The sequence below is a fragment of the Malus domestica genome, chromosome 13 (assembly GCF_042453785.1).
Source record: "Malus domestica chromosome 13, GDT2T_hap1".
Taxonomy (NCBI): Eukaryota; Viridiplantae; Streptophyta; class Magnoliopsida; order Rosales; family Rosaceae; genus Malus; species Malus domestica.
The window spans coordinates 40913709-40985797 of record NC_091673.1 but is presented as its reverse complement, the minus strand read 5'-3'; the positions used below and the strand labels follow the sequence as shown (position 1 = coordinate 40985797).

Here is a 72089-nt window from a genome sequence, read left to right as displayed (position 1 = left end):
TCTCATAAGACGCTTATAGCTCCCACTAGCTTGCTAAGATTCATGATGGATGAATCTCTACAACTTACATGTCTTGTGATTCATAGTTTTAGACATATATTATCAAGACTATCTTAATAATGGTTTCGGAAACCCATATTATGTCCAAACATTGAATCACCATTTAGTTGTAGCTAGCAATCTTCGAATTAATTGAAACCAAGACGACGTCAAAGATGGTTTCTTCAAAGTCAACCAATCTCTTTGATTGTAGTCACCTTAAGATACCAATTAGCTATAAAGGTTTCATTATTTCGGGTCAAATGGTACTTTACCATTTCCTTGAGTATATGTCGTATATACACTCAATGTAGTCATAAGGATTTTCATTCTTATTTCTTTCGAATTAAGAGGTGTAACTCTATGACATAATCATAAAGTTCAAACCATTCAACTGAGATAGTTTATAAATCCTTCTCGACTACCTTGGAGCTTGTGGTATAGGAACTAGGTTGTTATATTTGTTGATCACTTTCTTGTCTCTCAAAGAACCCATTCTTTGAGTTCTATCCCTCGTTCATTTGCTCTATCTTAGGCAAATCCTAGTGTAGGATTACAATGAACTACCCAACAAACAACATTTGTTAGTTGGTTTATAGAAGTGATATCCAAATGTTAATTTAAGGATACCCACAAGATAATTCTTTAAACAAATATTGCTTATTAGCACACAACCCCAAATCTTAACATGATTAAGATTTGTCTTTCTTTCCAACTACATGCTATGGAGTCATGAAAATTTTGGAAGATCTTCTAATTGACAATCATATTGTCTTAGAAGTATATATCCTATATATCGGTAATTGATAACATCCAACGAACTAAATCTTATTCGAGTTCATTCTTCTCTTAATGGAGAAATCCATTATCTTATGATGCTTCTTGCCTTGATATCTTTCAAGGAAACTGTTCTAAAGTGTTACCTTTCCTTGGATCAAATCTAAGGAGGTAAATACTTTAGACATCTTACTCATCAACTTACATTTCTTGAATTCTTTGAAACCTTTTGCAAAGTATTCGGACTTGTGTTTATTCAAAATAAATGATAGTCCAACCGAGAGCGATCTTCGGTGAATGTCATACAACATGAGTAGTATTATGTTGTGGACAAGTGCCACTAACATCTAAGTGAATTGACCTCAACAATTTTGCTCTATACAATTTTTACAAGAAGGTATTTGATCCAGATCTAACGATCCAAAGCATCCATCTATGACCAACTCGTAATTTATGTTTTAGAGGTATCACAACTCAGTTGGGATTAGTCACTACCTTGCAACCTTTTGGGTTTTAAGCATTGTTATATTCTAAACAGTTAATACTACCATATCATCTCTACTATAGAGATAATCAATTAGATTACAATAATCTAATCATTCATTAATAAAGAACAATGTTTTGTCAAACAAAACATTCATCCATTTCTCATACGGAATTAAGTTCCTTTATTCAAATTGGAATGTAAAGACAATCTTTGTTTTTCCATTTTCTTTGGTAGTTCATATGAGGAAGTAAGTACTACCTGCTTTCACAGAGATCTATATTTGATTCACGTTTCGAATGTGAAGTACTTTATCTTCTCTCATTAATCTTCTACTTCTTATTAGCCACACTTTTCAACGATTGTAAAACATAGTTACTAATACGGAATCAAGCATTCAAGTAGAAGAACTAACTGTTTTGAACTATTCAAGAACAATTTACAACACCTTCGAAAGGTGTGTTCTTGATACTTGCAAGACATTTCTTGCAAATACCCCTTCCAATGTCCATCCTTTCATAAAGAAAGTTTGTTACCTTGTAGTTATTTCGCCTTCTTCATTTGACTTCTCCTTTGACTACAATAGTCATGGTCCCTAAACTCCCACTATCTCTCTTGAAACTTATTTCAATTGTGTTATATACATCAAACAATTTGGAGAGCGTGTGGTTATTGTTCACTATATAGTTTACAATAAACTTAGTGAACCATTTGGATAGGGACACAAAGGTGAAGTCCTTGCCTAGTTTCCATCTCTAGAAGTGGTTTAACACTTCAACACTCAATGATTCAAAATCATCATAAGTCCATGTTGATGGACTATTTTTGTCAACCAACCATTATGTTCTAAACATAATTACAAACTTTCAAGAGTTGTTCAAGGCAACTCTGATTTCTTCATACAACAATTTGTCAATGAAGAATCATGGCACATAAAGTGTCCATGCCCTTGTGTTTACTTCAAGTTCCTTGTTCATGTAACAAAGAAACAAGCACTAATGTTTGCGTTAGCTAAGGGTTGTTCAAAGCAACTCTTATTTCTTCATACCACAATCTGTAATTGAAGAATTATGACATTAAAATGTTGTCCTCTTTATGATAGACTTATCTAACATGTTCTTCCCATGATACATTATCAATAGGAAGATTGTGAGGATGAGACTACTTAGGTACATATACAAGCCATTATAGACAATCTACGGGATTGTAGCACCAAGTCCGGAAACTAAAGCTTTCGGCTTTTTCTTTGTCAAGTTTTGGATAGCGTTTGCAAATATATTGGTAAATAAATACATAACGAATATAAATTGATTGATTTTAAGCCATTTGATCAGGGTCTTTAAATCAAATAGCACCACCCACTATTTTTGGCAAATTCCATATCCCTTATTGGAATTCGAGAGTTTTGGAGGAAACTCTTAGTAGGGTATGGGAGACTCATCATTACCAAGCCCACCTCACAATGATATGATATTGGCTAGCATCAATAATAATGAGAGAGTACGCTTACTCATTTGCATCTCTTGCAAGTACCCATCTTATTTGGCCTCTAGAGAATGAAGCCTCACAATGATATGATGTTGGCTCCATTGCACTTAGTTAAGTCATTCCCACCATGCAAGTTCGAGTAGGGGTTCAAGAACAACCTCACAATGATATGATGTGGATCATTCTCGTTGCCGACCTTCACAACATCATGTATGCATATAGAACTCCTCCTGAGTGTAAGCACGCACTTTGTACTCCCCCATGATAGGGTGAAGTCGGTGTACGAGTCACAAACGATCGGAGCCTACCACGGTGGAAGGCCACGAAAGAGTGTTCAAAGCACTCTCACGCTTATCAACTTAATAATGGTTTGGTTGAGGGTTTTAGGTCTCATCACATATAAGCATGCATTTTAATCTTATTAAAACAATTTGGTCCTATTGCAACTATTGGTCCATGTGATTGATTTAGTTGTACATGATACTCCCACTATGCTTGTAAAACGATTTTTAAAGCAAGAGTATATGGTACTACTAACATAAGGTTTGCATTCATTGATGGACTATATAGTTGCCTTAAGGCCTTAGGATGACTATGATTGATTCGATCCAACACGAGCCTAGTGTTGAATCTCGGTCTAGGGATGGTGATTGATTTTAGTTACGTGTTTAATCATATTAAGGCTTGTTTTTCCTATTGGGCGTTGGACCCAACTACTCCAATTTCATGCATATCAAATCAAACAAGAAAGGAGTACTTCAAAGTAAAGAAGACTTTATGCTCATTTACAACATTTGATCAAAACAAATTACTTTAAAGTAAAGAAGAGCTTATGCTCTTTTACAACATTTGATCATATCAAATTACAACCAAAATCTAATCTACCCATTCCCATGGTTCAAACAAATTTGAGATGGCCTTTCACATAGCTCAATTATTGTAGGCATAGGTTCATAATCACCCTTTCTTTAATTAATTAACACTTTAACTAATTAAACTTGAATGCAACTGTTGGAAATGTGCCCTAAAGCCAATCATATGATGATACTTTACGGACATTTCACATGTTAAACTAATCTAGTTTACATATAAAGTGCATAGATTATTGTTTGAGCCGTCTCATATAAATGTTATATGCTTAAACGATAAAGTCCAAGGAATATGTGATTGGGAGAATGTAATCTAATGAAGTTAGATTCGTGAGACCATTCTTTCGTAGACACATCCTGAATGTTCCTGATCATAGGATTGCCAATTGGGCATTGACAGTCCGTCAAGATCAGTACGTGCTATGTCTTCTCTCAGGGAGAGTGACTAGTCTCGAGTCATTGGTGTGTGTGACATCAAGACAAGTACGTAGGTGCTCAGTAGAGAATGAGTTCACTGAACGCGATCAACGAAGAGTTCTCATACTCATTTCACATGAGAACTCATGTTTGGGATAATGCAAATTAGTCCTTTGACCTGAGGCATCACAGTTGTCTTGTGGTTAAGTCCTTGATCTTTTATTATGTCAAAGTCACCCCATCGGGGTGTCCACGGCATCGTTGGGGTTAAGCCACTTAGTTATGGAGGCAAATGAATGCGCAACAAGGGATCTCTAACCTTCAAACCGTTTGAGGGAGAATACTCTATGATATGATTTAGAATCTCTGGCCAGAGTATGAATGAGATTTAGAAAAGTCGTTCTAAATCACATTCAAGGAAATCATATAAGCACACAAATCACATTGGATAGTAGACATGAATAAATAAACTATCAAACCAAACAATGTGGTCAGGAGTATTAGATTAGAGAAATACCGTATTGCATTTGTAATCCCAAACTGAATAGGTTTTCTCTACCTCTTCTGATTAGCTTGGGTAACCATGATATGCTGCAAGGTGTCACTCATGGTTTGTGGAAGCCCTAAACGTGTGTAATCACTAAAGGGAGAATTGAAAGTAAGTTTCAATTCACAGTCGATGTAAAATGGTTTTAATCGCCCACTGCCTCGCTAAAAGGAACCTAATGGATCGTACACCGTGTAAGGAGGAGATTGAAGAAACAATGGAGATGAGTAAGAATGATTAAATGGTTTAATCATTTATTTATGGCAAGGATTAATTAATATGTTAATTAATCAAACGAATAAGTTCGTTAAAGACCTCGGGATAGTTTTGGACCTTAAGGCCCAATGGGCTTCGAACGTCAAGCCCATTAACATAAGTTGTATGACAACTTAATGAATAATGATTCACAAAGGCCCAATTAGTCCAAAATATCCTAATGGCCGGCCATATTGGTTAGGGTAGTGAACTTGGACTTATTTACAAGTTTGCCACTCAAATGAATAAAGGTATAAATATGACTTTATAGCCAAAATTCATTAAGGGTTTGTTTTGGAGAAAATTGGTGAGAACTTGTCTCTCCATTTCTCTCTAAAGAGGCCGGCCACCTTGGGGGGTGCATCTTGCAATCCCACTACTCCAAGGTCACTCATTTCTTCTCCAATCTCTCCTTGGTGAAGAGACTTAGAGGTTCTCAATTTTGGGAACTTGGAGAAACCTATTCTTCCATCCAAATCCATAGATTTTAGATGCAAGGAATGAAGGCCCTCTCTTTGGGTGATTAGCCTTTGCTTATGCAAAGAGGAATCTACAAAGGTACAATTTCAACTCACTTTGTTTTGAGTTGAGTTTTGGTTCACCAATCTACTAGGCTTTGAATTTCATGGTTAATGTTTTGTTTTTAAGTGCATGCTAGCATGATTCCGCCTTTAATTGTTAATTGCATGCTTATTGATGTTGCTTAAATGAACATGTTTTCACAAAATCATCCTTCAACAACATTTTCATTTGGTTTTTGTTTCCATAGAATTGATTTAAATGGAGCTAAATGAAATGAAAATCCAATTCTCATTTAAAAATACAAAACTATTTTGTTCTCAACTAATTTGGGCCAAATGCAATAACCTCAACTTTTGGGCTATGTTGCAAAACACAAACTTTTGAGGTCACTTTGTAAGAACACAAAAGTCCACTACTTCATGTAATTACAACTAGAACCCAAAAATTTCATCAAATATAAAAACTTCATTAAAGGAGCAAAACAATTTGTCCTTTAGTGATTTTGGGCCTTTACGTAAAAACGTAAACTTTCGGGTCAAAGTACAAATACACAAAAGTATCAAAACTTTATGTAATTGCATAAAAGCCCCAAAAGTACCCTATTTTAATAGGGTGGCCGGTTGGTGAGAGTAATGGAAAGTACCCTATTTTCAACAAAAGTGAAAGGTGATGAGTTGAAAAGGTGATGGAAAGTTGTAAGAAAGTAGGTGTGGGCATTGATGGAAAATTCAAACCATCCATCATTAACAAAAACTTTATTCAACAACCACAACTTTTGAATCAAAATACCCAACCTTTTTGTTCTTGCCAAAAACATAATAAGAACAATGAAGAACATCCATGAAAACCCATAAGAGCTTCATGAACATTTTTCACCCAAAGACACCCCAAAAACTCTTAAACTTAAGGGAAATAAGATATTACCATACTAGGGTACTTAGGGGTTCCTAATGTCACTTTAAAACACTTTTAACAAGACAAACATGAACCCAAAAATCCACCCTTTGGATTTGGCCGAATTTCCCCAAAAACATTTCACCAAATTTTAGCTCCAAAATTCATGCTCATATGAACTACATCTACAACATTTGAGACGGCAAATTTTCTAACAAAATTTACATTCAAAGAAGCTAGAATAAAGCTTGTAACAATTACAACATTCCAATCAAAAACTATGAACTACAAAACCCAAAAGGATTCACCAACTACTAGACCTAGGCTCTTGATACCACTTCAAGGAAATTTTGTGAAAACATGTTCATTTGAGCAACATCTATGGCATGCAATTAACATTTAAAGGCGGAATCATGCTTGTATGTACTAAAAAACAAAACATTACCCATGAAATTCAAAGCCTAGTAGAAAGGTGAACCAAGACTCAACTCAAGAACAAAGTGAGTTGAGAGATTTTATACCTTTGTTGATTCCTCTTTGCATAAGCAAAGGCTAATCACCCAAGGAGAGGGCCTTCATTCCTTGCTTCTTAGATCCATGGATTTCTTGGATGAGGATGGTTGAAAGGATTCTCCAAGTTCCCAAAGTTGAGAACCTCTAATTTTTCCACACCAAGGATTGACTTAAAGAAGAGATAAGTGACCTTGGAGGAGGAAAGATTGCTAGCTAATCTCCTCCAAGAGGGCGGCCTCCTAGAGAGAAAGGGAGAGACATGTTCTCTCCAATTTTCTCCAAAAGAAACCCTAAAAGAATTTTGGCTATAAAGTTCTTTATATAGTCCCTTCAATTAAGTGACCTAGAGAACAAAAGGCCTTTCTTTCAACATATGACCGGCCATCTTAAGGCTTTTGGGCTGTTTGGGCCCTCTTGAATCTTTATTCATTAAGTTGTCATACAACTTAAGTTAATGGTCTTGACATTCGACGCCCATTTGGCCTTAATGCCCAAAACAAACTCGAGGTCTTTAACGAACTTTATTCGTTTGATTAATTAACATATTAATTAATCCTTGCCATAAATAATTAAACCATTTAATTATCCTTACTTATCTCCGTTGTTTCCTCAATCTCTACCTTATACGGTGTACGATCCATTAGGTTTCTTTTAGCGAGGCAGTGGACGATTAGAACTCTTTCAAATCGATTGTGAATTGAAACTTACTTTCAATTCTCCCTTTAGTGATTATACACGTTAGGGCTTCCACAAACCATGAGTGATACGTACCAGTATGTCATAGTTACCCAAGCTAATCAGAAGAGGTGGAGAACCTATTCAGCTTAGGATTACAATGCAATACGGTCTTTCTCTAATACAATACTCTTGACCACATTGTTTGGTTTGATAGTTTAATCATGTCTACTATCCAATGTGATTCATTTACTTATATGATTACCTTGAATGTGATTTGGAACGACTTCCTAAATCTCATTCATACTCTGGCCAGAGATTCTTAATCATATCATAGAGTATTCTCCCTCAAATGGTATGAAGGTTAGAGATACCTTGTTGCGCATTCACTTGCCTCCATGGCTAAGTGGCTTAACCCCAACTATGTCATGGACACCCTCTGACAGAGTGACTTTGACATAGTCAAAGATCAATGACCTAACCACAAGACAACTATGATGCCTCAGGTCAAATGACTACGTTGCATTATCCTAACCATGAGTTCTCATGTGACATGAGTATGAGAACTCTTCGTTGATCGTGTTCAGTGGACTCATTCTCTATTGAGCACCTACATGCTTGTCTTGGTGTCAATCACACCAATGACTCGAGACCAGTCACTCTACCTGAGAGAAGACACAACACGTACTGATCTTAACGAACTGTCAATGCCCAATTGGCAATCCTATGATCAGGAACGTTTAGGATATGTATACGAAAGAGAATGGTCTCATGAATCTAACTTCTTTAAATTACATTCTCCTAATTACATATTCCTTGGACTTATTGTTTAAGTATATAACATTTATATGAGACGGCTTAAAACAATAATATTTGCCCTTGATATTAAACTAGATTAGTTTAACATGTGAAATGTCCGTAAAGTATCATCATATGATTGGTTTTAGGGCACATTTCCAACACCACGCCTTCAAGGTTTTGCTTCTGGGAACTCACACGAGAACTTTCCAGTGGATCACCCATCCTGGAATTGCTCTTGCGCGAACTCACTTAACTTTGGAGTTTCGATGGAACCCAAAGCCAGTGAGCTCCCAAAAGGCCTCATGCTAGGTAGTGATGGGAATATACATATAAGGCTTACAAGATCCTCACTTATGGACGATGTTGGATCTTACAATCCATCCCCCTTAGGGGCCCGACGTCCTCATCGGCACACATCCGGCCAGGGATTGGCTCTGATACCAAATTGTCACATCCCGACTTGAACCCCAACCACATCTTAGGATCGACTTCGCCACAACACGATATTGTCACCTTTGGGCCCCGACCCCGCCCTCACGGTTTTGTTTTTGGGAACTCACATAAGAACTTCTCAGTGGGTCACTCATTATGGGATTGGTCTCGCGCGAACTTGCTTAACTTCGAAGTTCCTACAGAACCTAAAACTAGTGAGCTCCCAAAAGGCCTCGTGCTAGGTAGAGATGAGAATACATATCTAAGGCTTACAGGATCCTTGCCTCTGGGCGATGTGGGATCTTACAGAAAATGCGTCTGATAATTTGATCTAGAATAATTTTTATAATGAAAACAACAAAAATGCGTTGGTGTATATATATATATATATATATATATATATATATATATATATATTCATTTTTGGTAGTAAACGCATCGATGAATATAGGTGGTGTTAATAGTGGGATTAGGGCAATGGTGACATGAGTGGTGGTGACGTCGCCGACAATGGTGGCAGAGGGTGGTGACTATAGTGAGGGTAATGGGGTGAAGAATGTGGTGATGGTAGTGAAAGGTGGTGGTGGTGGTTATGGTTGCATTGGTGGTGACTCAACAATAAGATGGTGGAGGTGGTCATGGCATGGTGGTGGTGGTGGTGCTAATGGTGACGGTAGTAGTAACCTACATGATTTTATTTTTTTTTATTAAAACTCTAAATTTGTTTTATAATGTATTTTTTATTTTCTATTATTTTGAAAATTGTTCTTGAAAAACAGTTTTGTAGAACTTGGGCTGAATATTTTTTATTTTATTTATAAGTTTATTTGTGGTGACCCATCCCTATTTTCTATATAATTTTCGTCCCGAGTGTGTAAAGTGACGATTATGCTTGGTTAACTAAGTGATGTGGATGTATATATGCAGTTTTAAATTGTTTTATCGTCTCTTTTCTTTTGAAGGTTTGACCCGTACCTAACCTGATTCACCAATTATTTTAGTTCCTATTTACCATAGTCCAATAAGATATTTTCTTTCCTTTTTAGACCAATTAAAAACAACTCTTTCTCTTTCTCTTCTGCCGAATCACCCGAGCCCTCTCTCTTATTTTCGCACCTTCTTCTTCTTCCTTCTTTCACCCGAGACACCATCGCCACACTTTTACACCAAATCTTCACAGATTAAGTCTAGAAATACCATCATCACACTCCTCTCGACCTCACGAATCCAGTCATACCATCTGATCGACGAACGGATAAGTTTTAACTCACCAACTCGGAAGCTCCGACTCGGTCAAGTTGGTATCGTCATGATCCCAACAAGATTTCAAGGTTTTCAGACGTCAGGGAGCCTCTACGCAAAACCCTAAGGACCCTAGAGTAAGTTTGGAGTGAAGTTGACGTCGGAACAAGTGAGTTCGAGAAGTTTTAGTTTTGGATGGAACTTTCGAGGGATTTTTAGGCTGTTTTTCATTTGATTTTGGACTTTTAAGAGGTACGAATTTGTTCTACTCATCAAGGGCTTTAAATCCGTATAAATTTCATGGATTTTGGTTAAAAAGTGACAAAGTTATAAAGATTTGAAAATTTTCCAGAATCCAACGGTATTTTTCCAAAAACCAGTGAACCTGACGGCGGTAACGATGATGGCGGACGACAAGAGTGACTAGAGAAGAAGGTAAATATTTTGTCAACTTTGATGGAATATTCTGACGGCGTCAGGTAACACCGTTAACTCCGTCAGTTAAGTTAATGGAATATTTCGTCAGTTTGAACAGAATATTCCTGGATTCCGTTAGGCACTGGCCACGAAGCCCTAACAAAGGGAAACCAAAAAGGAATATTCGACGATCATGCCGTCGAATCCCTGACAAAGGGAAACCAAAAGCCCGTTGAAGGAAGACACGCAAAAACTATACAGAAACTTCTTCAACTACAACACCCTGATCACTCACTTCGCTGGCTCGGAAGGGGAAGATCTTAAGAAGGGTGAACACGAGGCCTTCTTATTCTAATGGTACAACAAATACATATTTTGTGCCAAGTAGAATAAATGCCTGGCCGAGAATATGCCTATCGCCAAAGCCCTGGCCAGTAGTCATGTCTTGGCCCTTAGTCCGGCTGTTCTTGCCAACCTCACCAGGTGTTTAGCCGAGACTACAGTGGGGAGAATCAACCCCCACCAAAATGGCCCGCTATAGGTTTTTCAGTTCTGGTTGTAAGTTTATTTCTCGATGTTGTGGCCAGACCTCACAAGTTTCAACTCTTCTGAGGCCATGGGTCTTAAGTTGGCCTTACAACCCATTCCTTCCCACTCGGCCGAAAAGATCTTCAAATATTTCTACAGCTTAAAAGACTTGTCGGACGATGAATTCCAGATTTTTCGTCGCCAAACATACCCCTCTTCCATCATCCTTTCAACATCGGCATGGGAAGAAACAGAGGAAGCTGATCTCCAAAATTCTTAGGGGTTATTCATCATCATTCGCGACCTGCCCTATGATTGCGAAGCTTGACAAGGAAGCTGGGAAGTCTATCACCCCAACTTCCTAGCTCGTCAACTGGGCTATCTTCAAGGATGCCCTATGCCATACCTTACTTCTCTCTCTCTTTTGAGCCGAGAACGCTTTTCTCACTCTTCAGAGAGGGAGTGTGAAGTGGCCGAGAAGGAATTGAATGAGCGGTGCGCCAAATTCCATCTTCGGTTGACAACTCTAGAATCCTAATGTGCTAGTATCTTCGCCGATTGGTGGGATACCTATACCAAGGACTTCTTTAAAACCTCGGCTAAAGAAATCTCACAAAAGCTTTTTGGCGACCACCACAAAAAGACTCTCACCCCAAAGAAATAGCCCAAGGTATATACCTATTACTTTCCTTGTTTATCTATTTTCTTCGAGCATCATTTTGACTTGAGCTCAATGTTTCTAAGTGCCCGCACCATAAAATGGGTTGACGTGGTGGCGATGGCCGTGGCCAAGAAAAAACTTGCCATTTCCTTGAAGAAAACTGCAACTGTCATGCCGACCCCGCCTAGACTGCAGGTGATGCACCTCGACCGAGAAAACGTGTTAAGAAATTGGCAAAGAAAGGGGAATGGGAGATCCATGTTATCTCTAGCCAAACCACAAGAGCAACTACCCCAGTGCTCCTCTGCCTTCCCTTGCTATCAGGATCTCGACTGCAGTGTACCGAGACTCTATGACTGAGTCGGTTACCAATCCGGCTATCAAGAAGCTTACAACTTTAGCACCAGCCGCTGTTCATACCGAAGTTGGCCCGTCGGTTGCCACCTCGAAGAAGACGACTCTTGCGGTCTAGAAGAAACCCCCCTTAATCCAAAGAAAGCTCCAACAGTCGTCTTGGAAGAAGGTATAAAATTTAATAATGTTCTTCTATCTTAAACTCCTTGCCTAACAACTAATCTTGTTTGTCTAGGAAGACGAAAGCGAAGCATCTTTGCTAGTAAAACATCCTCGACCAGCGAAACTGCCAACTATCAATCCTCAGCCAGCGGTCGAGGCGACGGATCGAGTTGTTGTTCCCACAGTCGAACCAAGTTCATGATGTGAAATGGCACTCCTTGTCAAGTTAGAGGTGATATGAGAGACGTTGGTTCCTCCCCAGGACCAGAATCTCAACATCCGTCCTCAAAATGTTACTTCAACCTTCGTAAGAATCATCACTATGTCCCCCTTTTAATTCCTAACCTTTGAATTCTGAACCAAGAACAAACATGAAATAACAAATGTCTGATTGCTCATTTCACCGACAATTTTACGCACCAAATGGTGTTATTTATATTTCTTGGCCGCCTCAGTGGCCACCGAATGTGGATAACCTCTATCGGCTGTGTTAATTAAGAGGCTCCCTTAAACACTGGGCTTGGCCATTAAGTTATCTAGCTTGGAGCAATAAACCAACAAACATGGCCGAAGTATCCTCAAAATAGGTCTTAGAACAAACTTTCCTCTTTTGCCGTTCTTTTAACTTGACGTTTCTAAACACATATTTTCAATGCAGCCTTCATGGGAAATCGAGCTCGACGCCATTCTTTCCAATTCTTCAGCAACGACCGGTCCTTTTGCCACTATAGCTGGACCTTCTGTGTCAGCGACCAAGTCAACTGCCTTTGCCAAGCTGCAGGAGCTCTTATCTCTCTCAGCCTTTCAAATCCTCATTCGCAAAGGCCTCGACTCCATCGAAAAGTGTTTGAACGACCTTGTTGAATAATGAAATCGTCACTCGCTTCTCTTCTATTCTGGAATGAACTCGAGAATATTTCAGAATCTTCGAGAGAGCTCTTCGAGCAGAAGACAATTTCAAGGCTGCGACGGTCACTCAAGAAGCTTTTCGCCTAGAGGTTAAGGCAATAAAGGTGAAGAAAGAACAACTGGCCAACCTCGACCATCAAATTGCCGAACTCCAATGTCGGAGGTCAGCCATCGCCTCTGATCTCGCAAAGGATTTTGAGTCAAGCAAACCTCATTTGGCTAAATATGCAGTTGGTGCAAAATGGATAGCAGTTGAAAATGGTTAAGAGAACATGTCAAGCCGAAGTCACAATAGGCGAATTGAGGTGGTTAGTTGAAAGCCACCCTCGAAGCTCTTATTCCTTCGTCACCTTAGAACTTTGTCTTTAGTTATAAATGGATCAGTTCTGCTTGTACACCTTTTTGCAAAAATTAATGAAACGAACTTTTATTCTTGCATCTCCCAAGTGACCAAATAATATTTTTTTTTTTAAATTCCTATTGATTAGTAGTTTATGAACTAAACTAGTTCAATCCTTAAGGTGGTATGCCCCTTGCCGAGAGCTTTGTGGACGATGAATGGTCCTTCCCAATTTGGTGACCATTTCCTGAATCTAGGATCTTTAATTCCTACCAGCAACACAGTTTGCAAAACTAGCTCACCTTCGCTGAATGTCTTTTGTCTGACCCGTCAATTATAAGCTAGCTCGGCGATCTTTTTTTGTGCCACCAATAAATTATAGGCATCAAGTCGAACTTGCTCCAATCCTCTAACTCTTGCTTCATGGCCTAATTATACTTGGCACTAAACAAACTACTTTGTTCAATTACTCGTAACAAATTTATACTTAGCTCGACTGGTAGCATCACATCGTGCCTGTAAGTTAACGCATTTGGGGATGTCCCTGTTGCTAATCGGAGTGAAGTTCAGTAAGCCCATAATGCCTCGTTTAACTTCAAATGTCGCATCCCGGGCTTCTCTTGAATCATTTTTTTGAGGATACCAATTAAGACTTTATTACTTGCTTCCGCCTATCCGTTTGCCTGTGGGTAATAAGGCGTGGACTGTTCTACCTGAATTTTTAAACTTGCCGTGTATTCTTTATACTAGTCGGCTGTGCAAATCATGCCATTGTCTATTATAATCATTTCTGGTACGTTGAATCTTGTCACAATATTTTCATCCACGAAACTATAAACCTCTTCCGAGGTTAACTTAGCGTATGACTTTAGCTCGACCCATTTAGTGAAATAATCGGTTGCTACGAGTATCCATGCATGCTTTGCTGATCCGGAAGATGGCGTGATCTTGCTGATTACATATATGGCCCATCCTCTGAGTGACCATGGTTTGGTACAATAGCTTGGGTTGCTTCTTTTGGGCTGAGGCATAATAATAACAGGCCATCTTCACCCTTTTGGTATAACTCATTTTGATATATCACATAATTTGTGCGATGTACTCTTATTTTGCGGTTGTGTTTTCCTGTGGGATTATCAAGGTATTGCATAATTGACTTTCTTCAATCGTCTGGTAATGTCTCGATAGCGCAAACATCTACACGACCCTCTCATTCCAACAATGAAGGTAGGGACATGACTCGTGTACGGATTACGCGATCGTGTTCAAGAACTTGATGATTAACCAGGGCCAGGTGTGGTTGCCATACTACTGGTATTACCTGGCCTAAGTTTCCCTTTAGGAGTTGTGCTTCAGAGGCTAGTTGTGCCAGTTCGTCTGCTGATGCGAAATATAAGCACACACAAATTAAACCCTCTTTTTGACAATTGTAGCAAAGTATGTAAGTAGGGATCGTTCTAAACCGGGGATTAGGAGGGCTTGCTAAAACCTCTAAACTGACTCAAAAACAAAAAGAAACAAAGTTAAAAATGTAAACAAAAGATTTTAAAACAAGAAAGTAAAAGGGGGATTTGAGTTTGGTGAAGTTGAAAGTAAAAACGAATAAACTAAAAACTTAAATAGATTTTAAACAAATTTGGGTTGAATGGATAATGGAAGGCTAGCTAAGGGGTTCTTCTCCACACATGTCTTGCTTGCCTACAAAATGATTTCCAATTGCTCTTCGATAAGTTATGAATACTCAACGCCCCAAATTAACCGTGAATTGCATTAATTAACTCTCAGTTTTTCAACAAGTTATTAGATTGGATGATTGCATACGACAACCCAAAACATTCCCTACAAGTTCCCTACATGAATTGCATAATAGAGATACAAGCAAGAATCATTAAGTTCTATGAAAAACATAAGCATTGACGAGGCACTCGTTACTATGATTTGCATGAAACTTATGCCAAGAATTTACTTAACGTGATTGTGACTAGCAACCTTCACTACTTGTGAATATAAGTTCATAACGATTAGGTGAAACTCCCTTATATTCTAGCATCAAATTCATGCATGAAAATTAAGCGTGCACTCTCAACCAACATACACAAATTAGTTTTTATACGAACGGATAAGTAAATTGAATTCACAATTCAAGAAACGCAATTGGAAGTAATCAAATCATATAGCAAGCATAAACATGGTTTTGAATCCCCCCCCCTAGCCAAGGGGGGTTTAGTTCCTCATTATTACAAAACAAAGATAAACAAATTTAACCATTGAAAAACAAAGGGAAGAAAGCACCTAAACGTTCCAACGATCCATGTTGGATAGCAAGCGCGTCCAAGGACTTTTCTCCTTCTCCTTGCCGCCCCAACAAGGTTGGAATGATGTTGAAGGGTTGGTTATTTGGAGGAATGGATGGGAAGGGGTTTAGATATGTAGGAGAGGCAAGGAAAGGCTTGGAGAATGGTTAATTTCTGGATGATTTGAATGAGGTTGCTGCCATGGTATTTATAGGAAGAGGATGGACATGTTTAATGCAAAAATCTGGTGGAATGAAGTAGGTAAGGCATGGCAAGGTGGAGAATTGTTGGTGAGGGTAGGTTTTGAGTCATCCACTCACATGTCATGGTGAGTTAAGCATTGCATCATCCACTCAAATGTCATGGTGAGTTAAGCATTACATCATCCACTCAAATGTCATAGTGAGATAGGCATTGCATCATCACTAAAAAAATCTGGTGGAAGTAAAACAAAGGGAAGGCCACGGCATTGATGAATTTTATGGGGTATGCATGGTTTTGAGTGAAGTTTTGGCCAATCCTTCTAGAAATTTATCCCTTCTTGCAACTTGTATTTGTTTCACCAGATTTTTAGCATGTTCCTAGCCTATGTTGCCTTCAAATTCGTCCATCCATCTTGCTCATATCATATGTAATCCATTACAAGCTCAAAACTGCTCCAAAATGCACCAAAATGCACTTTCTTGCTACCTTAGCCCTTTGGACCTACAAACACACGAAAATGGCTTAAAGTACTAAAATAACTAAGAACTAATAACGTAAATGCAAGAAAACTAGTTAACTAAGTCGCATAAATATGCGTCTATCATCTGCGTCAGTGTTTCAAACTTGGAAGATGTGCTCGAATATGATTCCCTCAAACGACTCGGGCAAATAGTTAGCAACAATATGATAGGGTGCCAAAGTACAACTCATGCAATGAAAAGTGCCACTGAGTTTGTTAAGAGAATTATTTTTTGTTGGTGTGTTTTCTCCTTTCACAAAGCCCTCATTATATAGTGGCTAGGAGGGAAAAGAGAAAGGGAAATGGTCAATGTGGGACAAATACCACATATCGATAACACACCCTAAATTGGGTGTACAAATCCTACATTTCCCACTCACCCACATAGGGTGTTGTTATCATCTCAATTAGCTCATCTAATTCTCATCCAACATAGTTTACCTCCTCATACAGGATATGGGATGCACGACCTTGCGAGAATGAACATACACATCCAAAAGCGTTGTCATTAAGCTGTCACCAAACTTAACAAGAGTGCATCACTCGAAAGTTCATCGCTTTATACCCCAGACAATTCGTCATACACCAAACTTGACATTCTTTATCCCTCGTTACGATATAAAAAGAAATGTCATGTTCCACAAGTATCATGCAACCATGTCTTACGTTTGACAACTAATATCAAACAGACGTTGTCTAGCTAATGAATCACATGACATAGTAGAGTCTTTAAACTATCTTCCCCTAGCTCTCATGTCAGTCTAATTTGGTTCAATTGCTTGCCTAGACACCCCTCTTGGGACAGTTACTAACTTGACCGCCTTAGACAAATGTGTTAAAGTAGCAATTATCAAACCTCCTCTTTCTGACATAGACTTTAGTTCAAAGGGTATAAGGGTAGGATCACTTAGATCTAGTGGCTCACATAGTGACTTGAAGCAAGGATCAATTCGTCACTCCCACTATCAGCCGCAACCAGCATTTACAGTATGAAATGTATGCTATGGTGTATTCTAAATTCAATGAGTGCATCACATGTCCATTGGACATACACCATACAGATCTTAGTCCAAGCACTACACTAATGCCTAACTTGAGCATCTAGCCTAGTCACCCCTCTCAGCGCCTACCTAGTTACTCATCTTACACCTTTACTAGGATTTCAAGTGGAAAAATCTCCATGTTCGACCTTTACTAGGTCTCATCTTAGACAGTTCTAAGGCAACATATACGTATTGTACGTGAAATCATACATATGTCTCGTCTCGCACTTAAATGCATTTCAAACATATATGTCTCATCATGCTTGCTACCTCTACGCCAGGGCAAATTATTTCATATGAGTGAAACTGATTCTAGCTTGGTGATGAAGGAAAAATTTGTCTAAGAACATGTGAGACATTTGAACATATATGCAAACTAATAACACATTAAAGTAGGCATGCATGCAAAAACAATTCTAAAACCCATGACTTTCAAAGCCTAGTGAATGGTGAACCACAAGACTCTTTAACAATATTAAAGAGAAGGAAGGATTTAGAGATTCATTACCCTTGAAGCTCATCCTTGTTTACACAAGGGATTCACCCAAGTGGAGGGCCTTCAAGTCACCCCCTAGCTCCTTGGATCTTCCTTGTGTTTTTCTTCCTTTTGATGTGAAGGAAATTTTGTGAAAAACATGTTCATTTAAGCAACATCTATAGCATGCAATTAACAAATTAAAGGCGGAATCATGCTTGTATGCACTTAAAAACAAAACATTAACCATGAAATTCAAAGCCTAGTAGATTGGTGAACCAAGACTCAACTCAAATCAAAATGAGTTGAGAAATTTATACCTTTGTAGATTCCTCTTTGCATAAGCAAAGGCTAATCACCCAAGGAGAGGGCCTTCATTCCTTGCTTCTTAGATCCATGGATTTGGATAGAAGAATATGTTTCTCCAAGTTCTCAAAATAGAGAACCTCTAAGTCTCCACACCAAGGTAAGATGTGAAGAAGAGATGAGTGACCTTGGAGGAGAAAGATTACTAGCTAATCCCTACAAGGGGGCTAGCCTCTTAGAGAGAAAAGAGAGAGATATGTTCTCTCCAATTCTCTAAAAGAAACCCTAAATGAATTTTGGCTATAAAGTCATATTTATACCTTTATTCATTGCAGTGGCAAACTTGTAATTAAGTCCAAAACCCACTCCTTTAACAAAATGGCTGGCCATAGGGTTTCATTGGGCTTTTAAGGCCTTTGTGAATTATTTGTCATTAAGTTGTCATACAACTTAAGTCAATGGGCTTGACGTTCGAAGCCCATTGGGCCTTGAGGCCAAAAACTAACCCGTGGTCTTTTAACGAACTTTATTCGTTTGATTAATTAACATATTAATTAATCCTTGCCATAAATAATTAAACCATTTAATTATTCTTACTCATTTCCGTTGTTTCTTCAATCTATGCCTTACACGGTGTACGATCCATTAGGTTCCTTTTAGCGAGGCAGTGAGCGATTAAAACTCTTTCAAATTGATTGTGAATTGAAACTTACTTTCAATTATCCCTTAGTGATTATACACGTTTAGGGCTTCCACAAACCATGAGTGACACCTAGCAGTATGTCATGGTTACCCAAGCTAATCAGAAGAGGTGGACAACCTATTCAATTTAGGATTACAATGCAATACGGTCTTTCTCTAATACAATGCTCTTGATCACATTGTTTGGATTGATAGTTTATTCATGTCTACTATCCAATGTGATTCGTGTGCTTATATGATTACCTTGAATGTGATTTGGAACGACTTCCTAAATATCATTCATACTTTGGCCAGAGATTCTTAATCATATCATAGAGTATTCTCCCTCAAACGGTTTGAAGGTTAGAGATCCCTTGTTGCGCATTCACTTGCCTCCATGGCTAAGTGGCTTAACCCCGACGATGCCGTGGACACCGGCCTGATGGAGTGACTTTGACATAATCAAAGATCAATGACTTAACCACAAGACAACTATGATGCCTCAGGTCAAAGGACTACTTTGCATTATCCCAACCATGAGTTCTCATGTGACATGAGTATGAGAACTCCTCGTTGATCGTGTTCAGTGGACTCATTCATTATTGAGCACCTACATGCTTGTCTTGATGTCACACACACCAATGACTCGAGACTAGTCACTCTCCCTGAGAGAAGACACAGCACGTACTGATGTTAACGGACTGTCAATGCCCAATTGGCAATCCTATGATCAGGAACGTTTAGGATGTGTCTACGAAAGAATGGTCTCATGAATCTAACTTCTTTAGATCGCATTCTCCCAATCACATATTCCTTGGACTTATCGTTTAAGCATATAACATTTATATGAGACGGCTCAAACAATAATCTTTGCCCTTGATATTAAACTAGATTAGTTTAACATGTGAAATGTCCATAAAGTATCATCATATGATTGGTTTTAGGGCACATTTCCAACAATCTCCCACTTGCATTAGAGCCAATCAGCTTGGTCATCAGTGATGATACCTCTTCTGTAGTCATTTCATAAATGGCTGAGTAGTAGGCCTAGACAATGGATATCTATATGTTATCCATATAAGCAACCTTGAGAATAACGACGTCACCATTATACATGATTCTTAATCATGTGGTTCAGTATCTCATATGAGTTCGGATCTTGATGAGACCTTGATTCCTTGGCTTGAGCTATCGCCCCATTTGTGTCGTAGTGTCGGTACACTAGAGACACTTTCTGGTTGGAACCGAATGGAGAATTCATAAATGAACTTTCCCATCCAAACAACATTGTTGTAAGCTTCTATATGGCAATATATTTTGCATTCATAATGGAACACACTAAAGTCATTACTTTTAATGTTTCCATCCAAATATCTCTTTAGTCATAATAAAGAGACATTTGATTATCTCTTCATTCATAATGAAGAAATATCCAATGATGGATTAGATTCATAATCTAATACATTTACGCTTCCATTACGTTACTTTAATTCTTCCTCATTCTTTGAGGAATCTGTCATTTAGTATTTCTTAAATACTTAAGGACTCACTTGACAGTTGTCGTGGTTCTGATCCTGGGCTTGCACTGATATCGTCTTGCAACTTTATAGGTATTACTCATATCAATGTTTTTCATACAATATGAAATACATAAATCACCTCTCTGCGTATGCATAAAGGATTCTATTTACGCATTATTTCTTTGGGAGTCAAAGGGTACGTTCCCTTTGAGAAGGGCAACTGGCTAGTCTCACTAGAGTCGTCCTTCTAATTGAAGTTTATCATCATATGAGAAACTTCCTAGCATCTCTTGTCTATTATTAGGGCTTGATATAATCCAATTATATCCTAAAATCTATCAATATAGATTTCCATCCCATGTATATAGATTATGTCTCCCATATACATTCTATCTTCATATAATGTTTTAAAGTCATAACTTTAACGAATAAGTATTCTTTTCATTTCCAAAATCAATATATCATATATTTGTATATATATATATATATATATATTCAAATTTAGGAACATGATTAACTCCCACTAATCTTTTGTAAACCTAGTAAACAAAAGATTCATTTACATCTTTATGAGAAATCAAACGTTTTGATCTTTCTCTCATAAGACGTTTACAGCTCCCACTAGCTTGCTAAGATCCATGATGGTTGGATCTCTACAACTTACATGTCTTGTGATTCATAGTTTTAGACATATATTATCAAGACTATCTTAATAATGGTTTCGGAAACCTATATTATGTCCAAACATTGAATCACCATTTAGTTGTAGCTAGCAATCTTCGAATTAATTGAAAACAAGACTACGTCAAAGATGGTTTCTTCAAAGTCAACCATTTTCTTTGATTGTAGTCACCTTAAGCTACCAATTAGCTATTTAAAGTTTCATTATTTCGGGTCAAATGGTACTTTACCATTTCCTTGAGTATATATCGTATATACACTCAATGTAGTTATAAGGATTTTCATTCTTATTTCTTTCGAATTAAGAGGTGTAACTCTATGACATAGTCATAAAGTTCAAACCATTCAACTCAGACGGTTTATAAATCCTTCTCGACTACCTTGGAGCTTGTGGTATGGGAACTAGGTTGTTATATTTGTTGATCACTATCTTGTTTCTTAAAGAACCATTCTTTGAGTTCTATCCCTCGTTCATTTGCTCTATCTTGGGCAAATCCTAGTGTAGGATTACAATGAACTACCCAACAAACAACATTTGTTAGTTGGTTTATAGAAGTGATATCCAAATGTTAATTTAAGGATATCCACAAGATAATTCTCAAACAAATATTGCTTATTAGCACACAACCCCAAATCTTAACATGATTAAGATTTGTCTTTCTTTCCAACTACATCTTATGGAGTCATGAAAATTTTGGAAGATCTTCTAATTGACAATCATATTGTCTTAGAAGCATATATCCTATATATGGGTAATTGATAACATCCAACGAACTAAATCTTATTCAAGTTCGTTCTTCTCCTAATGGAGAAATCCATTATCTTTTGATGCTTCTTTCCTTGATATTTTTCAAGGAAACTGTTCTAAAGTGTTATCTTTCCTTGGATCAAATCTAAGGAGGCTAATACATTAGACGTCTTACTCATCAACTTACATTTCTTGAATTCTTTGAAACCTTTTGCAAAGTATTCGGACTTGTGTTTATTCAAAATAAACTATAGTCCAACCGAGAGTGATCTTCGGTGAATGTCATACAACATGAGTAGTATTATGTTGTGGACAAGTGCCACTAACATCTAAGTGAATTAACCTCAACAACTTTGTGATTCTTTCTTCTTTCCAAAAGAATAAAGATTCGAACATTTCGCCTCTATACAATTTTCATAAGAAGGTATTGGATCCGGATCTAACGATCCAAAGCATCCATCTATGACCAACTCGTAATTTATGTTTTAGAGGTATCACAACTCAGTTGGGATTAGTCACTACCTTGCAACCTTTTGGGTTTTAAGCATCATTATATTCTAAACAGTTAACACTACCATATCATCTCTACTATAGAGACAATCAATTAGATTACTATAATCCAATCATTGACTAATAAAGAACAATGTTTTGTCAAACAAAACATTCATCCATCTCTACTATGGTGACGGAATTAAGTCCCTTAAAATTGGAATGTAAAGACAATCTTTGGTTTTTCCAATTTCTTTGGTAGTTCATATGAGGAAGTAAGTACTATCTGCTTTTGCAGAGATCTTTATTTTATTCACGTTCCGAATGTGAAGCACATTTTTCTTCTCTCATATATCTTCTACTTCTTATTAGTCACACTTTTACAACGATTGTAAAACATAGTTACTAATATGGAATCAAGCATTCAAGTAGAAGAACCAACTGTTTTGAACTATTCAAGAACAATTTACAACACCTTCAAAAGGTGTGTTCTTGACACTTGCAAGACATTTCTTGCAAATACCCCTTCCAATGTCCATCCTTTCATGAAGAAAGTTTATTCCCTTGGAGTTAATTTTATCTTCTTCATTTGACTTCTCCTTTGACTACAATAGTCATGGTCCCTAAACTCCCACTATCTCTCTTGAAACTTATTTCAATTGTGTTATACACATCAAACGATTTGGAGAGTGTGTGGTTATTGTTCACTATATAGTTTACAATAAACTTAGTGAACCATTTGGATAGGGACACAAAAGTGAAGTCATTGCCTAGTTTCCGTTTCTAGAAGTGGTTTAACACTTCAACACTCAATGATTCAAAATCATCATAAGTCCATGTTGATGGACTATTTTTGTCAACCAACCATTATGTTCTAAACATAATTACAAACTTTCAAGAGTTGTTCAAGGCAACTCTCATTTCTTCTTACAACAATTTGTAAGTGATGAATCATGGCCCATAAAGTGTCCATGCCCTTGTGCTTTCTTCTCAAGTTCTTTGTTCATTTAACAAAGAAACAAGCACTAGTTTTTGCATTAGCTAAGGGTTGTTCAAAGCAACTCTTATTTCTTCATACAACGATTTGTAAGTGAAGAACTATGACATTAAAAGTGTTGTCCTCCTTATGATAGACTTATCTAACATGTTTTTCCAATGATACATTATCAATAGGAAGATTGTGAGGATTAGACTACTTAGGTACATATACAATCCATTTAAGACAATCTTTGGGATTGTTGTACCAAGTCCGGAAACTAAAGCATTCGGATTTTCTTAGTCAAGTTTTGGATAGCATTTGCAAATATATTGGTAAACAAATACATAACGAATATAAATTGATTGATTTTAAGCCATTTGATCCGGGTCTTTAAATCAAATAGCACCACCCACTATTTTTGGCAAATTCCATATCCCTCATTGGAATTCGAGAGTTTTGGATGAAACTCTTAGTAGGGTATGGGAGACTCACCATTACCAAGCCCACCTCAGAAGAATATCATATTGGCTAGCAACAATAATGATGAGAGGATAACGCTTTAGCCATTTACAACTTTTGTAATTACCCATCTAATTTGGCCTCTAGAAAATGATGCCTCAGAAGAATATCATATTGGCACCATTGCACTTAGTTAAGTCATTCCCACCATGCTAGTTCAAGTAGGGGTTCAAGAATGGCCTCAGAAGAATATCATATTGACCATACTCGTTGCCTACCTTCAGTTCATCATATGTTTATAGGCTTCTCCTGAATGTAAGGACATACTTTGCATACCCCAGAACTGGACGAATACGGTGTATTAGTCACAAACGATTGAAGCCCACCATGGTGGAAGGCCTACGAAGAGATGTTCAAAGCATCTCTCGCTCATCAACTTAATAATGGTTTGGTTGAGGGTTTTAGGTCTCATCACATATAAATATTCATTTTAATCTTTATTAAAACAATTTTGGTCCTATTACAACTATTGGTCCATTTGATTCAATTTAGTTGTATATAATACTCCCACTATGCTTATAAAACGGTTTTTAAAGCAAGAGTATATGATACTACTAACATAAACTTTGCATTCATTTGATGGACTATATAGTTGCCTTAGGGCCTTAGGATGACTATGAACCTTTGTTTAGATTCAACATGAGCCTAGTGTTGAATCTCGGTCCAGGGATGGTGATTGATTTTAGTTACGCGTTTAATCACATTAGGGCGTGTTGTCTTAGGGGCGTTGGACCCTCTACTCCATTTTCATGCATATCAAATAATACAAGAAAGGAGTACTTCAAAGTAAAGATGAGCTTATGCTCTTTACAACATTTGAATAAAACAAATTACTTTAAAGTAAAGAAGAGCTTATGCTCTTTTACAACATTTGATCAAATCAAATTACAACCAAAATCTAATCTACACATTCCCATGGTTCAAACAAATTTGAAACGGCCTTTCACATAGCTCAATTATTGTAGGCTTAGGTTCATAATCACCCTTTAATTAATTAACACTTTAACTAATTAAATTGAATGCAACATTTTCATTTGGTTTTTATATCGATAAAATTGATTTAAATGGAGCTAAATGAAATGAAAATCCAATTCTCTTTTAAAGAGACAAAACTATTTTGTTCTCAACCTAATTTGGGCCAAAATGCAATAACCTCAACTTTTTGGGCTATGTTGCAAAACTTAAACTTTTGAGCTGATTTTGTAAAAACACAAAAGTCCACTACTTCATGTAATCAGAACTAGAACCCAAAAAATTTCAACAAATTGAAAAACATCATTAAAGGAACAAAACAATTTGTCCTTTAGCGTTTTTGGACCTAAATGTAAAAACGTAAACTTTTGGGCCAAAGTGCAAATACACAAAAGTATCAAAACTTTATGTAATTGCATAAAAGCCCCAAAAGTACCCTATTTTAATAGGGTGGCCGGTTTTAGATAGAAGGGAGTGATGTGTGTGTTGATTTGTAGTTTTAGACATAAAGCATACAAGTGGTATGTGTGAAAGGGAATTAATCCTTACACACCCACCAATATTTTTTACACCTTTCTAAATAAATATCTAACACATTTAAACATTTGAAAAATATAAAACATAAACTTTAAGAAATAAATCAAAACTTTGAATCAAAACACCAAACTTTTTGTTCTTGGCAAAAATGTCAAGAACAATGAAGAACACTCATGAAAAACTCAAAACATTTCCATGAACATTTTTCACCCAAAAACATCCCAAAACCATTCAAACTTAAGGGAAATAACATATAACCAAACTAGGGTACATAGGGGTTCCAAAAGTTACTTGCAAACACTTTTAACAAGTCAAACAAGAACCCAAAAATCCACCCTTTGGATTTGGCCGAAAATTCCCAAAAACGTGGCACCAAATTTTAGCTCCAATATTTATGCTCATATGAACTACATCTACAACATTTGAGATGGCAAATTTTCCAACAAAATTTACATTCAAAGAAACAAGAATAAAGCTTGTAACATATTACAACATTTAAATCAAAACTATGAACTACAAAACCCAAAAGGATTCACCAACTACTAGACCTAGGCTCTGATACCACTTGAAGGAAATTTTGTGAAAAACATGTTCATTTAAGCAACATCTATAGCATGCAATTAACAATTAAAAGGCGGAATCATGCTTGTATGCACTTAAAAACAAAACATTAACCATGAAATTCAAAGCCTAGTAGATTGGTGAACCTTGACTCAACTTAAAACAACATTTGTTAGTTGAGAAATTATACCTTTGTAGATTCCTCTTTGCATAAGCAAAGGCTAATCACCCAAGGAGAGGGCCTTCATTCCTTGCTTCTTAGATCCATGGATTTGGATGGAAGAATATGTTTCTCCAAGTTCTCAAAATAGAGAACCTCTAAGTCTCCACACCAAGGTAAGATGTGAAGAAGAGATGAGTGACCTTGGAGGAGAAAGATTACTAGCTAATCCCTACAAGGGGGCCGGCCTCTTAGAGAGAAAAGAGAGAGATATGTTCTCTCCAATTCTCTAAAAGAAACCCTAAATGAATTTTGGCTATAAAGTCATATTTATACCTTTATTCATTGGAGTGGCAAACTTGTAATTAAGTCCAAAACCCATTCCTTTAACAAAATGGTCGGCCATAGGGTTTCATTGGGCTTTTAAGGCCTTTGTGAATTATTTGTCATTAAGTTGTCATACAACTTAAGTCAATGGGCTTGATGTTCGAAGCCCATTGGGCATTGAGGCCCAAAACTAACCCGTGGTCTTTTAACGAACTTTATTCGTTTGATTAATTAACATATTAATTAATCCTTGCCATAAATAATTAAACCATTTAATTATTCTTACTCATCTCCGTTGTTTCTTCAATCTATGCCTTACACGGTGTACGATACATTAGGTTCCTTTTAGCGAGGCAGTGGGCGATTAAAACTCTTTCAAATCGATTGTGAATTGAAACTTACTTTCAATTCTCCCTTAGTGATTATACACGTTTAGGGCTTCCACAAACCATGAGTGACACCTAGCAGTATGTCATGGTTACCCAAGCTAATCATAAGAGGTGGATAACCTATTCAGTTTAGGATTACAATGCAATACGGTCTTTCTCTAATACAATACTCTTGATCACATTGTTTGGATTGATAGTTTATTCATGTCTACTATCCAATGTGATTCGTGTGCTTATATGATTACCCTGAATGTGATTTGGAACGACTTCCTAAATATCATTCATTCTAGCCAGAGATTCTTAATCATATCATAGAGTATTCTCCTTCAAACGGTTTGAAGGTTAGAGATCCCCTGTTGCGCATTCACTTGCCTCCATGGCTAAGTGGCTTAACCCCGACGATGCCGTGGACACCCGCCTGATGGAGTGACTTTGACATAATCAAAGAACAAGGTCTTAACCAAAAGACAACTATGATGTCTTAGGTCAAATGACTACTTTGCATTATCCCAACCATGAGTTCTCATGTGACATGAATATGAGAACTCCTCGCTGATCGTGTTCAGTGGACTCATTCATTATTGAGCACCTACATGCTTGTCTTGATGTCACACACACCAATGACTCGAGACTAGTCACTCTCCCTGAGAGAAGACACAGCACGTACTGATATTAACAGACTATCAATGCCCAATTGGCAATCCTATGATCAGGAACGTTTAGGATGTGTCTACGAAAGAATGGTCTCATGAATCTAACTTCTTTAGATTGCATTCTCCCAATCACATATTCCTTGGACTTATCGTTTAAGCGTATAACATTTATATGAAACGGCTCAAACAATAATCTTTGCCCTTGATATTAAACTAGATTAGTTTAACATGTGAAATGTCCATAAAGTATCATCATATGATTGGTTTTAGGGCACATTTCCAACATGATGCTCCTTTGCTCCTTGAGGATGTGAGGAAAGGATCTCCAAGAACACCAAAGATTTGGTGTGTCTAAGTCTCCCCACCAAGGATGAGGTGTGAAGATGAAAAAGGGATGACTTAGAGAAGAAAAGATTGCTAGCTAATTCTTCCCTAAGTGGCTGGCCTCCTTTTAGAGAAAAAGAGAGAAAGTGTTTCTCTTATTTTCCTCAAGAAAAACCCTAATGAGAAAAAGCTATACCGTTGACTTTATACTACATCACATGTGAGTGGCAAACTTGTAATTAATTCAAGTTTGCATCCACTCACCCTTATGGCCGGCCTTGTCTTTGTTATTGGGCTAATTGCCCATTTTGTTTTTAGTTGTCATACAACTTAAACATAATGGGCCTTGTGGACCAAAACACTTTTGGGCCCCGAAACCCAAAACCAACTTAAAAGCCCAATACGAACCTTTCATAAAATTAATTAACTAATTAATTAATCTTGACCATTCTCAATTAAACCATTTAATCACTTATCCATATCATTTATATTTCTTCACTTTCATCCTTACTCGGTGTACGATCCATTAGGTTCCAATTAGCGAGGCAGTGGGCGATTGTTACTCTTAACGATCGATTGTGAATTGAAACAACATTTCAATTCTCCCCTTGTGGAAGATTAGTGTTTGCTAATCTTCAGCGCTTCCACAAACCATGAGTGACACCTAGCAGTATGTCATGGCTACCCAAGCTAAGTAGAAGTGGTTGGAGAACCTATCCAGTTACAATTACAATGCAATATGGTCATTCTCTAATACAATTTTCTTAATCACATTGTTTGAGTTATAGTTTGTTTCATGTCTACTATCCAATGTGATACTTCTTTATATGATTCAATTTTGACATGATTTGGAACAAACTTCCTAAGTCATATTCATATGCTTTGGCCAACGACTCCCGAATCATATCTTAGAGTATTCTCCCTCCATCATGGAAGGTTAGAGATCCCTCGTTGTGCATTCATATGCCTACATGACTAGATATCTTGACCCCAACAATGCCATGGACACTCTCGATGGAATGCCTTTGACATGATCAAAGATCAAGGACCTAACCATTAGACATCTATGATGCCTCAGGTCAAAGGACTACTTTGCATATTGCAACTAACGAGTTCTTACATGACATGTATGTTCGAACTCTCTTTTGATCAGTGTACTCAATTACCCTTTCGAGCACATACGTGTTTGTCTTAGTGTCCAACACCAAATGACTTGAGACTAGTCATACTCACGCTTGAGTTAACATAACACATACTAACCTTAGCGGATTGTCAATGCCCAATTGGCAATCCTGTGGCTACGAACGTTTTAGGAATGAACATAAGCGAAAGGTCTCGCTAATCTAACTTACTTAGATCACTTCTCTCTCAGATTAAATAGTTTCCTTGGATTCCCTTATTGCTTAAACACATGATACAATAAATAGTGATTAACAATAAGCTTTGCCCTTCATTAAACATATAATAGTTTAATACAATAAGTATTCCAAAAGCAATTACATCAAATGAGTGGCTTTGTGGGCACACTACCAACAGGTGACCACTTGAAAAAAATATGTACATCATAACGTTCTTTGAAAAAACGTTAATTCTAATGAGTCTCTTGTAGATTTTATACCTAGGAGTGTGACATATAACCAATATCGCTAGGGCTACATCTTTGAGACTGCTCACTTGGTGCAATTGCAAAAAATCATTAACGAATTTGGGTTCCCTCTAACTTGGGGACTTCTTTTGCATAGATCAGAGCATGCTCACATAAAATCTCTCTTGTTAATGCAAAATACCTCCAAAATAATTCCATAAGGAGCACCTATGTTTTTCAAAAGTAGATGGGTTCTTTCAATTCCATATAAGGTAAGTGCAAGTATATTTTCATCATTCTATTGAGAAAATATTTCAACTATGAGTAAACTTGGAATTACTTGTACCTTGAACAATCACTTTTTCCATGAAGGATCTTATGTCAACCCTATGATGATATAAGAACCAAAATGATATTTTATGTGAAGGAATTATTTTGTGAAAACATGTTCATTTGAGCAACATCATATAGCATGCAATTAACAATTAAAGGCGGAATCATGCTTGTATGCACTCAAAAACAAAACATTACCATGAAATTCAAAGCCTAGTAGATTGGTGAACCAATAATCAACTCAAAACAAAGTGAGTTGAAATTAATACCTTTGTAGATTCCTCTTTGCATAAGCAAAGGCTAATCACCCAAAGAGATAGAGCCTTCATTCCTTGCTTCTTAGATCCATGGATTTGGATGGAAGAATAGGTTCTCCAAGTTCCCAAAATTGAGAACCTCTAAGTCTCTTCACCAACGTTAGATTGTAGAAGAAATGAGTGACCTTGGAGTAGTAGGATTGCTAGATGTACCCTCCAAGGTGTTGGCCTCTTTAGAGAGAAATGGAGAGACAATTCTCACCAATTTTCCCCAAAAATAAACCCTTTTAATCCTTAATGAATATTTGGCTATAAAGTCATTTATATAGTCACTTCTTTAAGTGACCTAAATAACCAAAACCCTAATTCATTCCATATGGCCGGCCATTTAGGGATTTTTGGACTTTTGGGCTTTAATGAATCTTTATTCATTAAATTGTCATACAACTTAAGTTAATGGGCTTGACGTTCGAAGCCCATTGGGCCTTAAGGTCCAAAACTATCTCGAAGTCATTTAACGAACTTATTAATTAACATATTAATTCATCCTTGCCATAAATAAATGATTAAACCATTTAATCATTCTTACTCATTTCCGTTTAATCTCCAATCTCTACCTTTTATGGTGTGCGATCCATTAGGTTCCTTTTAGCGAGGTAGTGAGCGATTAAAACCATTTTACATCGATTGTGAATTGAAACTATTTTCAATTCTCCCTTTAGTGATTACACACGTTTAGGGCTTCCACAAACCATGAGTGACACCTAGCAGCATATCATGGTTACCCAAGCTAATCAGAAGAGGTTAGAGAACCTATTCAGTTCGGGATTACAAATGCAATACGGTCTTTCTCTAATCTAATACTCTTGACCACATTGTTTGGTTTGATAGTTTATTTTCTCATGTCTACTATCCAATGTGTGTCTTGTGCTTATATGATTACCTTGAATGTGATTAGGAATGCATTCCCAAATCTCATTCATACTCTGGCCAGAGATTCAAATCATATCATAGAGTATTCTCCCTCAAACGATTTGAAGGTTAGAGATCCCTTGTTGCGCATTCACTTGTCTCCATAGCTAAGTGGCTTGACCCCAACGATGCCGTGGACACCCTCCTGATGGAGTGACTTTGACATAATCAAAGATCAAGGACTTAACCACAAGACAACTATGATGCCTCAGGTCAAAGGACTACTTTGCATTATCACAACCATGAGTTCTCATGTGACATGGAATATGAGAACTCTTCGTTGATCGCGTTCAGTGAACTCATTCTCTATTGAGCACCTACCGTACTTGTCTTGATGTCACACACACCAATGATTCGAGACTGATCACTCTCCCTGAGAGAAGACATAGTACGTACTGATCTTAACGGACTGTCAATGCCCAAATGGCAATCCTATGATCAGGAACGTTTAGGATGTGTCTACGAAAGAATGGTCTCATGAATCTAACTTCATTAGATTACATTCTCCCAATCACATATTCCTTGGACTTTATCGTTTAAGCATATAACATTTATATGAGACGGCTCAAACAATAATCTTTGCCCTTTATATGTAAAACTAGATTAGTTTAACATGTGAAATGTCCGTAAAGTATCATCACATGATTGGCTTTAGGGCACATTTCCAACAATCTCCCACTTGCACTAGAGCCAATCAGCTTGGTCATCTTGATGATACCTCTTCTGTAGTCATTTCATAAATGGCTGAATAGTAGGCCTAGACAGTGGATATCTATATGTGTTATCCATAGAAGCAACCTTGAGAATAACGACGTCACCATTATACATGATTCTCAATCATGTGGTTCAGTCTCTCATTTGAGTTCGGATCTTGATGAGACCTTGATTCCCAGGCTTGAGCTATCGCCCCATTAGTGTCATACACTTTCTAGTTGGAATCGAATAGAGAGTTCATAAATGAACTTTCCCATTCAAACAACATTGTTGTAAACTTCTATATGGCAATATATCTTGCATTCATAATGGAACACACTAAAGTCATTACTTTAATGTTTCCATCCAAATATCTTTTTAGTCATAATAAAGAGATATCCGTTTATCTCTTCATTCATAATGAAGAAACATCCAATGATGGATTAGATTCATAATCTAATACATTTACGCTTCCATTACGTTACTCTAATTCTTCCTCATTCTTTGAGGAATCTATCCTTAAGTATTTCTTAAATACTTAAGGACTCACTTGACAGTTGCCATGGTTCTGATCCTGGGCTTGCACTGATATCGTCTTGTACCTGTTCTAGGTACAACTCATATCAATGTTTTTCATACAATATGAAATACATAAATCACCTTTCTGCGTATGCATAAAGGATTCAATTTACGCATTATTTCTTTGGGAGTCAAAGGGGCACGTTCCCTTTGAGAAGGGCAACTTGCTAGTCTCACTAGAATCGTCCTTCTTATTGAAGTTTATCATCATATGAGAAACTTCCTAGCATCCATTGTCTATTATTAGGGATTGATATAATCCAATCATATCATGAAATATATCATTATAGATTTCCATCCCATGTATATAGACTATATCTCCCATATACATTCTATCTTCATATAATGTATTAAAGTCATAACTTTAACGAAGAAGTATTCTTTTCATTTCCAAAATTAATATATCATATATATTTAAATTTTTAGGAACATGATTAACTCCCACTAATCTTTTGTAAAACTAGTAAACAAAAGATTCATTTACATCTTTATGAGAAATCAAACGATTTGATCCTTTTTCTCATAAAATGCAAATAGCTCCTACTAACTTGCTAAGATCCATGATGGATGGATCTCTACAACTTACATGTCTTGTGATTCATAGTTTTAGACATATATTATCAAGACTATCTTAATAATGTCCAAACATTGAATCACCATTTAGTTGTAGCTAGCAATCTTCGAATTAATTGAAACCAAGACTATCTCAAAGATGGTTTCTTCAAAGTCAACCATTCTCTTTGATTGTAGTCACCTTAAGCTACCAATTAGCTATGAAGGTTTCATTATTTCGAGTCAAATGGTACTTTACCATTTTCTTGAGTATATATCGTATATGCACTCAATGTAGTCATAAAGTTCAAAACCATTCAACTGAGACGGTTTATAAATCCTTATCGACTACCTTGGAGCTTGTGGTATAGGAACTAGGTTGTTATATTTGTTGATTACTATCTTGTCTCTCAAAGAACCCATTCTTCGAGTTCTATCTCTCGTTCATTTGCTTTTAGGCAAATCACATTGTAGAATTACAATGAACTACCCAACAAAACAACATTTGTTAGTTGGTTTATAGAAGCGATATCCAAAAGTTATTTTAAGGATATCCTACAAGATTGTTATCTAACAAATATTGCTTATTAGCACACAACCCCAAATCTTAACATGCTTAAGATTTGTTTTTCTTTCCAACTACATCTTATGGAGTCATGAAAATATTGGAAGATCTTCTCATTGACAATCATATTGTTTTTAGAAGTATATATCCTATATATGGGTAATAGATAACATCTAACGAACTAAAACTTATTCGAGTTCGTTCTTCTCCTAATGGAGAAATACATTATCTTATGATGCTTATTTCCTTGATATCTTTCAAGGAAACTGTTCTAAAGTGTTACCTTATCTTGGATCAAATCTAAGGAGGTAAATACTTTAGACGTCTTACTCATCAACTTACATTTCTTGAATTCTTTGAAACATTTTGCAAAGTATTCGGACTTGTGTTTATTCAAAATAAACTATAGTCCAACCGAGAGTGATCTTCGGTGAATGTTATTCAACATGAGTAATATTATGTTTGTGGACAAGTGCCACTAACATCTTAAGTGAATTGACCTCAACAACTTTGTGATTCTTTCTTCTTTCCAAAAGAATAAAGATTCGAACATTTCGCCTCTATACAATTTTAACAAGAAGGTATTGGATCCGGATCTAACGATCCAAAGCGTCCATTTATGACCAACTCGTAATTTATGTTTTAGAGGTATCACAACTTTAGTTGGGATTAGTCACTACCTTGCAACCTTTTGGGTTTTAAGCATCATTATTTTCTAAACAGTTAACACTACCATATTATCTCTACTATAGAGATAATTAATTAGATTACCATAATCTAATCATTGATTAATAAAGAACATTGTTTTGTCAAACAAAACATTTATCCATTTCACATAGTGACGGAATTTAGTTCCTTAAAATTGGAATATAAAGACAATCTATGTTTTTCCAATTTCTTTGGTAGTTCATATGAGGAAGTAAGTACCAACTGCTTTCGCAGAGATCTACATTTGATTCACGTTTCGAATGTGAAGTACTTTCTCTTCTCTCATTAATCTTCTACTTCTTATTAGCCACACTTTTACAACGATTGTAAAACATAGTTACTAATACGGAATCAAGCATTCAAGTAGAAGAACCAACTGTTTTGAACTATTCAAGAACATTTTACAACACCTTCGAAAGGTGTGTCCTTGACACTTGCAAGACATTTCTTGCAAATACCCCTTCCAATGTCCATCCTTTCATAAAGAAAGTTTGTTCCCTTGGAGTTATTTATCTTCTTTATTTGACTTTCACCTTTGACTACATTAGTCATGGTCCCTAAACTCCCACTATCTCTCTTGAAACCTTTTTCAATTGTGTTATACACATCAAACAATTTTGGAGAGCATGTGGTTTATTTTTCACTACACAGTTTACAATAAACTTAGTGAACGATTAGTATAGGGAAACAAAGGTGAAGTCCTTGCCTAGTTTCCGTCTCGTTAAGTGGTTTATCACTTCAACACTCAATGATTCAAAATCATCATAAGTCCATGTTAATGGACTATTTTTGTCAACCAACCATTATGTTCTAAACATAATTACAAACCTTCAAGAGTTGTACAAGGCAACTCTCATTTCTTCATACAACAATTGTAAATGAAGAATCATGGCACATTAACGTGTCCATGCCTTTGTGCTTTCTTCTCAAGTTCCTTGTTCATTTAACAAAGAAACAAGCACTAGTGTTTGCATTGACTAAGGGTTGTTCAAAACAACTATTATTTCTTCATACAATGATTTGTAAGTAAAGAACTAATAACACTAAAAGTGTCCTTGTCATTTATGCTAATCTTCGTAAGTTCCTTTGTTCATTTAACAAAGGATTAAGCATTGGTTGTTTGTGTTGTCCTCTTCACGATAGACTTTTCTAACATGTTCTTCCAATGATACATTATCATTAGGAAGATTGTGAGGATGAGACTACTTAGATACATATACAATCCATGTAAGACATTCTTTGGGATTGTTGTACCAAGTCCGGAAACTAAAACATTCGGTTTTTATTTGTCAAGTGTTGGATAGCGTTTGCAAATATATTGGTAATCAAATACATAACGAATATAAATTGATTGATTTTAAGCCATTTGATTCGGGTCTTTAAATCAAAATAGCACCACCCACTATTTTTGGCAAATTCCATATCCCTCATTGGAATTCGAGAGTTTTGGATGAAACTCTTAGTAGGTTATGGGAGGCTCACTATTACCAAGCCCACCTCAGAAGAACTCCATATTGGCTAGCAACAATAATAATGAGAGAGTACGCTTACTCATTTGCAACTAATGCAAGTACCCATCTCGTTTGGCCTCTAGAGAATGATGCCTCAGAAGAACTCCATATTGGCACCATTGCACTTAGTTAAGTCATTCCCACCATGCTAGTTCAAGTAGGGGTTCAAGAATGGCCTCAGAAGAACTCCATATTGGCCACACTCGTTGCCTACCTTTCACTTCATCATATGTTTATAGGCTTCTCCTGAATGTAAGCACATACTTTGCAACCCCAGAACTGGACGAATACATTGTACGAGTCACAAACGATTGAAGCCCACCACGGTGGAAGGCCACGAAAGAGTGTTCTAAGCACTCTCACGCTTATCAACTTAATATTGGTTTGGTTGAGGGTTTTAGGTCTCATCACATATAAATATACATTTTAATCTCTATTAAAACAATTTTGGTCCTATTACAACTATTGGTCCATCTCATTGTTTTAGTTGTACATAATACTCCCACTATGCTTATAAAACGATTTTTAAAGCAAGAGTATATGATACTACTAACATAAACTTTGCATTCATTTGATTGACTATATAGTTGCCTTAGGGCCTAAGGATGATTATGAACCTTTGTTTAGATTCAACACGAGCCTTGTGTTGAATCTCGGTCTAGGAATGGTGATTGATTTTAGTTACGCGTTTAATCACATTAAGGCGTGTTGTCTTATGGGCGTTGGACCCAACTACTTCATTTTCATGCATATCAAATAAAGCAAGAAAGAAGTACTTCAAAGTAAAGGTGAGCTTATGCTCATTACAACATTTGCATATAACAAATTACTTTAAAGTAAAGAAGAGCTTAAGCCCTTTTACAACATTTGATCAAATCAAATTACAACCAAAATCTAATCTACACATTCCCATGGTTCAAACAAATTTGAAACGCCTTTCACATAGCTCAATTATATTAGGCTTAGGTTCATAATCACCCTTTAATTAATTAACACTTTAACTAATTAATTGAATGCAACATTTTCATTTGGTTTTTGTATCCATAAAATTGATTTAAATGGAGCTAAACAAAATGAAAATCCAATTCTCATTTAAAGAGACAAAACAATTTTGTTCTCATCCTATTTGGGCCATCATGCAATTAACCTCAACTTTTGGGCCATATTGCAATAACAAAAACTTTTGGGGTCACTTTGTACAATACACAAAAGTCACTACTTCATGTAAATACAACTAGAACCCAAACTTTTAATAATGCAAAAACTTCATTAAAGGAACAAAACAATTTGTCCTTTAGCGTTTTTGGACCTAAACGTAAAAACGTAAACTTTTGGGCCAAAGTGCAAATACACAAAAGTATCAAAACTTTATGTAATTGCATAAAAGCCCCAAAAGTACTCCCTTTGAGGGAGTGGCCGGTTTTGGGGAGGGATAAGGTTGGTGTGTGTGTTGATTTGTGAGTTTTGTCAAAAACATGCAAGTGTATGTAAGATAAGTTTATGAAATAATTCAATCACAATTATTTCAATCATCATTTATACAAATATCTAACACTTTAAATACATGATAAATCATTTAAAAACATATCACATAAACTTTATGAAATAAATCAAAACTTTGAATCAAAACACCAAACCTTTTTGTTCCTGGCAAGAACATCAAGAACAATGAAGAAGATCCATGAAAAACCCAAATTTTTCCATGAACTTTTTTCACCCAAAAACATTCCAAAACCATTCTTACTTAAGGGAAATAACATCTAACCAAACTAGGGTACTTAGGGGTTCCAAAGAACACATTAAAACACTTTTAACAAGTCAAACAAGAACCCAAAAATCCACCCTTTGGATTTGGCCAAATTTTCCCAAAAGCATGGCACCAAATTTTAGCTCCAATATTCATGCTCATATGAACAACATCTACAACATTTGAGATGGCAAATTTTCCAACAAAATTTACTTTCAAAGAAGCAAGAATAAAGCTTGTAACAATTACAACTTTTAAATCACAAACTATGAACTACAAAAACCCAAAAGGATTCACCAACTACTAGACCTAGGCTCTGATACCACTTGAAGGAATTATTTTGTGAAAACATGTTCATTTGAGCAACATCATATAGCATGCAATTAACAATTAAAGGTGGAATCATGCTTGTATGCACTCAAAAACAAAACATTACCATGAAATTCAAAGCCTAGTAGATTGGTGAACCAATAATCAACTCAAAACAAAGTGAGTTGAAATTAATACCTTTGTAGATTCCTCTTTGCATAAGCAAAGGCTAATCACCCAAAGAGATAGGGCCTTCATTCCTTGCTTCTTAGATCCATGGATTTGGATGGAAGAATAGGTTCTCCAAGTTCCCAAAATTGAGAACCTCTAAGTCTCTTCACCAAGGTTAGATTGTAGAAGAAATGAGTGACCTTGGAGTAGTAGGATTGCTAGATGTACCCTCCAAGGTGTTGGCCTCTTTAGAGAGAAATGGAGAGACAATTCTCACCAATTTTCCCCAAAAATAAACCCTTTTAATCCTTAATGAATATTTGGCTATAAAGTCATTTATATAGTCACTTCTTTAAGTGACCTAAATAACCAAAACCCTAATTCATTCCATATGGCCGGCCATTTAGGGATTTTTGGGCTTTTGGGCTTTAATGAATCTTTATTCATTAAATTGTCATACAACTTAAGTTAATGGGCTTGACGTTCGAAGCCCATTGGGCCTTAAGGTCCAAAACTATCCCGAAGTCATTTAACGAACTTATTCGTTTGATTAATTAACATATTAATTAATCCTTGCCATAAATAAATGATTAAACCATTTAATCATTCTTACTCATTTCCGTTTAATCTCCAATCTCTACCTTTTATGGTGTGCGATCCATTAGGTTCCTTTTAGCGAGGTAGTGAGCGATTAAAACCATTTTACATCGATTGTGAATTGAAACTATTTTCAATTCTCCCTTTAGTGATTACACACGTTTAGGGCTTCCACAAACCATGAGTGACACCTAGCAGCATATCATGGTTACCCAAGCTAATCAGAAGAGGTTAGAGAACCTATTCAGTTCCGGATTACAAATGCAATACGGTCTTTCTCTAATCTAATACTCTTGACCACATTGTTTGGTTTGATAGTTTATTTTCTCATGTCTACTATCCAATGTGTGTCTTGTGCTTATATGATTACCTTGAATGTGATTAGGAACGCATTCCCAAATCTCATTCATACTCTGGCCAGAGATTCAAATCATATCATAGAGTATTCTCCCTCAAACGATATGAAGGTTAGAGATCCCTTGTTGCGCATTCACTTGTCTCCATAGCTAAGTGGCTTGACCCCAACGATGCCGTGGACACCCTCCTGATGGAGTGACTTTGACATAATCAAAGATCAAGGACTTAACCACAAGACAACTATGATGCCTCAGGTCAAAGGACTACTTTGCATTATCCCAACCATGAGTTCTCATGTGACATGGAATATGAGAACTCTTCGTTGATCGCGTTCAGTGAACTCATTCTCTATTGAGCACCTACCGTACTTGTCTTGATGTCACACACACCAATGATTCGAGACTGATCACTCTCCCTGAGAGAAGACATAGTACGTACTGATCTTAACGGACTGTCAATGCCCAATTGGCAATCCTATGATCAGGAACGTTTAGGATGTGTCTACGAAAGAATGGTCTCATGAATCTAACTTCATTAGATTACATTCTCCCAATCACATATTCCTTGGACTTTATCGTTTAAGCATATAACATTTATATGAGACGGCTCAAACAATAATCTTTGCCCTTTATATGTAAAACTAGATTAGTTTAACATGTGAAATGTTCGTAAAGTATCATCACATGATTGGCTTTAGGGCACATTTCCAACATTATGGACGTCAAAAATCCTTTTACTGCTCTAAGTTTAGCAATGACGTATGATTACTTCAAAATGGCTTGGTTTGGACAATCATCCACTTCTCGGATAGACTACGCATAAATGCTTCGTGAATAGTGGGCGTACACCATTTTATCACAAGGACTGATGAGTTTATATATAAACACCTTCAAAAATGGTATTTATATTATTTCTTATCCACACATGTGTGTTGTTGATGCACTAAACCGGAGATCTTGGAACAACGTAAATCCGACCGTGAATCTACAAGAAATGTAAATAACACAAGATGTATCATGGTTTACCCCAAGGTGTGGGCTACGTCCACACTGATTGTATTTCTCTGAGAGTATTTGTGAGGGAGAGAGTGTTAGAGCTTTGCTCTAGATAAGAGCGGCTTAGGGTTTGTGAGGGTGAGGAGGCCCTTTTATAGAATAAGGGCTCATTCCCTAATTACATATTTACCCCTTCCTTTATTACATAATTACATTTGAGTCCCCCAAGTATTTATACGAGGTCTAAATATTGAGGCCTTAAGTATGGTATAAACAGTAGTCCCCCAAGTCTTCAGTCAAGAAAGTCTTTTGGCTTGAGACTTGAAATTCAGTCCATGTGTGGGCCGAAGTAACTAGATGTTGTCTTAAACTGATGCTCGATATGAGGCAGTGCTCAATCTGAAATGATGCTTAACTAGAAGTAGCACACGTTGCGAGGCTGCTTGGCTCGTGGCTTATGTTGCCTTGGTTGGCTCGGCTTTATGGCGTTTGAAGGTGAGGAAGTCCCTTTTATAGAATAAGGGCTCGCTCATCAGTACCTGAATAATGGGTTAGGAGTGATGCTCATGGCGAGGCGGTTGCTCAACCGGCGACGATGCTCTCTAACAAAGGTGAGGGAGTCTCTTTTATAAAATAAGGGCTCGCTCCTCAATACAGAAGTGATAGGCTAAGTCCCCCAAGTTTCATGAGTGCTCTCTAATGAAAGTGAAGGAGTCCCTTTTATAGAATAAGAGCTTGCTCCTCAGTACATAGATAATGGGCTCAGTCCCCTAAGTATTTTCATGAGGCCTAGTTGAGGCCCAATATATGGTACATAATGTAGTCCCTCAAGTCTTCGGTCAATAGAGTCTATTGGCTGGAGACATCAAATTGAATCCAAGTATGGGCCGACGTGGCGGTTGTTCGGAGGTGGTATTTGTATACCCTGCACTGAAGCTTTGTAAGTGAAGCTTTGCAAGTGAAGCTTTGAAGCTGGAGCTCTGTAAATGAAGCTTTTGAAGCTAGAGCTTTTGTAAATGAAGCTTTTGAAGCTAGAGCTCTGTAAATGAAGCTTTTGAAGCTAGAGCTTTTGTAAATAGAGCTTTTGAAGCCGGAGCTCTGTAAATGAAGCTTTTGAAGCTAGAGCTTTTGTAAATTGAGCTTTTGAAGCTGATTGACATGAGTGATACTCATGAATGTTTATGTTGATTGACATGAGTGATGCTCATGGATGTTGACATGAGTGATGCTCATGAATGTTGACATGAGTGATGCTCATGAATGTTTATGTATAATTGATATGAATAATGCTCATGAATGTTTATGTATGATTAACATGAGTAATGCTCATGTATATTTATATATGATTGACATGAGTAATGCTCATGTATAATTTTGAAGTACTGTGTGTACTTTTTATCACCTGGTTGGTGGTAATAGCGGCAGGTTGCCAAATAATTTTAGAGTACTAGGCGTACTTTTGATCACCTGGTTGGTGGAAATAGCGGCAAGTTGCCGAATAATTTTGGAGTACTGGGCGTACTTTTGATCACCTGGTTGGTGGTAATAGTGGTAGGTTGCCGAATAAATTTGGAGTACTGGTGTACTTTTGATCACCTGGTTGGTGATAATAGAGGGCCTGGCTCTTTGGGGCATATGGGCCTTCACCCTCCACATGACATTGCAGCCCATTATTTTGGGCTTGCCGTTTTTTTTATTTTTTTTATTTTTAATTACCCTCTAATAGGGTTTATACATATTACCTTCTGATGGGGTTTATATAGATGTCTCCGGAAGATAATAAAAATAAATTACATCATTCTGGTGGGGTGTTTATTCCTTGCTTTTGTAGTGTCCCCATGTGCTTCCCTTTTGCTTTCTCTTTTCACTTTCTTTTTCTTTTTCTGCGTATGCGCAGTGGATTTTGATCTAAATCTACCAATAGCATTGCTTCTGTCAGTGCTTTTGCTTTTCTTCTTTGTGAGCACATGACCCCTCCATGACTGCACCAATTTTTCTTTTTTTCTTTGCCTGCATGTTCTCCTATAAAACATAACAGGACAGCCTTGATCCCACCCACTTGCTCTTTCTTTCTTTTTTTTTTTCGACAAGATGATGGATGGAAATGAAGCTTTTGAAGGATGACTCCTGCTTCGAGTAGTATCCCCGTGCTTTTGTATGTTTATTCCTTGCTTGTGGGACCTGCACTGTCCAATTGGGCATGCGAGACGATCAGGAGAGAGAAGGTGAAGAGGAAAAAGGAGATGCGTTCCATTGTTGAACAACAAAGGCCGTCCGATCACCACTACTCTGATCAACGGCGACTGAAGCTCGACAAATTGAGCAGTTGGCATCGGGAACTCTCGGACTAGCGTTGGGAACACTCAGGGTTAAGACAAGAGAACTCATAGAGCCCTGGCCATATTGTTGAAAAGCTTCTCAGAGTCTTGAAAGAAAAGAGAAACAACTTCAACTACAAAACCTGGGCTGTTTTCATCCTATAGCCTCTTTAGCTGAGCAAATTGATCGTTCATGGCTGCCTTCTCGGTGCAAATACTAAGTGTAGTTGAACCACTACTTCTGCCACTGAGTCACGGTGTCCATGGTTGCCTTCTCGCTCAGTTCCTACCTGCACAACGGCTAGTTTTTTATTCGGCAGACAACTCGGGAACGATAATCCAGAAGTGGGCAGATCTTATATAATTCTTTGACCCTTTGACCCAGCCGCAATCAAGCTCAACATCATATGGATGGACAGTGGCAAGTACACGAGGTTTGATTGCTTGCCTTCAGTCTGAAGCAGTTGCTCCGTCAGCCTCAGAGTGAAGTCGTTTTCGTTGATGATGCTTTCTCTCATATCCATTTCTGCTGTGCTTAACTTTTCTTCGGTCGGATGATACTTTGGTTGTTCAAGCTGTGCCACGTGGTGACCTGCTTTCTCTCCATTTTACAAGTTTGTCCCTCACCCAAAATTCTGACAACGAGCAACGATATCAAAGTGCTGGGCCAAGATGTCAACAAGTTTTCCTTTACCTTCATCACCCCATTGGCAGCCCAACACCCCAGAGACCTGGCTCAGTGACTCAATTCGATTAATCCCCTGGTTGGGGGACCCGTCAACACTTAGAGGCGATGGGGTGGCAATTGAGGGCTTTACCGAGCATATGACGCCATTTCTCAGGTGCGGGAAGAGAATCGGCCTGTGGTGGTGGGACCCAAATGAGTTGGGGTTGGTCAGTGGACTAGAGTCCAGGGCTCTCAAAGAAGAGAGGTTGTTCATGGTGAACCCCTTTTAGCCCTTTGAATTACTGAAAGAAAATCTAACAGAGGAAAAAGCCTCCAACTCCAAGACTATTATGGGATTTTGAAGAGAGAGAGAGAGAGAAAGGTTACTGGGTTTCTGAGCTTTTTTGTGATTTTACAGATTCACGGTAGAGGTAAAAAAATGAAAGAGAATCGACACAACTTTTCGTATCGATTCCCACAGACTGCGCCAAATGTTGATGCACAAAACTGGAGGTCTTGGAACAACGTAAATCCGACTGTGAATCTGCAAGAAATGTAAATAACACAAGATGTATCGTGGTTCACCCCAAGGTTTGGGCTACGTCCACACTGATTGTATTTCTCTGAGAGTATTTGTGAGGGAGAGAGTGTGAGAGCTTTGCTCTAGATAGGAAAGGCTTAGGGTTTGTGAGGGTGAGGAGGCCCTTTTATAGAATAAGGGCTCCTCCCCTAATTACATATTTGCCCCTTCATTTATTACATACTTACATTTGAGTCCCCTGAGTATTTATACGAGGTCTAAATACGGAGGCCCTAAGTATGGTATAAACATGTGTCATACATGCATCTACTTAATTAGTGCGTAGACAAAAAGAGTCATACATGGCATCCCATGATTGAGGCACGTATTAGCTCTTTTACTATCTAGATATAGACACGTGGGCCATATATGCTTCTTTACAATTGGCGCATGTATGATTTCTCTTATCATCTAGATGCACATTTTAAGACAATGGTTAACATTATTCCACATTTCATATTCTAGGAAGCTTTGGTCCAGAATCACACAACACTCTCTTCTAAGATGTTTTGAGTTTCAGTATAGCCCAGATGGCAACGTAGAGCTTTTATACGTTAATCTTTAGCAAATCAACTAAGAAGCATCTAAGAGTATCACTGAAACTTCTCTAGCATGTCAAAAATGCTTTGTGTCTCACACCACAATTATGGAGACAATCTATTTTTCAATAAAGACATTAGTTGTCAGCACTCATGGAAAGACAAGAACACCTTGGGCTCTAAGCCTTAAAGTACAACAACAACAGCTAGAAGGACTTCCAAGTGTCAACACAAATAAGGACACTTGTCTAGAAGTAAATAGTGTGTGAACTCAATTCTCTTTTCAGATTGAGAATTTTTCACTTAGGCTAGGTCATGGAAAAAAAATGAGTCATGTCTGACCCCACCTTGGGAAGACATCTCATACTTTCCATCTCTTATTGAAAAATCATTTCTTTTATAAAAAGAAAAATTTTCAATTTCACGTATTAATGAAAGATTTGTCTGTGAGGACCATCTCTTTTAGTCATTTAACAAAACGAAGTAACATTCCTCACCATCTAGGGATAATGTCTTTATGAACCTTCTAAGACCGCTCTTATTTTTAATAAGTTTCAATTCACATTTTTTATGACTTTTATCACAAGTCACTCAATTTATTGACTATATCATATTCACAACCTATATTGTTTTGTGAAAACTTTGTTCCTCTCACATAACTGCAATGGTATGATTCCATTAGTGCTACTCCCACTGTTATTAGTACATTTTCTTTGGTTGTACTTCCCTGAGGTGGAAGATTCCTTGTAGTTTAATGGTACACTTCCTTTAGTTGCACTCCCACGAAACTTACAACCTTTTGTATTTAAGCTACCATTCTAGCGTAGAGATTGCTTCCAGACTAGTGGTACCCTTCCATTATTAGTACTCCCACTAGGCCCAACAACCTAGTTCTTGGAAAGTCATTAAAGTCTAGTAGTACATTTCCATCAGTTGTACTCCCACTAAACTTACGATCTTTTAGCGACACTAAGTAAGGATATTTCATGTTTCCCACATTCGCTTAATGATTGGAAGACTTTCCTATGTGAACAACAAGTTCACAGTCAATTCTATTGCAATTTAAATGTCACAAGTTCACAGTCAATTCTATTGCAATTTAAATGTCACAAGAAATTAGTCAACCGTCTCACCATATGTGGAACTAGTGTAAGCTAATTGATAATTCAAAGTTGTTACTTTGCTCATTCAATTGCTTTGGGGTTTTATGAACTAATTGTTGGCAGCAAATTTTCAAAAAAAAAGGTCTCCCACTAGGTTGGAAGAGTTCAATTGCGCCTATACCACCTTAAATGGTGTGTAACATTACCCAAAAATTCCAAAAATTCCTTTCCAAGTGATTGGAATCCTACTTACAATTTCATGGTTTTCCAAGAAGAGTATAATAGACTATTCTTTTGATGTACATATAAAGTTGTTGTTAAACCAAGGTTTTACGACAACGTACAATTAAAGAATAAGTTTTTTCTTCGGAAAAACATGGGAAGCATCTACTTAATCTCTCAAATAAAATTGCAATTGTAGTGAATCACTAATTTGAGCTAGATTTGAATAGCACTCCCATGAGGCTTTTTCAAAACTTACTAAAATGTCATAGTACCATTAATCACTTAGTTAGTGGGTCAAGTAATGACCTATCTCTAACCATTTTGAGCAATTAACTTTTAGCATTCCATATTTAAAGAAAAAACACATTTAATACAAGTTGAGGAATAGTGTCGTCTTAAAATTATAAAGTATTTTTAACTTCTCAAATATTGGTGCATCAAAAAGGACATATACTCCAAAAACATTGCTCAATTATGAAAGGTTGAACAAATGTTCAAAGCCAAACTAAGGAATGCAAACTCATTCACAATCTCCTTACATTTCCCAGCGAATCAAGCGCTTAGTATGACACACCCCAACCCGGGATGTCCACTAGGACTCCGAATCGAGCTGTGCTGGCTGACACCTGGAGGGTGACAAAACCATAAAGTATGATGATGTGCAAAAATGTGAATAAATTGAAACCTAAGAGTGCCTAAATACAAGAGTGCGCCGTGAGCAGAAATGAACCCATTTCTCACGTGACGTCAAAGCATAAGTAAAGTACAATAGAGTGGATTGAAAATCATACCATCGAAGGTAATCTCCAATACTAAGACTTGCCATGAATCCTCGTCGATACGAAAGCTCTACTACTAGACCTAGAGGGATAAAAACAAGAGTGAGTGGTAAAAAAATAGAGCTTTAATAAAGACCTTCTAAACGATATAATCCCTCACCATAACACCTGTTTAGCTTCTAGAAAATCATACTATGGATAAACATGAAATTAAAAGTATACTAACATTAAATCCAGAAGTATACCACATCACAACATCCCATTAGCAATATAAATAATCAAGTGCTTAATAACCCATACTAGCACGTCAGTCGGAGTCACCTATGGTGACCTGTGTGACTACAACCATATCTCATCAATCGATGCTAGCTTATAAGTCAGAGTCACCTCTAGTGATTTGTACAACTTATTCATATCTCATCACATATCTCATTACATATGCTAGCTCGTCAGATATCTCATTACATATGCTAGTTCGTCACATATCTCATTACATATGCTAGCTCATCACATATCTCATTACTTATGCTAGCTCATCACATATCCCATTACATATGCTCGCTCATCACATAGCGCATTACATATGCTAGCTCATCACATAGCTCATTACATATGCTAGCTCGTCACATATCTCATTACGTATGTTAGCTTATCACATATCCCATTACATATGCTAGCTCATCACATATCCCATTACATATGCTAGCTCATCACACATCCCATTACATATGCTAGCTCATCACAAATCTCATTACATACGCTAGCTTATCTCATAACATATGCTAGCTCATCACATATCTCATTACATATGCTAGCTCATCACATATCCCATTACATATGCTAGCTCATCACATATCTCATTACATATGCTAGCTCATCACATATCTCTGTACGACAAGATTGAGTGTAAATAAATACGCTCTAGTGCTACGATCACGTGAAGACTGTGCGAATAATCACGGGTCACCTACGAGTCGGAACCACCTATAGTGGTCTATACGACAGGCCTGTGCACCTACCTTGAATCCAAGGTGAACGTAAGGTGTGGGAGGTGAACATCACGTGAAGGACTGTGCCCTGGCCACGGGCGGGAGCACTAATACCAGGGTGCAGGTTTATGAGCTCTACTCACATCCGTTCATCACTAATTATTATTCAATCATACCAACATTATATACACACTTGAACTTACCTTGACCTCCGTATTGTGTGTAACACTATGCAGATTTGTACCAAATTACATACTAAAATATAAACTAATTATGGCATGGCATTTATAAAACGTAAAACCACAATCTCTCGTTTCTTCACACATTGATTTATAATCAACATTTAATCACCGAGATGAAAGGCTAAATCTCACATTTTTCACCAAATTCCTTCATATTGCTCAATTTCTCAAACAAGGCTATTGTCTCAATTATTTAGTCTCATTTATGGCATGGCTGCATCTAACGTCTCGTTAGACTGCCTACATACCCTAATCAGGGATCAAGTCATTCGTAGTTCGCATTAGTACTTCAAAGCATTAACAGTAATTATATGTAATAATCAATTTCTAACCGTTTGTGGAATTGTCAATCATATATATATATATATATAATATACAATAGAAAGGAAAAGACCCACTCACCTGAAGTCCACACTACGACTCCCTAGCACGCTTATCGAGACATCACGAACTATCGTCACCTGTGACCAATTATCAAATCACATCTCAGAATTCTGACCAATAGAATACATAATTTATATAAAACACATCACTACGTGATTCAATTCGGAAGATCTGCATCATGGATTTCCAATCTGTTGCTTCCAAAGTTCCACATTATACTTCTAGAACAACATCCTAAGGTTTCATTACGATCCAACGGTTCGATCTCCGCCAAATGCCAAAACCAAATGGCGGTCAACATTTTATTTTATGAAATTACAGCTCCAATTCGAGAAGATCCGTATGTCGGATTCCTGATACGTAAGTTTCTATAGTCCTCAAATATTATGTACTATAACATATTAAAGTTTGGTGATGATCCAATAGTCGGATTGTCGATTCATATCTTTACCAAGTAACGTAGAGGATTTAGATTCCAACAATCAACCTACGTCATACAATTACCAAAACTGAACTCAAGCCATCTAATTAGCCTAAGAATAACATCGATGGCCCCCTAGCCACGCGCCGCCGCACCAGCCACCGCGGGTGGCGGTCGGTCGCCCCATCTCGCCGGAAAACTCAACTATTTCTAAAAATTCTCAAAAATTACAAAAATGAAGATCTCAAAGAGTAGAGAAAACGTTATACATGTGGCCAAGTCCAATTTGGCCTGGAAAGGCTCCAATTTGCCTCGAATCCGTCGGGAACCCTAGAAATGGGTGTTCTTGATTCATCCCCAATTCGACTCCGACACACCAACCAATGATTGGGCATTGTTCTAGGCTTCAAGTGAAGTCCATTGGTGGTGGCAATTGGAAGAAATTGCTTCAGAAATAGGAGAATCGACACAAGACCCGTCGGTGTCACCATCGCCAAATGTCACGGATTTGACCCAATTTCCACTGATTCTTGATAGAAGAATGAAGGGGCAGAGGTATGGTGATGATTGCAGGTGGAAATGGGATGAAATTTTCCTGAAAAACGGTTTTGAACCGTCGAAATTCCACCGGTTTCGAAATCGGGTTGGGTCACCGAAAAGGTTCAGGTTGGGTCCTCTGCACCTTTCTCCTTTCTCTCCTCTCTTTTCCTTCCCATTGGTCCGTCTCTCTCCCCTCTTCTCCTAACTGGTCCGTCTCCCTCAACTCTGATTGGGCAGCCAATGCCCTGATTTCTTTCTTCTCTTCCGTTTCTCCTTCTTCCTCCATCAAAATAACCTTCTTATTTTAAAATGGTTTGAATTCATGGATATAAAGAACAACATAAGATAGTAATATACCCGCTTTGGATCACTATAGAAATATTTCGTACGTCTCACTAAATGTTGGTCAACGAAAGTCAATACCTTCGCATCTAGGGTATTCTCGTGAATTCACATTTTAAGATTTATAAAATCGTAAAATTTGGGACGGGTTGTTACATAGTACTTCACGGAATACAATTAGATAACCAAGTTATCTTATCTTTATTTAAGTTCTCACCACATATGCCAAAATGGCTTCGAGTACAACTAGAAAAGAAGTACGAGCCAAATTTGCACCATGTATACTTCATTAAGTAGAGAGTTAAAATTGAAGATCATAATAGTACTCACCCAACCAATATGAGTGAGATGTCTTCTCTTCAACATTAATAGCACCAACTATGCTTGAGCAATTTTATCCTTCTCTCTCTCGACTTTTTCAATTGGAGCATATGCCACCTAGGGCACTTCCTTAACTTTCGACCTAATTCTTGAAGAGAATTCTCATCAAGATCTTGGTTCTCTTAAGGGTCAAAGTGGATCCAATTCCTATGAGCAATAGAGATGTTCGATTATAACCAACATTACACCCTTTGGTGGAGCCTTTTGCTCTCATCCAATTGAGCGCAAGAAAAAAAAAAATTATGGGCAAAGGCTTAAACAATCATATAGTACTCATGCAGATAATAGGCCTTTCATTGGGATTAAATTTGAGTTTTAGACAATGGGCTCGACAAGTGGGTCTTCGTAAGTGTGGCCAGGTCAAATTTGGGAGAGGTGGCAGCGCTAAGCTTTTAAAAACCGACCCTTTTTGACACCCAAAGTGTCTCCTTAAATATTTTTCCTAGACACCACATCAAGTAAGAGGTGACCATTAATGAACCCCAATCCATGTTTAAAGAACATCCTAAATGTGGATCATTTTCCTAAATGACATGCTCATAATAAGCCCTACAACAATATCCAATTCATAATTAAATAATGAAGTATAAACAATCATATATAAATTAATCAGAAGATAATCACTTAGATAATCAATTTAAAATAATTACTAAGGAAATAATCACTTAAATAATCAATCCACATTAATTAAACAGATAATAGGAGATAATCTCTTAGTAATTCTAATTTTAATTTCATAATCAGGATAATATGAAAATCAAATCACCGAATTAGAATTAATCTCATGAAATAGTATTTTACAAAAGAATATTTTTCTCCATAGAAATGCTCAAGTCTCAAAATGAGCAATTAAAATGATATAATATCCTGTTTAAAATACTCGATCGAGACGAGTAATTTAAACTGACACAATATCTCAAAAAATTAGAGATTATCTTCCTCCAAGAAATCTGAAAATCCCAAATTTTCAATTTGTAAGGCCAATTTCCCAAGATCGTAGCTCACTCAATATGCATTAGTTTGATGCGTATGTTATACCACTGGAAACCCCAGATTACGAGCTACAACTTCTATTTCGGAAACAAATTCCAAAAACTGACTCTAATAGCACGAAAAGAGCTCCCAAATCTGAACATAAAATCACGGTTTATTCTCCAATTTTTCTGCAGAAATCCCAAATTTCACATATTCGCCAAGGCATGTCTGTGAAGCCATATCTTCTTCAATACTCGTCCAAATGACGTATTTTATATGGTTTTGAAGCTTATATGGCCGACTACAAACCCCAAGCATAAAACTACAGAAAAATCAGCTCCATGTACCCTAAATTCAGCCCGCAAAACGGCTGAAAAAACTAAAATTATCAAGAAATCACAAAACTAGGGTTTGTGATTTCTCTCAAACCATGGCCCATATTTGCACGAAGTTTTGAGGGAATGATTCTCACATATAGGATGACATATTTGTGGAGCCAAAAATAATCGAGAAAAATATGAAGGCGGCACCTGGATTCTAGGGTGAAAAGGACAAAATTACCCTTAAGGAATACCGGAACTAACGAGCAATGGACAATCATGACTCGATCAAGGTCAAAAGTGTTCAAAATAGGTAATTATTCAAAACCTATTTCATCCATCCTCATCAAATCTTCTCCACAAGGTAACCCCGAAATCATTCCTTTCAAATTATATTAATTAGCTAATTAATTGATTTATTACTCAATTAATTTATTAATTAGCTAACAAATTATGAATCACACCCAAAAAACCATCCAAATGGCCGGTCCCCATCCTCCCAAATGGGCCAGCCATACCCCTATAAATACCACCTCATTTTCTCCAAAACTCAATTCCAACTCTCTTGCAAAATTCTCTAAATTCTCCAAACACTTTTCCCTCAAAATTCTAACTTTGACATTGAAGGTTCTTCGGCCAAACCCCCCCCCCCCCCAATTCATCGTGGGCGCATGAGGCTCTTGGTCTTGACCCGAGGTGTTATTTGTTTTGTAGGTGTAATTTTGTCCAAGAAAAAGAAGACGGAAATTTGCATCCACAAATTGGTGCTTTCATTTTGAGTTGAGTCACACACTCGTAGAAGACTCTCACATTCAAGGTTTTTCGTTTTCTTGTTAATTTGTAGATTTTTTGTACGTTCTAATTCTTGGAGTTTTTTTTTCTAAAAATTCTTTGATAAAAACATAAAAGTAAAGTACAATGGCAAGAGATTGGGAAACCTCGACGAACAGAAATTCCAACGTTTAAGAATTATGACCGCGGCAATTTACAAGGCTCAACACAACGATGAGTTGAGCAGCCACCACGATAATCACCCTCGGCAAGGGCCACGGCGCCACAAACATGGCCCAAGCCATGCCATTCAAGCCCACATGGGCCCAAGCCTAAGGCAAGACGGCCCGAGCCACTCAAGCTCAACGCCAACCCAACTTGTTGCCAAGCCAAGCCTTAGCCTCCCACCCATGTGCGCCACAAACCGAGCAACCCACTCCCATGGCCCCGCCTGCGCCCGCAGCCCATGTAAAATCCCTTCCCAAATTTAGTTTATAATTTTACTAAGTTTTGGGTTTTTATTTAAAAAAAATGTTTTTGGATCTTAATTGGTGAGCCTAAGGGGTCCACCCACTGATTTGTCCCCCGATTCCCTTCCCTTTTTCTTTCTTTCTCTGATTTTTATAACATTCTCCCTCACTTTTCACTTTCTCTCTATCTCTTCCCTCTCACTTCCTTGCACACTCTCTCTCTCTCTTTCTATAGCTCTCCCTCTCTTCTCTGAAAACACACACACACAAAAACAATCACCACCATCACCTGGGCTTGATACCTCAAGAACCTACAGCCATGGTGCAGACTTCCCCAATGAACTTCGGTGACTTTTAAGGATTTTCTGACGTAGGTAAGCTGCAAGACTTCTTTGATCTTCCTTCCTCATAGTCTACATTACTTGGTTAGTGATTAAAAATGGCTTTGGTGAAGGTATTAGCACGAAAAACGACTTAAGGGGCATTTTCCAGAAATCTAGAAACTTCAAAACCGTGGTCGTTTGGCCATCTTTCAAGCCATTTTTCGGCCAACTCCAGCCACCACTCGATCCCCACTTGGTGCATAGATTATGGCGATTCCATCTTCGCTAGTTGTGTGGCTCTTTAACGGCGAAGTATTTGTGAGTGGACCCCTTCTAAAATGCATGTTTTAATTGTAGAAATGCATACATGAAAAGCATGATTTAATGATTACATTTTATGAAACGTTTTATGAGATATTATGCTTAGAATATTTTGGAATACCATACTTTCTATCGAACCCATGTTCTTTTAGGGTATCTGATGGATGATAATATACTATTTAGAACATGTTTTTACACACTGCTTTATAGTATAGATTATGGATGACTTTATAATATGAAGATGCTTTTGAGATATATGTACCTATATTTGGAAAGATTATATTCAATGTTTTTTGCATATCTAGTGGTCACTGTTCTGGGTGATGATACTTATATTGGCTTTGGCCGAGTATAGGTTGGTGCCTGAAGGTGATCATACTCTTATATTAGCTTCGACTGGGAGTAGGTTGGTGCCTGAGGGTGCTGACACTTTTATATTGGCTTTGGCCGGGTGTAGGTTGGTGGCTTCGGCTAGGCGTAGATTGGTGGCTTCGGCCATATGATACTAACAATGATACCACTAGTTAGCACACTATATGTACGAGATACGTTTTATGAAAGTTTTATGGCATGCTAGGGTTTCGGAAAACTATCACATATTATACTATTAGTTTTCATAAAACTTTGGGGGTTAGTATGTTGATAACTATTTTATTATATATATATATATATATATATATATATCAACTTGGTCCACTCATGTTTGTTTTGCGCTCCTCAGGACTTAGAATCGAGGCGTACGATCCCAGTGTCAAGGCACTTCCACATCGGCATCTTCGAGTCCTCTCGGTGTAGGACCCATCTCTTTGTTCATTCAATTTTATATTATTTCTTTTAGTGTTCTAGATTAGATGTGTGCTCTGAACATGTTCCTTAAAAGCATATTCATTATATTTAAATTTATAAGTCTTCTTTATTCCATGTTCTCAGCATTTGCATTCAATAAATGGCTTTCGTCACCCTCGGAAGTCAACCAACACGTGCCTATCCTGGTGTATGTGGGATATCGGGATAGGGGCGTGTTAGCCCAGCCTGTTACTGTGGCCTTCTAAGCAGCCCAAATTGGTCCAAGATTAGTTCAACCTTCCCAGCTTCAAAGTTATGGGCCTAAGATTGAACCGGGGGCATTTTTACCACAGTTCTCAATGGATTTGATATTCCCCAATTCCAATCTTGCGCCCGGAGTCTACCACACTTCCACTATTCAAGGAGATGCATTTCTTCCAATCCGAATGGCAAACAACACCTGTCTCGACAAGTCATAGAGTTGACTAGCGCCCTCACGCAGCAGATGACCTTGGTGAATCAGCTCTTGCAGCGCACTTAGATGCAACATGCCCCAAACGAGGTGTTCCGAAGTAGGACAAGGGTAGATTAAGAACCTCTCTAGCAGCGTTCCGACAAGCAGTCACTCGACCAGCCACGAACCAAGCATTTCGACCATGTACACTCCCGATTGGGCCCACGGACAGAGGAGCGTGCACTCTTGGTTAGGCTCACGGATGAGCATACACTCACGGTTGGGGTCACACTTCGATAATTAACATGAGTAGCCATCTAGGCGAAGCTTCATTCGTGCTTGGGCCTACAAAGAACATCTTCCACATCACATCAAAGTAGGCAGCATGACGAACGAAGAAAAACAGTCACTCAATTTGGCTTAAGCTCAACCAGCGGCCTGCGAAGAATTCCCTCGCCTGCTAGGAACGAACCATATGCACCGGAGCCGTGGCATAGACAAGTCGAGCATGTAGAAGAGTAGCCTAGACCAACAGGTCACGACTGGGAGCAACCAAGAGCTCTGCTACCCCAACAAAGGCAAATTCAGGAAGAAGTAGAGAGACTCTTGACCAAGCGATTGTGCGATTTCCAACGCAACGAGGTCACCGATGAGGCACTACAACAGGACACGACCAACATAAGCAGGTCACCCTTCATGGACGAGATCGGGCAGGCAAAGCCTCCACACGAGTTTAGCATGCCGCATTTCACATCCTTCAAAGGAGATGGAGACCCGAAGAGACACTTGAAGCACTATTGAAGCGCAATGATCTTCTATCGAAATAATGACGATCTCATGTGCTAGGTATTTGCTACCACTCTACAAGGCGAGGCATAAGATTGGTTCAACACCTTGCCGCCACAATCCATCTGGAGTTCCAACGAACTTTCTTTGGTTTTCACCAAAGAATATTCATCCTATCACTCAATTAAGAAGAAGTCTGACCACTTGTTAAACGTGAAGAAGAACCCAAAAGAGTCATTTCGCGACTATGTGAAGAACTTCAAAGCATAAAAGGCAAAGATAGTAGGATACAATGACTCAATAGCCAGAGCAGCCTTCCAAAAAGGACTTCTAGCAGACCACTCGTTGTTAAAAAAATTGATTATGAAAGAAGATCTAACTCTGGCAGACTCTTTCGCTCTGACAAAGAAGCATGCACTTTGGGACAAGGCTCGCCGATCTAGATGCGAGGACTTGAAAAAGAACCTGACATCACCTCCCTACTATCCAAACTAGAAACAACGGAGGACTTATACACATGTTTGGTAGTATCTAAAGCAGCAATAAGCTCTGCCATCATACAAGAAAAGCTAGGGGCCCAACTACTTGTATTTCATGGTTCAAACGCTCTCCTTGATGTGGAAACCAGTACCAAAAATTCAAAAGCTAACTTTGATGATAGTTATTGCAACCCGGAAGCTCAAATGATACTTTCAAACGCACACAATCATCCACATGATGCACTATTCAGCCCAATCCAGACACACGATGATAAACGCATTGACACTAACAAATGCAAAGTTTTCTGACGAACGCAGCAACTCAGCCCAAAACGTGTGCCAAGGGCACACAAACACTAGAATGGCACACTCTGAAGCAAGTTTTTTCCTCATTGCCCCAAAAGATTTTACATAGGAGCAACATGTACCGGCAGTTGAAAATCACCTCCTGCTACGCATCACACGGCCCCAGCCGACCGTTGCTCCATAATTCAGCTCTAGAGTGGCCTAATACTGGCAGTTGAACATTTATTGCTGCTTGTAACATGGCCTTAACTCCATGGCTTCCTACTGCGCCTTCATGCCTAGCTTAGGCAATGCAACATAATGGCCTAAGGACGCCCCAGAGGTAGGCATGCCTGCTTCACCCAATGGAGACTTTTGGCATTTGCACGTTGATGGCGCATCCAACTATAAAGGCTCGGAAGCAGGCATGGTCCTTGTCACCCCAGATGGTTCGATGCTCGAGTAGGCGATTACTCTAGGCTTCAAGGGATCCAACAATGAAGTAGAGTACGAAGCCCTACTAGCAGGCCTCCAAATGGCAAATGATTTGGTGGGGAAAAAGCTTGCAATTCATTCCAATTCTCAGCTAATCACCAGCCAAACTACTAGGGAGTACACGGCAAAACATCCAAGGATGGCACAATACTCAGAGAAAGTACGCAAGCAACTTGAGACATTTCAGACTTACACCCTCATTCACATTTCACAGACAGACAATGCCCCCACAGACGCACTAGCTGGCCTAGGCTCCGCCTTAGACCACCAACTCAAACACTCTATCCAGGTGGAATATCTAGACAAGCCAAGCATAGAGGAATGAGCCATATAGCTCTGATACCACTATTGGCAATTTCTTCTAATAATATAAGGAATTCAATATAGGACATACCTTGCGGAATTAACGAATTTTGGATCGCCGTCTCGTTCCTACGAACCGTTGCACGAACAACGATGCAAAGCTTCATCCAAGGGAGGATTCAGTTGTATCTAGCCCCATTAGATTGCCTACGTACCTTATGCCAATGCACAGGGATCAAACCGCTGTAGTTCTTAGTAGCCTCCTAATCCTAGGGCCAAGGTGATACCCTAGCGGCTAAACTAAGAGAGAAAAAGATTACTGGGAGTGGAGAGCATTATCTCTCCTCTCTATACCTAAGAGAATTGTTTTTTGTTGGTGTGTTTCTCCTTTCCCAAAGCCCTCATTATATAGTGGCTAGGAGGGAAGAGAGAAAGGGAAATGGTCAATGTGGGACAAATACCACATATCAGATAACACACCCTAAATTGGGTGTATAAATCCTACAAAAGCAAAATCACGATTCCTCGTTTTCCTTCTCTTTTGCACCAAGTATCAGGCTGAACTCCATCGCTTAAATTTCACCAAGCAGCTCATTGAGAGCAAGCCTAGAATGTCTGCCCCTATTTTCTTTTGCATCGGCCTGAAAGACCGAATGGTTAAGAAAATAATTTGTTCATCTGTTTTTTTTTTAGCAAAGGAAAACAAAAGTGGTCAAATGATAAAGAAGAGGAAGGCAACAATGTTTTAGTTTGAGCTGAGATCTTTTGCTACCAAAATTTCCAATTAGATTTTGCACTGAGCCGAAAAAATTTCCAACTATTTTTTACTTGGCAAAATTTTTTTCATTTTCAACTACCGAATGGATTGAAAACTTAAGCTCCCCAAGCATAATTATTTCGCTAATTTTGGCTTTTAACTCGAATAACTCAGCCGAACAGGATTGCTCCATAATGGCTTTATCGCCAATAACCATATCAACTGTCATGGTTTTTTCATACGAAGCTTTGTATCGGCCTTGATCGTCATTGGAGCACTCCTCTGACGAATCATTTTTGAGTCGATATTTGGCTTAAAATCAATTTCTTCTAGCCCAACCAAATTTTCAGTCTCGACATAAATAATTGGTGGCCTAGGTTTTTTTTTTCGGCCTGGTTAACAATTTTCCTAGGCTGACGTTTGATTGTGGCCTTGACATCTAATGACACACCCCAACCTAGATATCCAAATGACACTTTGATGGCAAGTGCTAGCCGACACTCAAAAGTGATGAAAGCCATAATCATGTGAAAATGCATGAACATGGTAGAACATATAATCGAAAAGTCATGCAAGAAATGACAATTAAAGAGATCATGCACTGATAAAGAAACATTAGTAATAGAAGGAAGGCCATAACATAAAGAGGACGTTCACCAATCACAATTCCGAAAGAAAAGATACAAGAATATGTTCAGAGCATACTACTACTTGGAAGTGCTAAGAAAAATGAAAGACAATAAAATTACAATTACACATAAGAAGTCATACAATGGTAGGAGGACACAAAATCACGGATAGGGAAATGCCTCGAAGCTCGGGTCATATTCCTAGTCACTATGTCCTGAAGGGGGTGCAAAAATAAAAGGTGAGTGGACCATAATTTATAATAATAGTAATAATACAAAAACCAATTTCTTTCTGAACATACTAACCTCCTGTTTTGAAAACATATATAATACTACATACTAGGTTTTTCTAAAAACTCTACATGCTATAAAAATAAAAAAATAAAAAATCATCTCTAAAAGTGGTAGTGAATCGCCTGAAGGCGAAACCAACGAGTCTCGGAAATCAACACGACGATGTACTCAAATAGGGGTATCATAGTCGCCTGAAGGTGAAGTTGTACGACACTAGGTTACGCCAGTGAAAAAATGCGGTAGGTCCCATCACCCGAAGGTGAAGCTGTATGACTCTGGGTTATGCCAAAGAAGAAAATATAAATACATAACACACCGACACTAGCCGTGGCTAGTGAAGCTGTCCGACACTGGTTTGTCCAGTGAAGCTGGGAGTATGTCATAAATATCCTCAACTATGTCCTATGGCCATAGACTTATATATACTCAAGTTGTGTGTTTGCGATGTATGATAACCCACTAGATAAGCATAGAAAACGTATCTCAAAAACCAATACCAAGCTTAGAATTCAAAATCTCATCATCGGAAATCATAAGCAATTCCATAAACATGCCATTTTATAAATGTTAAATAGATAAATGAAAACTATTTCATAAAAGCGAATAAATCACGAATTCTCCAAAATCATAAATATAGAAATCTGTAAAAACATATCATAAAAAGTAATTAAATCATGAAATTAGAATGAATGCAAGCCTAATAATTTATAAAAACATGAAATTTAGGAAGGGGTAACTCACAAATATTCCGCTATAGGGGAGTAGTTCAAACTAGGGAAGATGGGATCACTTCCAACTGACACACCTAAAAACAAATAGAGACCATTTAATAAAACTCTACTAAAATGATCGAATTTAGGAAATGGACAGCGGATTCGGATTTGGCCTGTCAAAAATCCTAAGGATCTTAGGGTTCCCCTACGCACTGCTGCACGCGCTGCCACGGGGCGACTGCCCAGGTCAACATGCGCTGCCACACACCGAGATGGGTCGTCGAAAAAATTGTCAGCGTTGTTGTAGACGGCAGTGGAGCACAGTGCCTCCAGTGGAGGCGCATGCACTCCATGTGCCACCCAAGACAGTCCCACGTGTAGCCTCATGCGCCACCCCACAATTTTTGGAATTTTTCCATATTTTTCCACCAACTTTAAGAGCTCATTCGAGCTCAATATAAGTTTAAATTGAGTGATTCAAAAGCTAAAATGTAGTTAAAAATATGGAGAAGAGATTCATACCCTTAGGAAGCCCAACAGAGATCGGAGTTGGCTGGAAAAATGGCTAGAAGATGGCCAAACGACCATAATTTCAAACTTTCAAATTTTGCACAGTGACTTCCCTTGTATTTTTCAAGTTCCTGCATGACCAAAACCACCCAAAAACTTATTAATCATGAACCTAGACACAATCTACAATGATAAAGACCAATTTCGAGGCTTACCTTTACCAGAAATGGCGAGAACTCGCTGAAGAAAAGTGATGCACAATGAAGGTTACTGTGCAAAGGAAAGAGAGAAATTATTGGTGGTTTCGTCCCCTTCCAAAGCTCGCTAAAGTGCTAAGGTACTTGTGATGGTGGTGATTAGAATGTAGGTGTGTGTGTGGGTGTTGCTCGGCCAAGAGAGGGAGAGAAAGAATGAGATATGAGTGAGGTGAAGAAGAAAGGAAGGAAATAATAGAGAGAAAGAAAGGGGACTCAGGATAGAAAAGAACTCCCCAGAAAAATGGGGAATCTGCCACGTGTCAAACAGGGGATGGTCCAAAATGGAGAAATATCCCCACTTGTGAAATTACCAAAATGCCCTTAACATTCAAAGATTCATAAAAACTTCATTTTAGCTCTGAATTTGATTTCGTTCACACCCATGCATTCATATCCACAAATGCTATGTGAATAAATTAAAAGAAAATTTCCTATGTGTCATAGAGCGAAAGTCAATGAAAGTCAATGCTTTTGTTGTTAAGGGTATTTTCGTAAATTTAACTAATTAAAACGTAAAATTTAAAACGGGTTGTTACAGCTAATAGCTCACAGGCCTCTTTCCTTACTTTTTCAAGAATTCTTCTTGCTTCAAAAAAAATTTCTATGCTCCTCAAAAGTTTTCTTTCCTCCTCAAGGCGTTTTTTAAGTAGATGACAAATCTTGTCTAATGGAGCCTGATCGAGATCTTAATATATCATGTGAACTTTGTAGTTTTTGCATTGGGTCCCACTGGGCGTGTTAAAATGTTGACCCTAAAAACTACCTAGCTTACGTGGTACGCAAGCTGAGTAATTAATAAGCTAACTATGTCATCGGTTGAATACGTGACATGCCAACTCGTCGACCAAGTTCAGTTAGGGAGTAAAATATGTTGATGAGGCGTTGGGTAAGCTGCTGACTTCTTGATCTTACGACTGCAGCATAGGAAGGAACACATCTTGGCCTTTGATTGTAGAGCCTGAAGACAAGGTTGCTAGTTCTGCAAAGTTCAATATCAAATTCAGCTTTCAATGTGCCGAATGTAGTAACTTGGTAAAACCTCACTTAGGCGAGAAGGCTAATAAGATGACCTATTCCAACAAAGACTCAGAAATCCTTGATGATCGAGACTTGGATAAATAACTAGTCGGTCTCGAAGTAGTGTTGTCTATCCAAACTGAAGGTGCTCCTTGATCGACTAATTCTACAGCTCCAATGGTGTTTATCCAAACTAAAGATGTTGTTGATTGCCTCCACAGTGCTATTTATCCAAATTAAAGATGTGTTGGTACGGAAAAAAAATAAAAATCTCAAGATGTTTGAGAGGTTTGCGCATGGCAGTTGTATGTTGAATTGGAGGGGCTTTTATGTCGTCACTGCATCTGTACTTATAGTACTGCAAAAGTTCGATGATACCACATAACAAATTGTTACCGTGAATCCTACTTTCACTATAATATTCCTGAGAATATTGTATTTCAAAGCAACCATATCCACGCGGAAGCCATCTTTATCCCCTTGCTTTGTGAAAATCAATATGTATCCAAGTACTTGATGGCCTTCTAATACCACGTGCTGGAACCAAAGCATGCAAGTTTACCTTCTAGCCATGCATTTCAATATGTATCCAAGTACTTCATGTAAACTTCTTCTTCGATATCCCCATGCAGGAATGGATTTTTAACATCCACTTGATACATTAACCATCCCTTATTTACAACAACTGAGAGAAGTACCCTCACTGAGTTCATTTTGGCAACAGGAGCAAAGGTTTCCTTGTAGTCCAAATCAAGGGTTTGTGTGAATCCATGAGCTACCAATCTTGCTTTATGTCTTTCAATTAATCCATTTGAATTGAACTGGATCTTATATATCCATCTGCATCCCACATCCTTCTTCCCTTTTAGTAACTTTACAATGCTCCAAGTGTTGTGTTGATCGAGAGCATGTAACTCATCATGCATAGCTTTCTTCCACACTTCAGATTCACTAGCATTATGGAAATTTTGAGGTTCTGTGAGCTCAGAAACCTTGTTGAGAAATGCATTATGAGCAGGTGCAAGCTTGTGATAGGAAACATAATTGGAGATTGGATGTCATGGCTTGTAAGTCTCACAATCAAGCAATCTTGCAGGCAGTTGTCTCTTTCTTGCAGGGTTGCATCGAGGTGCAATAGGTTCCATTGCTCCTAAAGTCACACTTTGCAAGTTTTCACACTCTTCATCAGTTGTATTGCTAGGAGACTAGCCTTCATTAATTTGTTCACTCGAAGAAAAAGTTACTTGAGTAGGTACACTGACACTTGAAGTTGGGACCTCAGTGATCATGACATCTGTTTTTGGTAAGGGAAACAGATCCAAGTAGTTCTCCCCTTGAGTGGTAACTTCAAGATTCTTACTGAAAAAAAGGGTTAGTTTCATGAAACCTAACATTCTTATATACAATAAGTTTCTTAAGTTGAGGGTTATAACACTTGTATCCTTTTTTAGTTGAAGAATGCCCAAGAAAGATGCACTTTGCTGCCCGATGATCTAGTTTATCTCGATATAGAGATTGAATGTGCACAAAACATATGCATCCAAAAACTTTAAGGTGTGAGAGATCAACTTTTCTTCCTTTTATTATCTCCATTGGAGACTTGAACTTTAACACTTTATTAGGCTATCTGTTAATCAAATAAACAGCTGCCATAACACCATGTGACCAAAAATTTTTAGGCACATTCATCTGCAACATTAATGCCCTAGTTTTCTCCAATAAGTCACGATTTTTTCTCTCAGCAATGCCATTTTGTTGTGGTGTTCCCACACAACTAGTTTGATGCATAATGCCATCATTGCTCAAGTATTGTGTCAGGATTTGAGACATGTATTCTGAGCCATTATCAGACCTTAGAGTTTGAATGTTTAAAGAGAAATGATTTTTGACAAGATTATGGAAATCTTTAAACATATCCATTACTTGATTTTTTTTTATTTCAAAAGATACAACCATGCAACCCTTGAATAATCATTAACAATGGTTACAAAATACTTGTAACCATCAACAGATTCACTAGTTGGTCCCCATATATCTAAGTGTACAAGCTCAAAAATCTTGCTAGCCCTAGAAACTAACTCTCCCAAAAGTAACCTAGTAGCTTTGGACATATGGCAAGTTTCACACTCGATTGCTTCTTTGCTTGACTTGGGAAACAGGGTTGACAAAATAGGTTGGGAAGGATAAGCTAGACGTTGATGCCACAAAAGGTTGTCTTGGTTGGAAACTGACTTGACTTGAAATGCACTTGGACTGTTTTTTGAGATGTAATATAGACCACCAAGGAAAAAGCCTTCACCAATCATCTTCTTGGTGATACAATCCTGAAAAATGACACTTTGTGGTAAAAAAATGACCAAACAGTTCAAAGTACCTGTGATTCTTCCCACAGATAAAAGCTAAAAAAGAAATGAAGGTACATACAACGCCATAGACTCAATTTTATCTGAAATCAGGTGAACTTTTCCCTTTCCTACAACCTCGGCCCCTTCACCATTTGCAACTGACACTTGTGATGGTTTATGCAATTTTTCAAACTCTTTGAGTTTCGATACTTTGTTAGTCATGTGGTATGTGGCTCCAGAATCAACAATCCAAAAATCATGCAACAAATTGACATTTAGAGCAGTTTTGGAAGCATTCAAAATACCTTGAAGGTCTTGCTTTGGCATATGATCAACATTGGCTAAAAATCCAGCAAACTTGCCCAACAAGACCGTGGTATTTCCATCTTCATGAACAACATCTTGATCAAATTCTTCTCTTCTTGTTTCCTTGTGTATGAAGGTTACAAACTTGTTTATAAGGTCTACAAGATTGGCTGTGAACTACTTGTAAGGATCATGACTGTTGATAGATGAAGATGAAGCCATGTTGGCTCAGTGGGAAGGTTGCTGAGGTTGAGGTCACCGTGGTGCACCTTTGTCTTTCAAGAAGTCTAGTTTCAACTCTGGATGCAAGATCCAGCACATCTCCTTTACGTGACCATTGTAATGGCAATGCTGACACTTCAAGTTAGGGTTTTTACCTTTGTATCTCTTCTCAGTTGTCATGTAGGCTCGAGCTTCAATATCATTTTCTTTTGTTCCAACATTCATAACCTTCCTTCTCACTTCTTCTCATTGAATGGTAGCACAGATGCTTGTGAAGGTTGGCAGCTCAAGATTCATGAAAATGTGACTTCTCAGATCCTCATAATCTACACTCAAGCTGGATAATAGCTAGAAGATTTTATCCTTCTCATCCATTTTTAAGAGAACTGTGGAATCAGTAGTATGTGACATGTAGACATCCAGTTTATTCCACATACTTTTTAGAGATCCAAGATGCTGAATAAAGCTCTTACTTTCTTGCTGGATAACGGACATATCTCTTTTAAGTTGAAACACATGAGCGGAATTGTTTTGGTTCCCATACATCTCCTTCACCGTTGTCCATAGCAAGAGAGAAGACTTTGAGTAGTTGAAGATCTGAGCTATTTTCCTTTCCATGGAGTTGAGCAACCATGCAATAACAAGTTGATTTTTACATAGCCAACCTTCATAATTTGAGGACGTATTTTTTGGGGCTGGCACATTACCATGGATGAACCCGAGTTTGTTTCTTCCACCAAGAGCAAGAGTAACTACCCTTGACCATGGGAGATAATTGAACTTATACAGTAGTACTGAGTTGAGCCTTTGGTTGGGATTGATATCCACTTTTAAAAGCTTCTCAGGCTGAGAAGTAATGGTGTTGTCAACTTCCTGGTTAACTGAGTTTTCTTGACACATCCCAGTCACGGCTCCGTCGTAGCACAATATGCCTGCTTTGAGCCTTAGCCACTCCCTCACAGTTTTGTTTCTGGGAACTTAGACGAGAACTTCCCAGTGGGTCACCCATCCTAGGATTGCTCTTGCATGAACTCGCTTAACTTCGGGGTTCTGATGGGATCCGAAGCCAGTGAGTTCCCAAAATGCCTTATGCTATATAGAGGTGGGCATGTACATATAAGGCACATCACCCCCTCTCCGTTGGTCGATGTGGGATGTTACAATCCACCCCCTTCCAAGTGTAGTTCTATCTTGTATTGTAAAGTAAAATCATGAGGTTACAAAAAGGAGGAAGAGATATTTAAGAAGGATTCGGTGCACATTACAGTGCACGAAGACATCCAGGAAACTCCTTGAAACACCCCACAAAGGCTAGTCTAGTAGTCTTACATCAACATACCTCAATCTCCCTAAATCAAGGAGTCTAGAGACCATACACTAATCTCCTTAAATCAAGGAGTTGACAACAAGGAAATGACTTACACCAATCTCCTTAAATCAAAGAGAAAAAGACTACTTACAAAAAGATAAAGTAAGATAAACCCTAGAACCTATAGCAACCCTAATAACCACCATTCCTTCAATATGTATCAATATTTACTTTCTTTATTCCATCTTTCTTTCCAACTAAATGCAAACCATGCATTATCAAAAAGTTCAACCTGATCACATCTCCCATTTTTGCATCCTGTCTTATCCCTAAATTCTTATAAGTAGCACTTTTCCATGTTGATCAGGACGCGAACCAACCAAGCTGCATAATGCGTAACCACATAGAATACTTGTACAATGCTTTCATTTATTTGACTCTCAAGCTGCAACTATAAGGTAATTCCCATTTTAATAAATTCCTAATAAAATGGTAATATCAATTATGGCCTTTCTCATCCAACAACTTAAAGTATCACGGCCGAGTGCGTGCAAAATCACAGCCTCTTAATATTCAGAGTCATCCGATGGCCTAAAATTCTGCTCATTCAACGGTCTCAATCGCTCAGACTGATTGTGTAATTTTGGGTCCAAACAGGTACCATGGACAACCAAGAGAGTAAAGGGAAGAGTTTGATTGCATAATTACTCGGAAAAATAAGTTTATGCATTAACTATTCTGATTAAATTGATAAGACACATATGAGGACAGGAATGTTTACGATTAAGATCACTTTTATATGTTACTTAATTGTTATAGTAATTTTTTCCCTCATGTTGTCAAATGAATTATTGTTTTTTTTTTAATTTTAGGAATACGAAAATTTTTCAACTGGAGTTCGACATATCAAGTATGTAAGTACATGATAGGAGCAATGTATCAAAGTGACCTTACCTACTTTACTTTTATATTGATTGGGATTTTAGTATTTTTCTGCTTAACATTTCAATTTTTATTTTGTTTACATAAGTATTTTCATTTTTTTTAAAATTAAAATTCATTGTCTGTTGTAATTTCTACATAAAGATCGACAATGAGAAAGTTCGATTTGGACAAACAAATGTTCACAATTCTCAACTGTCAAAGCAAAGGTATCATAGGAGCAATCAACAAATACAAAGACGATAGTCTATGAATTCATTACAGCGGGCTCAAATTTCCTTCATTTGGGGTTTTGTCTCACTGGGTACAAATAAAGTTTCAATTCTGTCACAAATATTCTCCCTCAACTTCTGTGAATTTCTCCCTATATTATGTGACATGATGATTACCTTTCTTTTATATTTCTAATATGTCTCATAAAGAAATAAAATAATGAAATAATAAATAAATGAAGCAATCCACGCAAATAAATACGTTTAAATGTATTTGCTCAAAAAAAAAAATGTGAGTCAAATGTAGCACACTGTGATTAAAAAATAGTCTTTTACACGCGCGGAAGCACGTGAAAGAAGACTAGTACACACAATAAGTAAGTTGCCCTTTTAATGATTTTGCTGCTCAAAACACATCCAAATCATCATTTTTCTTTTCACTCGTTCTAATATGCTGAGTGTACAAAAGCTTTTTTATCACTATTTTTGTTTTCATCTGGATGAAATAGTTAATACAGTCCGACATTTATACTATACAAACAAAAATCATAAATTTTTGTTTCACATTCTAAACCCTAAAAGTAATCAACCCAAAACTAAAATTGTACAATCCCAAAATAACCAAAGCCAAATCCTAAAATATGGTTCAGGGTTCCTATTGATCAATGTACTTAAACACACAATTTCAAGTCCATTTATTAAAATAAAACTAGTATTTCACAAAATTGCATAACAAAAATTGCAATGTAGTTTCTCATCTGGCAGTGGAGGCATACAAAAATTAGAGGAGCCATCCTCAGGCCACCGATAACGGAAGACAAGGACGTCCGTCCTGTGAAAGTACCAGAATCAAGGAGGGAGGGGGCGTGGAAGCCCATGGAAGTGTCTCACCCTTGAGTTGGCAAGTGCAGCTGCCATATGCATGACTATACATGCATCTATTCTGACAAACATTTGAGAGTTCATTATATATAAACAGAGCAGAGACCAATTATGTGGATGCAAATTTTCTCCTTCTCGATCTTGGACGATTTTGCACCTACAAAACAACTAGCACCTTAGGTTAAGGCCAAAAGCCTCACGCGCCCACGATGAATGGGGGGGGCTTTGGCCGAAGAACCACCAATGCCAAAGTTAGAATTTTTAGAGAGAAATAGTGTTTAGAGTATTTGGGATTTTTTGCAAGAGGTTTGGAATGAGTGTTTGGTAAAAATGGATGACTATTTATAGGACTAAGTTGGTCCACTTTTTCAAGAAAGTGGCCGGCCCCTTTGTGTGTTTTTTGGTGAATTTTTTGTGGTTTAATTAGTCACTTTATTGGCTAATAAAATATGATAGAAATAAATGGGAAGTTACCAAATTGAATGACTAGCTTTATTTGGGTAATAAAGTGGAGGAAATCAGAAAAGGTAGGGAAAAGAAGGGAGGGAATGTGGCCGGCTACTAGGTGGGAGTTTTAGGTTTTATTTTAGGTTTAATTAGCCAATTAATTGGCTAATTAAATATGAAAGGAAATGTTTTAGTACCTTATGGTATTGATTGGCTAATAAAAGGGAAGAAATGATGGAAAAGGTAGAAAAAAGGTGATGGATTAGGTTTTGAATGGGATAGCCGGCCCTATACTATTTTTTAGGTTTGAGTGGATGTTTCAAATTGATAATTAAGGGATGATTTTAGGAGATATGGGAAGAATATATTATTTAGATAATTAATTAACTAAATAATAATTAACTAAATAATATATTAGGGAAATTAAGTTTTGGAAATAATTATCTAAAATAAGATAATTTGGAATTGGTTACCTCTTCTGGAGCATTTTTGAATTGGTTGAGGATGATTACCCACTACTTGCGCGTAGGAATCCCGGTATGCCTCAAGGGTATTTTTGTCCTCTTTCGTTCAAAAGTCCACGTGTTGCCTAGTGAATATTTTTGGCTTCACAAATGCCCCCACACCTGTTGAGCTGTTTGCAGAAAAGGGCAATAGGTGTAGAGATTTTCTTGCTTTAGGAAACTCTGAACTGCTTCCTATTTTGTTGTTGATTCTCTCTTTCAATAGGAAATTAAATCCTTCTAGGAAAAGGAAATAAATTTCCCCAAAGCTTATTTAAGTCCACCTTAAGTGGATTGTTAAATCAACTTTTAGAGAGAAACTTATTCATCCTTACAAGAGAAAAAGAGAGCTTAGAGGATATTTGTTCCCCCTCCTCTAGCAATCTTCTACGTCTTGCCCGTGTAAAGGATCGCTCTTCGTTGCTTCCAGGTATGAAAAAATTGATTTTCTTGTCTTCTTGATTTTTTATTAGGAAAACTAATGAAAAGGGTTTGAAAACTTTGAGTTTTAATGATAAGGACAAAATAAAGGGTAAAGTGAATAGTATCAGGATTGACTTTTTAGTGTAAAAATGTGGTTTTTCGTTAAAGTGAACAGTACCGGGTGGTTTTCATTAAAGTTCCCTTTTTAATTTTGGTTTTTCTTGCTGGGCGATGGTGAATGGATGATTAGCTAAGCCGTGGGGCTTGGCAATTTGGCTGGTTCCTGCGGCTTTCAACTTTTTCTTTTTTCTTTTTTTTTTTTTTTGGCCGAGAGCTGTTTTGTTTGTTTTTTTTTTTACCCTTTTTTTTTTTTTTTTTTTTTTTTTTTTTTTTTTTTTTTTGAAAACAACTCTCTAACAAATCTTCCTTGTACTTTTGCAGAATTTTCAAGCATGTCTTCCTCGAGCCGCAAGAATGATGATGGTGCGCCCCCGTTGTATCGTCAAGGCAGGTCTTTGAGCAAGATTGGCTACTTCAAAGCTGCTCACCTCAAGATTAGCTCCGACAATTTGTTTAGAGATTTTCTTGAAACGTATTGGCATGCCATTCCGTCGGGAGTGCGTGTGAGGCGAGTTAAGGATGGTAGCAGCCGGGAACCATGCAGTGGAACTCGGAGAGCTATCAAGTTCCATCCTTACTATTTTGTGTTAGGGTTTACTTTCCCTATGCCGCGTTTCTTCCAAGAAGTGCTTTGCTCTATGAAATGTGCGCCTGCCCAATGTTCCCCGAATGCGATCCGAGTGATGGTGGGGTTCCACAATTTGAACCAATTCTTTGACTTGGGACTAACCACCAACGAATTTTGGTATTTCTTTGACATAGGTCGTATTGATGGAGTTGGACAACTGCGAATTTGTCATAAGCTTTTTGATAATTCGAGCAAAGGAGATCATGATTGGGCCAAAGAGACTTTGGAAATAAGTGGAGAATGGGAATCTGATTCTTCTCCCGAGCTGCGTGTATCAACGGTCTTCATATCTGGTAAGCAGACTGCCTAGTCTTTTCGGCTGCTTTGCTTTAGTGCCAAATTATTCTTCAATTTTCTGATTGTCTTCCGTTTTTTTTTTTTTTGTAGATTCGAAATTTGGCTCAACTCCTAGGGTTTCTCCAGACATGAAAAAAGTACATGTCGCTCTGGGTATCCCTTCCGAGTATCGTGAGTGGCGTTGGCTGCTTAGTCCTCTTCGTAAGGAAAAAGGTGGACTGCCCCCAGAAGAAGAAATAAAACGGATCAAGGCAGACGCGATGGCTCGTCCTATCACTGTGATGGAGCCTACTATCAATGAAGGTGGGAAAAAGAAACATTCCCCGCCTGCTCAAGAGATGCCTGCTGAGAAGAAAACAAAGACTGCTCGTGGGGATTCTCCGGCTGCTCCTAAGATTGTGATTGACCTGACTTCCTCTAAGGGCGAGAAAGAACGAACTGCTACATTTGTGCCGGTAACGCCTATTGCTTCGAAGGCTGCTAGCTCGATTGCTGAAAAAATTGCTCAGCGTAAAAGTTCTTCCGTGCCTTTGGTACCGAAGTTTGTGCCGAAGCATCCGTCCGGGACTAAACCTGGCTTACCCTTAAAGAGGCTTGCTACTATGAAGAGTGATAAGGTGCCCCTGTCTGCTAAAGTGGCGCCAAAAACTGCTTCCTCCACTGCTCCAACCAACTCGTCTGCTGATAAGAATGAAGCTGCTCGCTCAGGTAGGCTTGAAGAATCCGCCAAGTCCATTTCTGGGGAGGCTGCTAAGATTTGTGCGCTTTTGAAACCAGATCTTCTTGAAGACATGGATGTATGTGCTCAGTTTGTTGATGGCGTCAAAGAGATTGTTGGTCCGAGTCTTTTTGCAAAGCACACACCCGAGTATAGGAAGACTGCTCTGCTAGCCATGATGCAGAAAACAACAATTCTGGCAGCCGAGTCTATGTTCCTTGACCAAGAGGACACCAAGGCTGCTAAAGAGATGGCAAGAACTATGGCTGCCGAAGCTTATTCCTCGGCCGAAAAAATCAAGAAATTGGAATCTGAGCTTGCTGCTTTAAAGGAATCTAATACTTCTGCCCCCACTTCTCTGCAGCTTGAGGCCGCTCACCAGGAGATCATGGACTTGAAGACTAGGCTTGATGCGATCCAAATAAAGAATGAAAGTGCAGAGAAGGAAATTGAGCGTTACATACCTTAGATTCAAGATCTTGAGCGTTCCATATCTGAATTTCGCTCCGCTGCTTATGCAAAGGATGAATAATTGATTGCTACTTACAACCAAGCGATCCACTTCAAAAAGGTTGTTGACAGGCTTGAGCCTCAAGTGTCGGAACTTCAAAGTGTTTTGAAGACCAACGAAAATCTGAAGAAAGAAATTGAAGAGTTGCAGTGGGTTCGTGCTTGCCTGCTTGAGGATAATGAGCAGTTGAAGAGTGAGAAAGATGGTTTCGAGGCTTCGCTTATTCAGAACCAAACCGATTTCTACAAGCTGGGCTATGTAGATCATCTCTATGGGCGGCCATCTGACTTTGAGTTTTCCGGTAAAGACTTCGAGACCTTCTCTATTTCTCCAGAAGACTTGCTCGATTTTACCTTTGAGTCTTCTATCGGTGAAATAGTTGGAGGAGTTGATACCCAGGCTGGAGCAGTCGAGGGTAAAGATTCGGAGGATGCCGCTGCTGAAAACACCAAGGCTGCTGAAGGTGTAACGACCGAGCAGTTGGGAGATGTCCAAACTACTGAATAGTAGTCTTCTAAGTAGCTTTTAGGATTTCCTTTTCTTTCCTTTGTTGCTTTTGCTTGAACTCCTTCGGTATTTGCTTGTTGTTTATCAATTTTGCTATAAAATTTAATAAACTTACTTCTTTTGCTTTTCCCATCCTTGCTCTTTTTTTTTTTTTTTTTTAACCTTTAGTCCTTATAGGCCAGTGGCAGGCGCGCTACTTTTCTATAAGCAGACAAGCCCACATAGCCTATGCAGCCGTAGGTGTTGATGTAGAACTTTTGCAAAGTTGTTAACCATAGGGTTGGCAGCCGGATGCCTTACTTACAGAAGCAGACGAATCCGTGTAACCACTTGGCTATTCAACCTTGCTCTTTCCAATTTTGTAGGCTATGTAGCAAGTATCACAACACTTTAGGACTTGGTGTAGGTTATTCTGCATTTGGCAGAGGTGAAGTTTATCGACTACGTAGCATGTCGGTAGTAGATAAAATCTTCGCGTGTGCACGCTAACTTGTTTAACCTTTCACAAGAATGTGCGGTTGCATAAGTCTAGCGTGGTTCTACTGCTCGAAGGGCAAGCCGTAGGCAGTCTTCTGGAAATACGTAGGCTACCTTAGTGCACTCGGTAGCAGCTTTAGGTTTCCAGGGCAGCCGCCCATTGGGTGTGCTGCATAATGTGCCCCCTCCGTCTCTAGGGCCCGGTTCCTTGCAGATTAAGCCGATAGACCCATAATCCTTCAACTAGCTAAGCCTTGAAACAGACCATTGTGGCTACTTCTAGGAATCCCGGCGCAAGCCATCATGCACCTAGTTATTCTAGGGTAGCCAAGCTCATCCACGTCTGGATATTCGGAGTGTTGAGTTTATCCTCCCGCCTTGGAGAACACAGTTGGTCCCTTGGGAGGTGTAATCTTCTTTTGAAGTGCAGAAAGAAATAAGTAGTTGTAGACATATATTAAAGCCAAGTTACAAATTACTTTTGAATTCTTTATTGAAAAATAAAATGAGCAAATAACTTGGTTGCAAAACTGCATGATGATTGGATAATCCTCGGTTTACGAGGTGGTGCCCATTGAGCTGCTCGAGTCTTCGGGTCTTGATATAGTGTGAAATCACACATGGTATTTCCTCAAATTGTAGGCGTTCCATTGCTTCTCGATCTCTTTATCATTCATGGTAGCAAGAGTATAACTGCCTTTGCCGCCGACTCTGCTGATCTTGTAAGGACCTTCACAGATGGGGTCCATTTTTTTCGAGCCTTCTCTGCGGGCAGTGATGAAAGCTTTTCTTAGGACTAGGTCTCCGGGTTGGAACTGCCGGATCTTGGCCCTTTTGTTGTAGCTGGAAATGAGCTGCTGCTGGTAGGCTGCGATGCGGGTGATGGTTTGTTCGCGCCTTTCTTCTGCCAGATCTAAATCTGTGGCCATCTCTTTACTGTTCTGCTCAACGCTTGGCAATAGAGTGTTGATGCTTGGCACGATGATGTTGGGAGGTACGATTGCTTCTGAACCAAACGCCAAAGAGAAAGGAGTTTCACCGGTTGCTCGTCTTTTGGTGGTGCGATATACCCATAAACATCCTGGGAGCTCATCTGGCCATTTTCCCTTTTTGTCGGTGAGGGATTTCTTGAGGCAGTCAAGGATC

At 38.1% G+C, this 72089-nt stretch overlaps 1 long non-coding RNA gene across 1 annotated transcript; it reads right to left on the bottom strand.

Annotated features, from left to right (window-relative positions):
* Positions 1 to 45466: 45466 nt before the first annotated feature.
* On the bottom strand, positions 45467 to 56280 carry LOC139190753 (uncharacterized). The gene is made up of 4 exons (XR_011575126.1): positions 56009 to 56280; positions 47484 to 47542; positions 45863 to 45932; positions 45467 to 45697 (listed from the first exon to the last, which is right to left on the bottom strand). It is a non-coding gene; the product is annotated as an uncharacterized lncRNA (long non-coding RNA).
* Between the last annotated feature and the right edge of the window lie 15809 nt (positions 56281 to 72089).